The sequence below is a fragment of the Ostrinia furnacalis genome, unplaced genomic scaffold (assembly GCF_004193835.3).
Source record: "Ostrinia furnacalis isolate ACB-3 unplaced genomic scaffold, ASM419383v2 OfSCF1276, whole genome shotgun sequence".
Classification (NCBI taxonomy): domain Eukaryota; kingdom Metazoa; phylum Arthropoda; class Insecta; order Lepidoptera; family Crambidae; genus Ostrinia; species Ostrinia furnacalis.
The window spans coordinates 39,072-111,160 of record NW_021131515.1 but is presented as its reverse complement, the minus strand read 5'-3'; the positions used below and the strand labels follow the sequence as shown (position 1 = coordinate 111,160).

At 37.4% G+C, this 72,089-nt stretch overlaps 3 protein-coding genes across 6 annotated transcripts in view; 1 reads left to right on the top strand and 2 right to left on the bottom strand.

Annotated features, from left to right (window-relative positions):
* Window positions 1-4,268, top strand: part of LOC114352229 (uncharacterized) — a 22,336-nt gene extending 18,068 nt beyond the window's left edge. For all 3 annotated transcript variants that reach the window (XM_028303751.1, XM_028303750.1, XM_028303752.1), the window contains exons 4-5: window positions 1-34; window positions 3,757-4,268. The exon at window positions 1-34 is cut by the window's left edge and continues 92 nt beyond it. In XM_028303751.1, coding sequence (XP_028159552.1) covers window positions 1-34; window positions 3,757-3,960 — 238 coding nt within the window. In that variant the 3' untranslated portion in view covers window positions 3,961-4,268. The remainder of the gene's footprint in view (window positions 35-3,756) is intronic.
* Window positions 4,269-33,625: 29,357 nt separating this feature from the next.
* LOC114352225 (uncharacterized) lies at window positions 33,626-40,632 on the bottom strand. 2 transcript variants are annotated; one of them, XM_028303747.1, is made up of 2 exons: window positions 38,100-40,632; window positions 33,626-34,218 (listed from the first exon to the last, which is right to left on the bottom strand). In XM_028303747.1, exons 1-2 carry the CDS (start codon window positions 40,451-40,453, stop codon window positions 33,975-33,977), a joined length of 2,598 nt encoding a protein of 865 aa, XP_028159548.1. In that variant the 5' UTR covers window positions 40,454-40,632; the 3' UTR covers window positions 33,626-33,974. The 2 variants fall into 2 exon arrangements, with proteins under 2 accessions (XP_028159548.1, XP_028159547.1); XM_028303746.1 differs by having other exon boundaries at window positions 33,626-34,225; window positions 38,107-40,632.
* On the bottom strand, window positions 40,544-46,980 carry LOC114352228 (uncharacterized). Its single transcript, XM_028303749.1, has 3 exons — window positions 43,868-46,980; window positions 41,515-42,298; window positions 40,544-41,434 (listed from the first exon to the last, which is right to left on the bottom strand). The coding sequence occupies exons 1-3, from the start codon at window positions 46,978-46,980 to the stop codon at window positions 40,544-40,546; spliced, it is 4,788 nt and encodes a 1,595-aa protein (XP_028159550.1).
* Between the last annotated feature and the right edge of the window lie 25,109 nt (window positions 46,981-72,089).

Here is a 72,089-nt window from a genome sequence, read left to right as displayed (position 1 = left end):
GTCCTGGGAAGGACGGCAGGATAAGATGACACAGGTGACATTTGTAAACTTTCTCAGGACACAGCTGTATGTATAGGCCTGTTATTTCGTTTGTTTCAGCCAAATGACATCCATTACTGGTCAAATTTCTCCCCCAAGGATTTCCACAATGACCGATCCTGCGCTGTCCGCATCCAGGTACTTTTTTGCGACCTTCACCAGATTGTCTGTTATTCTCATTAGGACTTTGTTGTCAGGACTGTTATTATGTATGTAGGATATTATGAGCTTATTCTACTTTAGGCCACTCGCCCTGGATGGAAGCGACACAATAGTCCAACGATGTCGACATCGGATTGCAAATTCGGGATTTGAGGAATGCTACTTACTTGTTTGTAATTATCTACTTACTTAGCGGCGTTAACAGGGAATTAAAAAAAATTGTACTAAGTGTTTAAGAGGAAANTAATAGGTTACAGATTATGGAAGCTGGTAACATTGAATTTTTGGATTTTGTAACTTCTCGTTTCCAACCTGTATAATCCGGCTGTATCTCCAGGTCACCTAGATACATTCCATAGAAGCTATTTAGGTACATACATTTACCAATTTTGGTGATAAATAGGCATTTTGTATAAGTTTTTGTATGACGCCTGAACAAAAACAAAGGGTAATAATTTGGTGTTATACATAGATTTCGAATATAAAAAATATATAATTTAACTAATTAAGACTAGACAAAAAAACTGAGGTATGTCTCGTTTCTGTCGGGCCTGGGTCACAGATGACCGTTCTTCTTTCCTCCAAAATTTGTCGACAACAAGTAAAAAGATATCGACAAGTAAATATAGTATTTTGTCCTTTAGACCCATCCTGTTCAATTTCCGCCTGTAAAATCAAAACATTTCCATTTCCTATCAACTGAGATTAACATTTAATAACTTGACGCCTTTTTTTTTAATTAAAAATTCCAAGCCTGCAGAGGTTATTTCCTGGAAGTTTGCAAAGGAAAATGAACTAAAGCTACTGTAATCCATATTCAATTACGGCGCAGGAGTTACTTATAATATTGCTTCCCTGCTGCAGAGTACTTAACAGAACAGACGCCTGTTAAAAGTCGTTGCTAAAATATTGAGAATTATCGCTAATGTAGATAAAGTTATACATTGAGCTGTAAAAATAACCTTCAAAAATTTTGAAACTAAAAAAAGTGAGGACCTAGAGTCTGTAGATTGTAGTTAAAAAAACACTGAGCTGTTGAATTGTTTGAATGGGTAGTTATTGCTCCTAATTTCAGTTCAAATTGTTCGTGACACCCAAATTAGCCAATAAGTTTTGGTACAGTTGGAATAAGGTTTTGTTATCAACTTTTTGACCACTTCTATTTGGCACTGACTGTACAATACAAAATTGAATATTAATTGTAGTCTCATCGTCTCATCGAGTGGAATATCCAGATTGGAGAAAGAAACTATAACTGAATGTGTCTATAACGGCGGTTGGCTTCACCAGCTCGTTTTGAATTTTGGCCTGACCATCACTTTAAATCGGGTGACATACAGGCCAAAAACTAATTATGTTTTGGATTAAAAAAGTAACCAGCCTTAAATGGCGTCTATTTGACTACATTGTCTACTTTTTCTGCTACTCCAAAGCAATTTTTATCAATTATTGAACCCAGTTCTGTCCAGGTTCCAAGAAATTGCTAAAGTTGGCTCTTAAGGCCATTTAAACTTCGACTGAAACAAGATTGCAAGATATATTCGTTTTATCGTCGAACAAACCGCTATAAAGTTCTGCGTTTTGTCTTATTGAATGTACGGACGAGGGCGCATTAAGCTTAACAAAGTGGTAGGTATTTAATGTACTTTAAAAAAGTGCCATTTTTAACTGACTTGAAAAAAGGAGGAGGTTCTATGTTAGGCTGTATGTATTTTTTATTCTGTAAAATCTAATTTGTAGTCTGAGTTTGATAGTTTTCTTTCATTAGAGTCAAATATTATGCCACAAGTTATTATTTCAAAAACGATTATTAGTCGAATGATTAAAACTAAGAAAATAAAAAAGTTATTTTTTTAATTGAATCTGAAAGAAATCTAAATAAATATTTAAAATAAACAATATGAAGTCATAATTAATATTCTTTCATTTATTAACTTTCAAGCCCGCAGGTTGTAGTTTCAACCAAATATTGAAACGTGTAGCTATAACATACAACTTATGGAGCATAACTAACTATATAGTCTAACTTTCCTGAACGTCCCCACGAGACCTATCGAACGCGGCATAATCGAAAAGAAAAGTCCCAGAAACCGGACAAATGTTCTCTGAAAACACTTAGCGCGATTCCCTAGAGCAGACACGTACTAACCGTACATTCAACAGCACACCAAACTACTCATTTTCGTCGCAAAATAGGGAGCTATTTTATTACGTATTACGACCACATACACAAGATACCATCCTTATCAAGTTCCCTAAGAACCAAAGCACACGATGCGTAGCGGCGCCGTTCGTTCTTTCGTTCGTTTTAGGCAAATGACGTCCACTGCTGGACAAACTCCCCCAAGGCTTTTCATAATGGACGGTACTACGCTGCACGCATCCAGGTTCTTCCCGCGACGTTCACCAGATCGTTGGTCCACCTAGTATGACCTGCTCATGCTACGTCTTCCAGCCCGTGGTCGCCACTCGAGAACTTCTCTGCCCTAACGGCCATCGTCGCTGTATGAGGCGTCGTATCACAAAAATTTCGCCGTATCGCGCAGCGCGGCGCCGCACCGTTCGTGTGCCCGCCACAGATATTTCTATGTAAAAGTTCGGAAAAACCAACGCGTGCAGCCTGCTTGCGATGGCGATCAGTAAAAATCAGTAGGATCGCCATCGCCATTGCTATCGCCATTGGGCGTACCTTAAGACGACGCAGCGACACTTTACACTCAAAATAATGGAAAAAATTTACATGACAAATATTGTTTCAAATAAGATTTCCTATCATATAGATTTTTTTCAAGCCATTTTAACGACTTTTGTTCCTAAGTCCACTATTATTTGTGGACGCCCTCTGCCCCATCTAGGGGACATAGGACCATAAGTCAAGTAAGTCCACTATTATTTGAAATGGGACCACAGTGCGGCGTCGCAACGCATCGTGTGCTTTGGCTCTAAGTCGACGCCCAAATCTTTTCCCGAAGTTCTGTATTTCATATTCCGTTGACCTCCAAAAGTTGTTGCACGTGCGAAACTCCAGTCACATTCCGTTCAAGTTCCAACCTAACTTGATTCGAGAACTCTGTCCAACTGTACCGGTACCCGGACCACAGATTATCTTATAGTTCTCCAGACTCCGCAATGCTTGCAAATGCCGCATACTTTTGGAACTAATAACTTGGATTTGTTCACGAATGCAGATTTGTGTTCGATTTAGCATAAAACTTATTCCGCTTTTTTAAATTTGTCTTTCAAAGGCGTTCATAGTTATAACGAAATTCTTTTCAAAGCAGAAACACAAAACCAATTAAATACTTTAGCATTGTAGTTATTGCTGAAATAATTTCTTGTGCGAATTTCAAGTCCAAACGCCACTCAGTACGCGTGTAGCGAACTAACAAAATAATTATTATTTACAACTTATTCGAAGTAATTTCTCATTCATTTGAATTATGATACACTGTATAATTTATAACAGCTTATTCTGGCCTACAGATCTAGTATATCAACTTCTGAATATTTTTGTATTATGAATTGACGAGTTTTTAAAACTTAACCCTTCCACAGATGCTGGAACTCTGCCTCCAAGAGTACCGCATGGTCGTCCTCGACGGGGCCTTTCTCTGCCACGCTGCGGTCTCTAAGACCGGCTCGCACCACACCCGCGCTGAAAGGGTTAACACGCAAAGGTACCTCAAAATCATCGGTGCGCTAAAGAAGAAGTACCCAGACAGACCGCAGTGCAAAGTTATGTGGGGTTGTCGGGACTGAACAGGAATTGGTAAAAGGGTTAAATGAGTATTGTATGTAAGGTAGTGCAAGGTTAATGCCCGTTTTCGCCATCAATCCCTAATTTTCAAGTGACCCCTATGAAAACCAAATTCCTGGTATGTGTTACTTAAAATTAGGGATTGATGGTGAAAATGGGCATAAGGCTGTTAAGGGTTAAATTGATATTAAACACAATTCCTTAAATTTAGTTTGAGGAAAGGTATAAAGTGAGAAAAACTTAGAGATTATGATACAATTAGAACCTAAACTCGTCTCTTTAAAGTCGTATTTAAAGTGTCGGATAACCGGGACAGCCTGGAAAACGAAAATCATGTGGATCTTTTGTTTTTTTTTTATTATTTATTGCATGTATTTCTTTTTGAAGGACTAATTTTACAATAAAATGAAAATTTCATATCATCTCCAGTCTCTACTTTGTGTTAGAATATTACATTTAAATCAATACAAATAGCTCATTTGTATCCAAGCCTTGTATAAATATGTGGTATACTTATTACTTATGTAAATTAGGGTACCTCCTACATCTTTGGGATTTTTCACTAAATTATTTGGGTTTAACTTTTTTAAATAAACCCGATAAAAAATAACAAGTCCGAATAAAAAATGCATAGTATAATACGAACTAAAATTATTTATTTAAAAAAAATATCACGTTAACACCTCTTACTCAAACTCTACACACAAAATGCCAATATAGCAGGGGTGGCCAACTTGATTAGACATACCTAATAGTTATCTACTGTTTACTGACGAAACCCTGGGCGATCTATCACTTAGAAATCTTAAATGAAACAGCATAGTTTAGTACACAATCATGTAGTATTTTTTGCTTTGCCACGATCGACTGGACTAATATTCGCGATCCATCGTTTGGCCACCCCTGCAATATAGTAACCACCATATTTTGAACTATATTAGTCTTGTCCTAAGGTTGAAAATGAACAATTTCAACCTGGCTTACCCATTTAGATTGGTATCCAGTATGCACCCTTATTTGGTATCTACTTCTACTTACTATAATGTTACGATAAAGCATATCATAGAAGTCTTTAAGGGTAAAGATTGTGACAAACAGCGGGCATTCGTGGCGTGGCGTGTGTGTGTTCGTGGCGTTTCATATGACGTAACGGTTATGAGCGTTGACGTTGTGACGTTTGTAATGCGCGGAAATAAAATGGGCAAGTTTTTTTTAAATAGCAGCATTTTTTGACATAGATTTTTTTCTTTGAATATTTTAAATTTGAATATGCACGATAAGTACGTAGGTACAAGCAAGAGACAGTTCAATGTCTGTTTTATTAGATTTTTTTATTTGGATGCTTTAATGGATAATTAGATGGATAATTTTCGAAAGCAAGCGAAAAAAATAAGAAATGTACTGAGTCGAATGCTAATTGGATTTTGATTGGATTTGACTTCTGAAGAAGTTTGAAATAAAAGTCGAAAGCCCGCTTTGATTTGATCTTTAGCTTTAAATTATAATTCAATTACTTTAGATTTTATCTGTGATTTAAAACTACGTTGTGAAGAAGAAATACCTTTAACTTAGATTTTTTGATCTATGTAATAAAACAGTCAGCGTTGATTTATTACTATAATAAATCTTTCATAGATAAAAGAATAAAAGAACTTTCAGATAAAGATTTGGATTTTTCTTATTAAATTCTTTATTTAACTAGGTGCTTAGATTTCAATGCTATTTAACCTTCAAGGGAATCAATTTATCATAGATCTGATAATGAGACGTGGAGGTCTGATTCTACAATATTACATTAAAACTGTAAACTGTTCATTCAAATAGTCTATCTCTAGAAGGGATTTAGAAAAGAAAGGATTTTTTGAGATTTCGGAACCCACTTTAAACAGTTAAGTAGTAGTGGGATCAACCATTTTACGTAATAATAAGAAAATAGATTAATTAAATTGCTATACAGTCAGCTAGCCAGAAATCGAATGGTTATGTTAAATATTTTGACTCCTGAAATATTTTTTTAGGAGCTAGGACCTCAATAAAATGCTACAGTGTAAATTCGTTCTATTCTATTCCATACTTTCAATAGATATTTCTATTACTAAAACAATCAATCAAAATATATTTATATTAAGTACTGTTTATGTACCTGACAGTACAATCATAGGGAAAAAACATAAGAATTAAACGTTTTTCCTCCCGATTGTACGAACTGTTTGCCTATTTGCCGTACCTACGAAGTTTGTTAGTTCCTAACGAATCCACAAATACTCCAAATACTCATAAAATATATGTTTTGTTTGTATAGACGATATTTACTTAACAGAGGAACAGTTAGTTTTGCCGTTACAGAATTTATAATGAATTTTGGTGTATATGGGATGGAGTTGTTGAAACTTTAGCGCGATTTTGTATGGGATTAAATCAGCTTACTCTAACGGTTATTCTGTGAATTGGAGTTAAAGTTAACGGCTCTTCATATCGATCGGTTAAACATTTGACTGCTACAGTTTTAATATTTTAATTAGAGATTCCAAATCGGGCCTGGTGCCCTTTCAGGCACCCACCGGGCCCGGGAATTCCTGCTAGAGATTGCAACCCGGTATTGCATTCGTCGCTAACGCGGGCCCGGTTTGCAATCTTTAATTTTGATCCTTTTCTAACTGACTTTAAAGGTGAATAAAATAACATTTTACGAAGGGTTAAGTACCTGATCCGGTTGGCCACTCGCATTATTTGGGGTAATCGCACTGTTTTCCTGATTCTTGCTAGCGGTCCAAGGTTTTGTTTTCAGTTGGGTCTATTTGTTAATTTACAGTTTAATTTAACAAAACATTACGATATGATGAACCGATAATTTAGAATCCGAAATAGTAGTACGATCTCAACACATTAACCTACTACAAAAACACACATTATTTATCATCAATGAATTTTGAACCGTAAAAATAAGGACATACAATTGAAAATCAGTGGTATTTTGAACTGCTCGCCTTTACATTTTCTAGTACAGTCAACAGCATAAATTAGACTGTACATTTTTATTGCAAAGTCGCACATATTCCAACTATAAAAGAACCGACAGTGTTCATCTTTACATGCTGTCGTCTGTACATATTTCTTAAGTTTTAATTTTAATATAGGTTTGTGATTACGCTTACATATTATAAATAGCAATAAATATTTTTATGTAGTCTATGAAAGAAATTGTTAAATCCAAAGTGTAAGATACTGTCTAGATTTAATCCATCTTATGTGAACATTTCGTCCTGAATAAAAATTTATTAGAGAGATCTATTGTTTTATTTTTATTTTCTTCCTGATTTTTTACAGTGTTTTAGAAATAGAACATAAATAAATCAACTGATATGACATTATTATCCCTTTTATAAAATTAGAAGCCGACCTAACTAGCGGCTGATAAAAAGACAGTAGTCGGCGACCTTAGTATCCGATAAAATTAATCATTTTATCCCTGGTAATCGGTAAAACTTGAAACGGACATTAAATTAATATTGATGTGTTCTTACAATAAATATTAATATAGGATCAACGTTTACGTTATTTTTATCAACGTATAAAACATTTTTTGGACGTAGTGAACGAAATTGTTACAGAAGCAGCTTATATTATTAGAACTACTTATCACATGAGTGACTACCTATATTTCATTGATCACGACTGTACTCTGTCCAGTTGCGAATCTGTCCACTTGCTACGGAGGGCATAAAAGGAACAATATTTGGGAGAATAAAGTGATAAAAATATTTTTCCGTTTGTTTTAGGCAGGCTTAACCTGCGTGAAAAAGTTTTTATCACACACATTGCCTCAAATCAAAAAACACCATAGTCTTTGGGCTCTTTTAATATGTATCACGTACAATGTAAATTCTAAGCTTTTATCCTTAACCGTAGATTTTCCTTAAAATAGCCATTATCACTGGAATCGTGGTCAATACTCTGATGGATTGTGTGCGTACACAAGAAAGGCACTTAACAGGCTATTTGTTACAAAGTAAATGCGAGGGCAAAAGCAAACAGCGATGTATTGAAAGAATAGTTCTAATATCAAACTAGGGATGGGGTGAGAAGCTTCAGAGTAGAGTCAATCGACTCGATAAAAATGAATCGAGATAAAATAAGTTTGAGAAGCGACTCTAATCGCCAAGAATTTAAAAAATGAATCGATTAAAAGATTATTCGAAGATCAAGGAAGTTGGCGGCACTTGCTAGTGCCAGGATCACTAGATCCTGAAATAGAGGTACTAAAATTGGCGTCAACTGGAAAAATACTACAGCCGTTCTATCGTTTGTCGCCTAAATTATAGCCATTTAGGTCTAGCGTATCTCCCAGGGTCTATTCCGCCATAACTGAAAACGGAAGACAAAGTACCTAATATTTAGTTTAACGGTTTTTACGATTACGATAAAATACGATTCATGAAGCGGAGTAACTAAGTTGAAACATAAAAACGCCGATGCGAGGTGACTTCCAAATTACACGTTGTTGGTAACTTTATCTAGAGAGGCTGCTGGTAACGGGACTATTCCCACCTCTCGTTCCCACCGCTGCAACTCCTGTGTAGCCAGGATGACAGCTTGACCGCCAATAAAAACCCAACCAGTGAAGGCTAAGTGTGTCCCTGCGTTGTAAGAAATAGACTAAATCGAATGTTCGTACGATTAGTCGATTATCATTTATCAAAAAACAACCCTGACCTTCCCTAGCCCAAAGGTTCTGTAGGAATGAGTAAACAAAGAGCCACGGAATCTTTACTCGCCTCAGAATTATATTTGAACAAAGCCAGTGGGCGTCCATTTCTTTCAATCAACAGATATTAAATTCAGGGAATGGTTCAGCCATTTTTTATAATAAAGCGATAAGATATTATGAATGATTACTTCTAAAATCCGTTTATAAACTTTGTGGAATAGAAAGGCATGCCAAGGAATAAATTACCAAGTGTTCTCAAACTAAAAGATTTTAGTGCTAATGGAAGATTTATGATTTTGCATGAAACGCGTGGGCTAGGGCATTTATCAACATTTTAAGACCACATTAATTTTAATAGAGGCGACTATTAACTGCGTCACTGGTTTTCTTTCAACTGTTATTAAGATATTTGAATTAATCCTTTTCAAAGTATAACTTTCACGTTAAATGTACAGTCACGGAATGAAAAGGTTCGTCAGTTTTCAAATTGATTCCTTCAACGAATCACGAGCACATATTACCTTTTGAAATTATGTTACAGAATAATCTCGAGTTAGAGAAAATAATCTTTAACTGTTCGCCAGTAAAGTTCAAAATTATTCAGATCAAAGTTGTTTGACGATTAAACTTGTCAAGAAGATTATTATGATTGATAAACTAAAACCTTTTTGTTGGTTCAACCTGCCATTATCTATTAAATAAAAAAAACTATATTTTGTAACATTGCACTGATGGGATAGAAAAATAAACAAGCAAAACCTTATTCGTTAGCAAACGTCATATTTATAAATGTTAGCAGCACTGTTTCTTGCACGGTTATGTTGGCAGGTTTGACTCTAGTGCAAGCGAAAACCGACACTAAGGTGACGAACCTTTTAATTCCGCGACTGTACATTGCATGTTTGAATTCGGAGCGTTTTAGAACGTAAAACAGTTTTCAATAATAATAATTATTAATTATCAAAATGTTGAGTAAGTAATAGTTTAATGCAACTGTAAAATCTATCTTACATTCTATCTATTCAATATTATAAAGCTGAGGAGTTTGTTCGATTGTTTGTATAAACGCGGTAATCATAAGAATCGATTTCAAAAATTCTTCTTTGATAGCCCAGATAGATAAATTATCAAGGAAAGCTTTATGCTATACCATCACACTACGGCTTATAGGAATAGAGCATATAAATGATCTATGTATCGAAAACGGGCAAAACTATTCAGACTAATTTTACGCGCATGAAGTCACGGGCACAAGTAATTTATTATACAATCACGACCCTTTTCAGTCCATCTTAACCGAAATTCTCTGGAGTTACTCAACAAACGAAACGATAAACTGCAGTTTTATTGGCCCTTAGAGAGTGCGTAACGAATACTAACTCATTCAATTAAAATAATTAATCCCTCTGCTATTATAATAGTTATAAACTCCAGTTTAGTACCAGGGCCGAACAACTTCAATTAGCTTAAGGCGAAACGCTGAAGTGTACCAGATTTAAGTTGGTTTCACTTTTGTTTGATTTTGTTTCATTAAGGCTGATTTGCACCACCTAACTTTAACCGTAACAATGACAATAACAGGTGTTTTTTGTATGGAGTTTGACAGATTTTTGACGTTTGTCAAAGTTAAAATAAGATGGTGCAACTCAGCCTAAGTGTATTTCGGGAGAGTTAATGGTTTTGATTTTGTGTTGTTCAACAATCGTTCTTTTTCCAGTAGGTACACAATAGCCAGGAAGTGAGATATTGTAGAAATAATCCTTAAAATTACTTAAATATGTATTTACTTACCTAAGTGCGTTTTATTTACTTTTCACTATGTTATTCCATCATCATCATCACATTTTCAGCTACAGGTGGACGTCCACTAGGGTGAATAAATGGTAGGTATCTGGATTACTTATAAATAAGTACCTATTTATTTACCTGTTTCAAATGCTCGTATACAAGAATTCTAGTTTTATTCATTTTTATTAAAATTGTTATAACATTGCACAGTTCCTAATTTACCTACTACCATTATTTTAAGCAGTTACCTAAAACGAAACAACACCTTAACCATTTCAACGATTTGCAAATATCTCATTAACTCAGTTTAATTGCTCAATAATAATACCCAGAGCTAATTGTAAGTCCATTCCAGCCAATAAAGTACGGCGTAATTGTTGAAAGCAGTGTGCTTACCATGAGTTTACGTTCGGAGTGCTCGCTAGCGAGTACGTCAAAAAAATCTATGAAGATTTTGTTTCTTGAAAGTAGCCGCTAGGGGGCGCTGCACAATATGTCACACATTTAATGTCAATTTTTTACGTAGTCGCTAGCGAGCACACCTAACGTAAACTCATGGTAAGCACACTGTTTGATATTGCCCTTCAGGGCGTTATTCATAATCTAGTCGTTCCAGTTACATATTTATCGCTGTTTGTTTTTAGTGCCGTAAAACTACGTCATCATGAATGTGTATGTCGTGAGGTAGACCGACGACATCATAAAGGTAGCAGGAAAGCGCTGGACGCAGGCCGCTGCCAACCGGGCAACATGGAAAGCATTGGGGCCTATGTTCAGAAGTGGACGTCCTATGGCTGAGATGATGATGATGATGATGATGATGATGAAATCTACGTCCGATTCCGATACATTTAGAAGGTTTATTAGTATCTATTATGTCCAGTTTTGTTAATTTGTGATACCGCTGTAACAGAGTAGAAGAAGTAGATTATTAAACCAAGTCACTTAGGAAGTTAGGGCTAGTTTTTGATCCGTAGTTAGAATAATTTTACGAAGATGCAGTGTTGCCAGTAGGGTCTTGTCAGAAATTACCAGAAATAGAAAAAAAAGTAACCTTTTTGAAAAAAAAAGTAACCCTCACACGGGGGTGCGATTGATATCATATTAATTCATAAAGCTGATTCGTACTAACAACTTTCATCTTCGACTCTTATCTTACCAATCAGCCAAAATTCATACAAAGTGTTAAAATTAATTGGAAATCATCAACATTTTTAAAGTGTCACGTTTCAATTTAAATAATTTGTAAATTGACACTATTAATATTTGTTTACTGAATAACCTGTAAAAGTTAATTCTACAAATTCCGAAAAATCACCTAAAAGTAACCTTTTCATTAGTGTAACCTAAAAGTAACCAAAGCAGTTCAAAAATCACCTAAAAGGTTACAAAAGTAACCTTCTGGCAACACTGCGAAGATGATTAGCTTGACTTTTAGTAAAATTCTTAACTATTACTTCACTCTGAAAACTACTATTTAATCATTAGTAATTAGTGGTAGAGTTAACTACGGATCAACAAACTGGGCCCTAGAGAGTTAGAGACACTTTGTAATAAGTTACCATGGAATTTCTCAGACAAGTAGTTAATATTCAAAAAATATTTTGGCAGGGATGCTGATCACTTCCATAAACATGATGTCAATATTTAACTATTATTTACTTTAAACATAAAACATTATTAAAAAAATAAGAAATAAAAATAAAAACTTTATAGAAAAATTGTAAATGTCTTCATTTATCAATGTAATAGGAATAAATAATAAGTTTCACTTAGTTTGCTCCCTTTGAAAATCAAACCCAGGACCAGGTCACCATCCAGCCCTGATCCCAGAGGCGTTAAGTAATTACTAGTTAATTTAGCAAGATTAGGTGTTAATGGAGGCGTACATTAGCGCCTGTCGAGTCAATTATATTATCCACACTTCGCTGGTCACAAGCTTCGCGACATTTTTCCTCAAGGTAGATGTAGTGAGGTATTTTCATCTAATTCGTAAAAAAAGATACAGAAACAGGCTTATTCCACTACTAGCGGCCGCCCGCGACTTCGTACGCGTGGATCCCGTTTTACCCCCTTCATCTATCTTACGCGGTTTAGATTTTTTCATACAAATGTTTTTTCCCGCTAACTCCCGTTCCCGTGGGAATTTTGCAATATCCTGTTGTAACTAAGCTTTAAGTTTACTAAGGTACCTGCATGCCAAATTTCACAAGCGTCTAACTTAAGCGGTTTAGATTTTTCATACAAAAGGATTTTCCCGCTAATTCCCGCTCCCGTGGGAATTTCGGGAATTCCTTTCTTACTGCACCTCTACGGTACCTAATCTACGTCCCTTCCAAATTTCAAGTGCCTACGTTTAGCCGTTTAGGCTTAAGGCTGCATACGCGACGGAAGCTTAAAAAATGGAGTAACTTCTCCCGTTTTCCCAAAATTTCCCTTCACTACTCTGCTCCTAAGTATGCTTTAACCTGCCCAGGAGTATGAAGAATAATTGTACCAAGTTTCGTTAAAATCCGTCGAGCAGTTTTCGTTTCTATAAAGAACATACAGACAGACAGACAGACAAAAATTTTACTGATTGCATTTTTGGCATCAGTTTCGATCACTAATCACCCCCTGATAGTTATTTTGAAAATATATTTCATGTACAGAATTGACCTCTCTACAGATTTATTATATTCCCCGTTGACAATCCCCGTTAACACCAGTTGGAGCTTACAATGGGGAATAATGAACTAAAAAGTTCATTATCATTATATTCATTACGTAATGGGGATTAATGAATTAAAAAGTTTATTATTCCCCATTATAAGCTCTAATTGGCGTTAACGGGGATTGTCAACGGGGAATAGTGGAATAAGCCCAGATACAGAATAGCTTTATGAGGAAGTCGGTCCATCTTGTGGGTGGATGTCCTACGCTGCGCTTTCTTAAGGGTAGCAGGTAGGATGCAAGCCGCTACCAACCGGTCATTGTGGAAATCATTCGAGGAGGCCTATGGTTCAGCAGTGGACGTCCTGTGGCTGAAATGATGATGATACAGAATAATATGCCATGAATTGCCTAGAAAGCTAGCTATTTTTACGGTAAAGTTTTTATTGCTAAGATATTAGGTGAATGATTATAATATATGTAAATACCTAGGTGTTAAATAGAATTGCTAAAATCAAGTGGCAGTGGGCGGGGCACATAGCTCGTAGAGACGATGGCCGTTGGGGCAGGAAAGTTCTCGAGTGGCGACCACGGGCTGGAAGACGTAGCGTGGGCAGGCCTCCTACTAGGTGGACCGACGATCTGGTAAAGGTCGCGGGAAGAGCCTGGATGCGGGCAGCGCAGGACCGTTTATTGTGGAAAACCTTGGGGGAGGCCTTTGTCCAGCAGTGGACGTCATTTGGCTGAAACGAACGAACGAAATAGGTCCTCACTCTGCTGCGCAGAAACCATACGTAATGTCTAATGAGTAATATGTCGTCATTCTTGCATGCCATTACATTAAAATTTGTCCATTTTTGAATTATTTTCTTATTTGTTTTGTATGTGACATCATCATTATTTATTTGGAGATGCATACATTTCTGTTTTTAAACAAAACGCTTTATAAATTCCATAATAACGTGATGGGCTTGTCTTATAACTCCAATCGCAATCTGAATAACAAAAAGAACTCCGTCCGAGGGTTTGCACAAAAGTAAACAACGCCGTTGTTCGCGCCGAGTGCCAACCCTATTGTTTCAAGGGCTGCGCCGGCGGGGCATCTAATTAGTTTTGACACACATAAAAGACAGTGTTTGGAAAGAAAAAGATGGCGACCGAATTCAATTGTTGGGATTTTTCTGTGAAAGATTTTTGTCAGGCACGAATTCTGAGAATGTTCCTCTTGTACAAAAGGTAGTAACGAAACCAATTTGCTGATGCCTGATTTTGGATGGAGAAAAAATATCGCGGTGATATAAAATTATTACATTTTTCAAGATGGCACGATTCACAGATTCCATCCCATATCATTATTTCGGAAAAAAAATAATTTATTTCAAACACACGTCTTATAGAGCACTAGCGTGGAATTTCGTCTGACACAGAAAAACTTTATCACGCGCGTCCATGTTTGAAAAACCGGGATAAAAACCATCCTATGTCTTTTCTCGGGACTCAAACGATCTCTATGTCAAATTTCATCAAAATCGGTTCAGTGGTTTAGGCGTGAAAGCAAGACAGACAGACAGACAGTTACTTTCGCATTTATAATATTAGTATAGATACACGTCTTTAAAATGAATAGAGCATTCACACGAGTCTAATCCATGAGTTAGTCGGCCGTTTGGTGTAGTGGTTCGAATCGGACTACTATTCCGGAGGTTGCGGGTTCGATTCCCGCACAGTACAAACATTTGTGTGCATGAACATATTTGTTTGTATTGGACTGGGTGTATAATATGTATGTATTTACAAAAAAAAAAGTATTTAAGTATGTTCATATCCGTTGTCTAGTACTCATAGTACAAGCTTTGCTTAGTTTGGGGCTAGCGGCGCAGTGTAAAATGTCCAAGGATATTTATTTATTATTTATTTATTTATTTATTATTTTGATTAGACGATCCACCGCGGGCATAATGTACATAGAGACAATCCACTGTAACTTTTTGAGCTTTGCTATTTTAAGACACATAATGCTCATTAGACCGCCGCCTTAGAGTGAAAACCTCTTAAGTGTAAAACAAGTAATTTTTCAGGAGGAAGATAAAACTGCGAGATGTAAAATTTTTGAACGGCGTCTTTTATGTTTTTTTGTTAATTTATATGTAAAAACCCGCTTTTATATCCGGAACTGTTATATTCTGTAAGATTGACCGAAATGCATAAATATGAGAAAAAATGCATTCCCGAGCATTTATTTCACGCTAAGGCGACGTTATGCCAATGTTGAAATTGTCTTATAGATATTGGCCTTATATCTTAAAAAACTCATTTATGCAAGTAGGCTTTTAAAAAGCACTTTTACACGTCTCAGTTCTAACCCTACCACTGCTTCAGGACAATAAATGGGCCAGTGCTGAGAAGAAGCAGCGCAAGAAACTCACGTCACGTCATAAATAACTCATAAACTGTTTCATGAAAAACCATCTGTTTTTTTTCATTTATTTACCCCATATAGATACCTAAGTCCTAACTTCAATCTCAGGCCAGAACCTAGTCTAGCAGCTCTATTCTTACTTATACTGTGTACCTACCTACAGTCTACACTACCTTTGCGTCAAGTAATTGTATCTAGTACACGTAAGGGGCCGTACCGTCTCGCTTTGAGTAGAGGATCCTCGCTATAATGTGCAACGTACTTAAGTACAAAATAATAGTTTAAAGTAACCCAACCATTGTGAAATTTCTGTATTCCAAATATTTATTTTCTTTTTATTTCATTGTGTCATAGAATCAATAAAAGTTTGAGCGGAATTAAAAAAATCAAGTAAAGCTGTTTATTTTTAAACTAGCGGCCGCCCACTACTCCGTCCGCGTGGATTACCCCCTTCATCTATCTTACGCGGTTTAGATATTTCATACAAATGTTTTTTCCCGCTAACTCCCGTTCCTGTGGGAATTTTGCAATATCCTGTTGTAACTAAGCTTTAAGCTTACTAAGGTACCTGCATGCCAAATTTCAAGCGTCTAACTTAAGCGGTTTAGATTTTTCGTACAAAAGGATTTTCGCGCTAATTCCCGTTCCCGTAGGAATTACGGGAATTCCTTGTTGTAACTAAGCTTCAAGTTTATTAAGGTACCTACATGCCAAATTTCAAGCGTCTAACTTAAGCGGTTTAGATTTTTCATACAAAAGGATTGTCCCGCTAATTCCTGTTCCCGTGGGAATTCCTAAGTATGCTATAACCTGCCCAGGAGGATGTAAAATAATTGTACCAAGTTTCGTTAAAATCCGTCGAGTAGTTTTTGTTTCTATAAGGAACATACAGACGGACAGACAGACAGACAGACAAACATTTTACTGATTGCATTTTTGGCATTAGTATCGATAACTAATCACCCCCTGATAGTTATTTTGAAAATATATTTCATGTACAGAATTGAACTCTCTACAGATTTATTATAAGTATAGATTTGCGTGTTCCTTATATTAGAAGAGTGACAAGAGGTCTAGCTAGATAAATTGGAAATAAGTATGTTCAAGATATAATTAATATTTTGTAGCTCGTAGAGCTATGGCTCATGGTCCCAATGGCTAATGGTCACTATAGGATTTTTGGTGGATTAATGATCTGGTAAACGTAAAAGTCTCATAGATGCGGGCAATCCTTCAGCAATGGACGTCTTTAGCTTGAAACGAACTTACAAAGTTAAAGGTAGGGGCATCATAAATAATTTCTCATAACCTTTACTCGAAAATGAGAAAATTTTACACCCTTTTTACGTTTACTCAAAATTATACCTTCGCGGCGTTAATAAACGCGTCATGTCAAGTTCCAGCTTAATATTATATTGGACATTAACCCAGATTTGGATATTGCTGACGAAGGGTACTTTGAGAGACAGTGACGTTTTCAATAAACCTATATTGTAAGGACACATCAAGCTAACGCTAAACACTGTGGCATATAATTTACTTTAACGCCCGTACATTCACAAACATTACTATGAGGTTACACAGTGCGCGTGGACGCACAGGGTGACACACGAACCAATCACAGAGATCTATTCAATGCTGTGCGTTCGATTAGCTGCTTCTCATAAGCAGGCATCGTTCGTGACGGGCGTAAAAGTGCTATTTTGTTACAAAGATTTTACCTAAGAAGTTTCCGACTGTGTACTAGCTACTTATGCTTGTAACTTCGCAAGTAGGCATACTATTTCGGACAGTCGTCCACTGGATAAGTATGACGTCAATATGTTCAGAGAGATAGATCAATACTTATCTAAAGGTCGAAAATACTAATTGAAACAATAATTACTCGTATCCTAGGTTAAAAACAACCCTTATATTATCTTTCCAATTTCATTAAATAAATATCACACACTAACTTTGCTGGGCGAGATAAGCTGAGTTGTAATTATTTTAACATCTACCTTGTTGTATTACTTACCTTGTCTCGGTGAATAAATTTTAATGATCTTTTAATCTTTTAAATCTTTAGGAACAGTAAAAGTAGGTACCTATTTAAAATAGCTTGATATAATTCACACAGAATCTAGGTAAATCTTGTAATTTTTTTCAGCAATCTACTGTACTGATATTATCATTCTTAAAGAGGTACATGTCTAGGTAATCCAATAAAATAAAAGTAGGTAAATCCGCTCCCCCCGATAACACATTCTGACCCTTAAATATCCGTCCCTTTTCTGATATTCTAAATAGGTTGTAATGCCCTGTGAAGGGTCGAAAAGGCTGTCACGAAATTTGCCGATCACGACGTCATCCATGATGCAAATTCCTTGACTTGATTCTAAAGCACACCTACCTTTTTAAAAGCAGCTTAATTATTTGCATATTATCGTAGGGTATCAATCACTAGCTTTTGCCCGTGGCTTCGTCTGGGTAAATTTCGGTCTGTCAGAAAGATATTACTCAGAAATAGAGTAGCTTTATAATCATCATCATCATCATTTTAGCCATATGGCGTCCACTGCTGATCATAGCCCTCCCACACTAATTTCCGTAATGACCAGTTGGCAGCGGCATGCATCCAGTGTCTTCGTTTATTTTCTTAAAATTGGTTCAGTAGTTTCAGAGATAAGATACTACATAACGTACTAATTAATCGTCTGTTGACTTACCTCTTCTGAGTACCTACTCCTATCTACGCTTGTTGTTTACTCTAATTCATAAACAAGTCGCAGCTGCAAGCGAAAACTTTTAAGAATTCTTAAATGAAAGAATAGAACTGAAGTCCTTCCATAAAACTATATTGACAAAAGAAAAGCAAGAAAACTGAAGACCGTGGTAACTTGCAGCTTTTGGCATTTGCAATTTGCGACTTAGTATGGCATTCAAACTGCTGCCAAGCCCCTTAATAAGGATTCATAAAATACAGGCGAAACGTTCAAATGAGAAAGCCTCCTTCAATTTATATGATTTTTTTTACTATAGAGACAGGTTCTAGAGCTTGGCAAACCAATGACAGTTGACTAGTCCAGGGGATATCTATCTGACTAATTTGGATGGAACCCGTAAAGAATAGTTAAATATTTAGGGGGACGAAAAGATTAAGGGTTCCATCCAAGTGGCTTGACACGACGTTAAAGCGCAATTTTTATAAACTATACAATGTAGTGATGACAACAATCCCAAAAATCAAAATCTGCTGAAGATGTTATAGCTGAGACTAAAAGTAGCAAGTCTGCGATGCCCTGAGAAAGCGAGATTTGTAACGTAGATCAAGTTCCGTTGTCTTACAACTTTTGTGCTTTCTCATTACTATCGTGGTCTTGGGTTTCAAGTGGATTGGTGGATAAACCCCAAGTTTAAGTCCAGTTTCATCTAACTATGAAAGTTTTATAGTTTATAAAGACGGGAGTTAAAGCTTTGTTTCAAAGCTGTTGATGGTTCTATGCAGTCCAAAATAATTTAAAAAATTCAGTATTTTTCTTGATAATAATCAATATTCTTCGTAGCTCAGTGGTTAGAGCAGTCGCAAGAATCCGTTTGAGTCCGTATTGTCAAAGGGAGGTAAATTATGATAACATATTTTTATGTCTTTGTTTGCTGAGCTGTGGGCTGAGTGTGAGTTTACAGTAAACGTCCTGACTAGTGAGCGCGTTAAAAAAAAATATGAAAATTTTAGTTCTTGAACGTTTGCGCTAGGGGCGCTGTAGAAACCGTCATACGTTTAATGTTATTTTTTACGCGCTCACACTAGGCCCTCTGCTTCTTCTCAGCACTGGCCCATTTACTGTCCAAGCAGTGGTAGGGTTAAAGTAATACGGGGACATAAAAACGTTATGTAAAAACTAATTTGCAAAAATAAATGACTTTATAACTATGCAAAGGTTTAAGAACAATATCCAAAGATTTCAACTACTATTAAATTAAAGAAGAAAGAGTGTAAGTAGATATATAAATAGTGTATTACTAAGTTACAATCGCAGAACTACTGCAAAAAGCGGTGGACTATGACTTTGTATTGTCTGCAAAATAGAGTTTTGATAACCTACTTTTAACAAGGAAAAGCACGTTTCCCGTGCATCCTTGTTCATTTATTACAGTGACAAAATAGACAAAGTAAAATTTCAGCTTCGTGCTTACCGATTAAAGTCCTTAACACCGTTCAAGTATGCTCCATTTTAGACTGAACCACCTTGGCTTTTCGCCTACTTCAAACAAGGTTGTTTTTTTTTCAGGTTATTGATAGCCAGTTTTCAATTCGCAATCTTTTTCAGTTCTGCAGAAGACGTATATTTGGATCATTTGAATTCCGAGTCTACATCAAATAGGGATTTGTATGCAATTTTGTACGCGATTGGAATTCGATTGCTTCCAAAAAAGTCTTAGGAGATTTTTTTGCAAAAACCCATCCTAAGATAAGATGTTTTTGTTCTGTAGCTCTACCAGAGTTACCTACTGCAAAAATATATTGGATGTTTGTAAAAGTGCCAAAGTAAGTATAGAGAGAAGATACCTACCTACTAACTAGTTCTTAAAAATACTTTTAGAGTGCGAAGTTAATATCGTTTTACTTTATGCTATTTTGTCAGTTTTTGTAATATCAAATGCCTATCGCCCTTTTGACTGTTTGGGTATCGACACAACACCCCATGGGTTGGCAAGTGGCATAAATCATTTTTGACGTAGGTTCCGATAAAATTGTCCGATATATTACCATTTCTTTACAAAACCTCGGCTGTGATCGGCCTATCGATTTTGATATCGTAAGCGTAACATAGGATTTCACAATTCCCTTATAACTTTATGAAAGTTTATAATTTTATTAAGTACGAGTAGATGTCAGCACATCAGATATATTTTTTGTAGCAAAAGCCCACTTATAACAACTGCCGTCTTTGTAAGTAACTAGCAAGAGCTACTTTATAATATTTCTAGGATGGGATATGACATGAGAGCGAAGCCTTCTAGCAGTAGTTAGTATCGCTTCGCTTCGCTTCAGCCAAATGACGTCCACTGCTGGACAAAGGCCTCCTCCAAGGTTTTCCACAATGCACGGTCCTGCGCTGCCCGCATCCAGGCTCTTCCCGCGACCTTTACCAGATCGTCGGTCCACCTAGTAGGAGGCCTGCCCACGCTACATCTTNGATATAATACGATATGATAGGAATATAACGTAAAGTATTTTATGCTAGATTTCGCTTATTATTATTATTCTTTTTGGTGGTAACTTTATTAATTAAAGAATTTGCTTTAATACATTAATATTTACTAATTTACAAATGATTAATGCCTAAAAATCTAACACGCTCGATACGGCCCGATCGCGAACGTCGGTCTGCGACCGACGCGGGCGAGCCTGGGCTTCGCTTCGCAAAGCCCACACTCGGCCTCGTCGGCATGCGCACCGACGATCACCGAACGGCTAGAGTACCTTCTGTACTCGCCACTTTGCCCGGTGAAGCTGGAAAAGATCTTCAAGCTACCAGCGCACGTCCCTTAAAAAAAATCATCTAGCACTAAACTGCTCGAAAAGACAAATCCAACGAACCCAAACTCGATGCGATTCCGCCGTTTCGTTTAGGAGTTCCTATGGCCACCTCCTGACTCCATCATCAGGACCTTGGACATCATCTAGCACTAAACTTTTCGAAAAGACAAAGCCAACGAACCCAAACTCGATGCGATTCCGCCGTTTCGTTTAGGAGTTCCTATGGCCACCTCCTGACTCCATCATCAGGACCTTGGACATCATCTAGTACTAAACTGCTCGAAAAGAAAAATCCAACGAACCCAAACTCGATGAGTTTCTGCCGTTTCGTTTAGGAGCTCCTATGGCCACTTCCCTAATCCATCATCAGGACCCTGGACATCATCTAGCACTAAACTGCTCGAAAAGACAAATCCAACGATCCCAAACTCGATGCGATTCAGCCGTTTCGTTTAGGAGTTCCTATGGCCACCTCCTGACTCCATCATCAGACCAGCTCAATGGTACTATAACATTGCATTGTCATCATACTTACATAAGTATACCAAATTTCAGCTCAATCGGTTGAGGAGAACTGGTCTTAAATTCAGTTGCAAGATTTGTCCCACACATACTAACAAGTGAAGTCAATATAAAGCTTGTAATAAAAACTTGTTTTTTTGTCTCTAGTTTCAGAAAATAGACGCTTTCGAAATCTTATCTATCACGAATGATACGTTGCAGTAGTAAGCTGGGTTGCATCATCTTACTTCAACTTTAACAAACGTCTAAAATCTGTCAAACTCCACACAAAAAGCACCGGTCATCGTTATATGTAGTTGCGGTCAAAGTTGGGTTAGTAGTAGTTTCGCACGATTTTCCTTCGCACGAATGTGCGAAACGTCATTTTTCAATAATTTTTTTTTTAATAGGCGTTTCGCCCGGATTTATCAAAAGTATTAAAAATGGGTGTGAATCGACCCCTTTGTGGACTAGTAATCGCATACTACTAGTTCAAAAAAGAGTCGATTCGCACGCGATTTTAATACTTTTAATACATCCTGGGCGAAAATATTGCCAGTCCATTGTCAATATAGTCTACATGACATGTGGGCCAGGCTTTAGGATTAGGCAATTTAGAGCTAAGTCCACAAATTGTCGAATCGGTATTGCACGGAACGCGGGTACGTGCTAAACGAAATATTCGGGCTCAATGCAGGTTAACGAGCCCGTATGGACGATGGTGGGCTTAGAGATGCACGCTGGGTGTACATGGCAGCATGTCAGACTAAAATTTTGTGGACAGACTAGTTTTTGTTGGATTGAAGCACCTATCACTATTTAATAAGATATTACAGTGACCTTGGGATGTGTTTGTTTGTAATATTGGGAGAGGTTTTTAACTTTTTCATGATCTATACTATCTATAATTAGTGCGAAAATAAATGCGAAAGTAACTCTGTCTGTCTCGCTTTCACGCCTAAACCACTGAACCGGTTTTGATGAAATTTCGCATAGATATAGTTTGAGTCCCGGGAAAGGACATAGGATAGTTTTAATCCCGGTTTTTTAAACAGGGACGCCGCGATAAAGTTTTTCTGTTACAGACAATATTCCACGCGGGCGAAGCCGCGGGCGGAAAGCTAGTAAATAATATTCCTATTTACCTATCCAGATAACCTAAAAATATGCCTGTGAGTATGGAATGAAAGTAGTAAGCCTTCTCTCCTCTCAAATTGTTAATGCTTAAATCATTTAACTATTATCCAGTCCTTACATAATTCAATTTTCTCTTTACAAATCCATAGGGTATTTTAAGCTTATAAATACGCTTTCACAGCTAAAAAGTAATTTACAACGTGCAGCACTCCAAACTTCAAATATGAATCGATTCAAACTTCTTGTTTGAACTTCCAAACGGAAAGGTGAAGTCTCAATCGATTCGAAAGCTCGAATTGATATAAGCGATTATTCAAACTATCGTTACACTGATCTGAACAAGTTTGGACTTTGGATTCAGATGTAATGATAGCAATTGTGCTGAGCATTTGGAGCTTGAAGAAGAAACTTTGAATATTAGTATTCGTTGCATTTAGCTTTACATAATGTGAAATTGTACAATTTATGAAGAAATGGAGTGATTCCATTTATCATGATGGGGCAGAAAATTCCACTAGATGGACAGTCGACCCCATAAAGGTAGCAGGAAGGCGCTGGATGCAGGCCGCTACTAAAAGGTCAATATGGAAATCATTTGGGGAGGCCTATGTTCAACAGGGGACGTCCTGTGACTGAAATGATGATGATAATGATGATGAATGTCACGTATTCATTGAACACACTGTTGATCGTAGGCCTTCCCAAATGTTTGTCTTTTTACAACATATAAAATTAAGATCATTACATTGCTTCCAAAACTACTCTCATAAACAAAACGGAGAATGCTTCTATGATTGCAAATATTCCAAAACCCCTGCAATTCTTTCATTACCTTTTCAAGATGTGTAGAGTGTTTTATTTATTTAAGTTATCTTCATTTCAGGTCCGAGTGACAAGTCTGGTAAGTAGTTTTTGCTATAGCTTTCTTATGGTTTCAATTTGCTCTTGTAAATCTTAAAACTTTGAAATTAGGTGGATCCCATATAAACCTGGTTACTACTTTGGGCATACAACAGATACCTAGTAGTAGCAGTCTTTGGGGTAATAATGTAGGTAGAAATAAAAAATTTACGTCTTTTCAGTTTTCCGCCTACCCACGAAAGTACAAAAGAACAATAATAAATTACAGCGCGGCAGCATTTGAACGTCATGATTATTAATGGATTATAAAATATTATCATGCTTTATAATAAATAATTCTAGTCGAGAAATAGTCTGTTAATCATCCCCAGGTAGGGCTAATTTAAAGAAGATATCGTACGGACATGTAAGCCCACCCTGCCGAAGTGATGTCAACCACCCACTTCGAATGACGGCAATGTCCATGCGACCACAGGGTCCTATCACGATGTAATTCGCTTTATAGATAGAACCGTTTCGCACTACGCCGCCCCAGAGGAATCGGGCTTCGAAGAGGTATTATCGTTGCAATATCAAGCGGTACGGTATTATCGTGTGTAGTGCTTAAGTCAAGGTGGTAAGGTTTAAAATGGAACTGGTTTAACGTGAAAGCAACATAGCGGTGTTAAGTGACGACCGCTTTTGGTGAAATAATAGTGAAACAAGAGAGTTCAACTATACACTGGACCGCAAAAAAGGGTTGGTTAGAAAATCTTCATAAATTCAAAAGTACCTGACTTTCAATTTACCAGAGGCAAATGAAGGATTTAATAATAAATATCCTTGGACATTTTACACTACGCTTCTAGTCCCAAACTAAGCAAAGCTTGTACTATGGGTACTAGACAACGGATATAAACATCCCAACTAATATTATAAATGCGAAAGTAACTCTGTCTGTCTGTCTGTCTGTCTGTCTGTCTGTCTGTCTGTTACGCTTTCCCGCTTAAACCTCGCAACCGATTTTGATGAAATTTGGCATAGAGATAGTTTGAGTCCCGGGAAAGAACATAGGATAGTTTTTATCCCGGTTTTTGAAACAGGGACGCGCGCGATAAAGTTTTTCTGTGACAGACAAAATTCCACGCGGGCGAAGCCGCGGGCGGAAAGCTAGTACTTAAATACTTTTTTTTTGTAAATACATACTTATTATACATAGAAAACACCCAGTCCAATACAAACAAATCTGTTAATGCACACAAATGTTTGTACTGTGCGGGAATCGAACCCGCTACCTCCGGAATAGTAGTCCGTTTCGAACCACTACACCAAACGGCCGATTTGGCCCACATTCCTCACGCTCTCAACCATAGGAAGCCCACTGCTGAACATAGGCTTCCCCCAATGCTTTCCATGTTACCCGATTGGTAGCGGCCTGCGTCCTGAGGCCTAATGTTGGCATAATATTTAATTTTGTCCTTTAGTAGCCTCTTATGACATCCACGGGAATAGTGGGGGTAGTCTTAGACTAGGCGCAGACTATCGATTTTTAGTTGGCCGATAGTTGTGCCCGATTTTAAATTGTATGAAGAATCGGCCAAATCGAATCGGTGTAATGTGCGCACTTCCATACATGCTCATATTGATCAACTGTACGACTAAGAGTAGGCGCACACCGTTGATTTTTAGTTGGCCGATAGTTGTGCCAGATTTTAAATTGTATGAAGAATCAGCCAAATCGAATCGGCGTAGTGTGCGCACTCCCATACATGCCCATACTGATCAACTGCCCGACTAAACTATCGGTCGACGAAAAATCAACGGTGTGCGCCTACTCTAAACTATCGGGCTATCGACCGACGAAAAATCTATGGTCTGCGCCTAGCACTGCAGTACACGCGCCCCTTTTTTTACACGAATACACGCGCGGCCTACTCTGGTAAGCCAATTTAGAATCACTGTAAATCAGTTTATGAGCAATTTATGAATATAATTACTATGTAAATGATAAAAGTGTTTATTATAGTTAATTTATAATCAAAATTTTTTTATATAACTATTTGGGATCAAACATTATAAACAGATTTAAAAGTTGTAAATTTTTTGGACCAAAATTGCACTTTGAGACCAACGTTAATAAAAAAAAAATGACTGAAAAAATATTTTTTATCTGTCATAGTATTCATGACTTTCTACTGCCTGGTACACGGTGTAAATCCATTTCTTACAAGTCTTTCATAATTTTTTTGTCGAGTGATTTCGGGCTTTTGACTAGACCCGCAGTTTTGACGGCCAATTTTAGAAAAGTGCGCAGACTCTAGCGACCCAAGCTTTACTGGCTTACTGACAAATTTAGTAAACGAGGCTTTCCTGGAATGCCAGCTCTCTGGCGCAAGTTTTCAAAAAGTTATAGCGTAAAATGTTACCCTGGTCTACTATAGTAGTCCGCGCGTGTACTCTAGTGTTAAGCTTACAGACTAGACTTGTCAGAACTACACTGCTACCCCATATTAATAAAAGTTACACCCTAGTTGAACTCTGGCTTAAATCATTAAATTGTCATTTAGTATGGAAATGACATTTTAATGCTAGGTGTAATTATTTTATAAGGGGGCTAATAATTATGTTTTATTTTGATACAATGAATTAAAATACATTGTTAAAATACAAAGCCTAAACAGCACAAACTTAAGTGACTGTAACTTTTACGATAAAAACCGGTATAAAATAAAACCGTAAAATCTGGAAATTTTACAATGCGCCAATTAATTCTACCTTGCAGATTAAAATGGGATGATTCATCATACCGAAGTGTTTAAGCAAACTTTGACTTTCGCTTTTATATCTGAAGCGTTAGGAGCCAAATCGCAATTCGCAGATGATGATGCCACAGACTTGCGTTTTGATGATCCCAATTTTTTTTACTTTCTTTTAAAAACAATTTTGACCAGTGTTCTGGCACTTAAGATCGACTAAAATAATAAAAATGTTGCCTATAAGCCCTTTTATTTGAATAGCATTCTTTATTCAAAATTACAACTCTGTATTCTGAATACTTTGGCTATTGTGGTGTCAAACTTATGTTTGAAATCTTATAAATATGAGATGTAAGAATTTTGTGACAGCTTAATAAAAAGCTGTCACCAAATTCGTATTTATAAGATTTTAAACTTTCGCGTTCCATTTTAACTAAAATAGATAAAACAGATGTTGCGTTAAGACCCATGAGTCTTCCCACCCATGATTCAGTTTATTTGAGCCTGTTACGTTAGACAATTTAATGTTATTTTCCGACTTCGTCAATCAAAGAAATAACTTTATATCCCACAGCTTAAAAACAAACCTTCAAACTATAATTATAAGATAATCTGCTTTTCTTAGCAATAGTTATAACTGCTAAAGGAAAACATTTTCATCTTGCAAGAAATAAGTAAAATGGGGTTTACGTCTTAAATATTCCCTGCGCTCTGTATGTACTTATTCTATTCATTTTGCCATATCACGCGTCTTAAAGGCCTATGGCACAGCAAGCTTGTAATGGAAGCCACGTCCTGGTAAGCGCAGTAGGATGTCCACCCACGAGGTGGACGGACAACCTCATAAAGGTAGCAGGAAGGCGCTGGATGTAGGCCGCTATTAACCGGTCAATCTGAAAATCATTGGAGGAGATCTAAATTCAGCAGTGGACGATGATGACAACGTGACGTGTTACACAATTTTCTAAACGCGACAAATCGCATCAAGCGTCGCCGCGTCGTCGTAGCCATTATTTTTAACGCGCGTTTTTTGTTCATGCGACTAATCGTATCGCTATGGCGTCCGGCTTACAAACACCCGTTTCTTTTTACAGATGATAATAAAATAAACCCGGCGTAATCCCTTGTTCTATGGGATGGAAAATTGGGAAAGTTCCAACGTCTGTCAAAACACTCTTCCAGAGACAATCGGAGTTAATTTAGGTGTACAGACGGCACTTCAAGCTAAATAGTGCACCTTATGCGGTTGTGATACGGTCTATTTTACAACAACAATGTACATTCTGACCACTACGTTGTTCTAAGCCCTTAGTATAGAAGGAAGTATACTTTAGTCAGATTGTAGTATTGAGTGTTGCGAACTGACGCCCGTATTCACAAACTATGCTTGCTTAAGTGAAGCAGCAAATCGAACGCACAGCGTTGAATAGAGCTCTGTGATTGGTTCGTGTGGCACCCTGTGCATCCACGCGTATTGTGATACCTCATAATAATGTTTGTGAATACGGACGTGATAATGTGAAGGGGAACTAACCATTCAATTTTAAACTTATGGCCCTTTCCCATGGCTAGTCAGGTCCTGCATTACTGGTTCCCGCAAAACTGGACTTAGGGCTTTTTGCAGGATTCAGCTTAGAAGTAGGTACGTGTATTAATATTAACGTTTACATAAACCTTTATGATGTCGTCGGTCCACCTTGTGGGTGGACGTCACTCGTTGCGTTTTCCGGTACGCGGCCTCCACTCCAGAACCTTGCTGCCCCATCGGCCGTCAGTTCTGCGTACTATGTGCCCTGCGCATTGCCACTTTAGCTTGCTAATCGACTTAGTTCGTTTACGGATATCCTCATTTCTGATTCGATCTCGTCATACGACCGATCGACCTATCGATCGATTGAAATGTAGAACATTTCTTGAGTGACGACCACGGACTGGAAGACAGTGTGAGAAGACCTCCCACTAGAATTCACTAGATGGACATTCGACCTCATAAAGGTAGCAGGAAAGCGCTGGACGCAGACCGCTACCAACCGGGCAACATGGAAAGCATTGGGGGGAGGCCTATGTTCAGCAGTGGACGTCCTATGGCTGAGATGATGATGATGATGGTTTACATAAACATCCCGTTTGCAGTGTCCCGCAAAGAACCGATTCGTTCGAATTTGTAATTTGTATGTGTTTTCGATGAAAGTCCATCCAGGATCCTGCATTACTGGATCCCTCAAAACTGGATTGCAGTGCAAGTGGGAAGACAGTTCACGTTATCATATAATTTGATAGTCATCATCATCATTTCAGCCATAGGACATCCACTGCTGAACAAAAGCCTCCCCCAATGATTTCCACAATGGCCGGTTGGTGGCGGCCTGCATCTTGCAATTTGATAGTGCAGGTAATTAAATAATTAATTTTATTTAACAGTCGGCCAACAAAAAAATAGTTTTTTATATAAACAAAGCAAGTTAGTTATTTACTTTTAAAATAAATAACGATTTTTATACAAGACAAAATAAAGTTATTTACTTCTAAAATGAATAAGCCTTTGAATTATTTATCTTAAGCTGTCTACACAGATTCATAATCAGAAACCTAATTATTATCCTGAAAAATAAATAAAACATCTATAATTTAATTTAAAATTCAAAGAAAAGTTTGTAATTTAAACTCAATTTTAATCTTAAAGTTTCAGTACAAATTATCTCGTTATTTTTAAGAAAAGCTTATAACAAGAAATATTTCATTTCTCAGTATCGCATTTCAAAGAATAAATCATAACTAAGTTTACACCGAAATAAGTTTTGCCTATGAGAATAATAATTAATTGCATGATCCCCGTCATTGTAAATTGAAATTTAGTACGGGCTAAGATTATGTATGAGCCGCATGGATAATACTAAAGTAGGAGGTATTGTTATCTATTATTTTATTAAGAGAAGTATTAATTGAGAAAAATCTAAAACGTTAAAATAACGGTATCGTTATGGCCAATGAGCTGTTTTCATAGTGACATTGACTTAATGTCAATGTCACACGAGCAAACGTTAGATTAGAGGGACGCGCGAGGACGTCCCCGCGCTTTTGGTGCTAAGTGCAGTGCAATATAATGTGAAAGTTCCGTATCATCATCATCATCTCAGCCATAGGACGTCCACTGCTGAACATAGGCCTCCCCCAATGCTTTCCATGTTGATCGATTGGTAGCGGCCTGCGTCCAGCGCTTCCCTGCTACCTTTACGATGTCGTCGGTCCACCTCCAAGTTCCGTATCCAGTGTTTTATTTATGACAATAGATCTACCGGCCTTTAATCGAAGCAACAATAACCCAGTGGTGTCAGTCTCGGACTGGACGAATTTTGATCCGGTAAACGCGGGTTCGAACCACACCGTTGCTGCTGGACTATTGTGGTGAGCCCACTCGTAACACAACCATATTTTGTGAACANATAGAGAGAAGATACCTACCTACTAACTAGTTCTTAAAAATACTTTTAGAGTGCGAAGTTAATATCGTTTTACTTTATGCTATTTTGTCAGTTTTTGTAATATCAACATGCCTATCGCCCTTTTGACTGTTTGGGTATCGACACAACACCCCATGGGTTGGCAAGTGGCATAAATCATTTTTGACGTAGGTTCCGATAAAATTGTCCGATATATTACCATTTCTTTACAAAACCTCGGCTGTGATCGGCCTATCGATTTTGATATCGTAAGCGTAACATAGGATTTCACAATTCCCTTATAACTTTATGAAAGTTTATAATGTTATTAAGTACGTGTAGATGTCAGCACATCAGATATATTTTTTGTAGCAAAAGCCCACTTATAACAACTGCCGTCTTTGTAAGTAACTAGCAAGAGCTACTTTATAACATTTCTAGGATGGGATATAACATGAGAGCGAAGCCTTCTAGCAGTAGTTAGTATCGCTTCGCTTCGCTTCGCTTCAGCCAAATGACGTCAACTGTTGGACAAAGGCCTCCTCCAAGGTTTTCCACAATGCACGGTCCTGCGCTGCCCGCATCCAGGCTCTTCCCGCGACCTTTACCAGATCGTCAGTCCACCTAGTAGGAGGCCTGCCCACGCTACGTCTTCCAGCCCGTGGTCGCCACTCGAGAACTTTTCTGCCCCAACGGCCATCGTCTCTACGAGCTATGTGCCCCGCCCACTGCCACTTGATTTTAGCAATTCTGCGAGCTATGTCGGTCACTTTGGTTCTCCTGCGGACCTCCTCATTTCTGATTCGATCACGAAGGGAAACTCCAAGCATGGCCCGCTCCATCGCCCTTTGGGTGACCTTGAGCCTTCTTATGAGGCCCATAGTAAGCGACCACGTTTCGGCAACACACACTGCTCGAAGACTTTTGTCTTGAGACACTGCGGTATTTCGGACGTGACTATATTGCGTAGCTTCCCGAGCGCTGTCCAGCCGAGTTGGATTCGACGATTGACCTCTTTCTCGAAGTTGGCCCTACCTAACTGGACTGTTTGTTCCAGGATTCATAATTGTCAACAACTTCGAGTTTAGAGTCTCCAACCTTCAAAGGAGTGGGTGCGACACGGACATTAGACATGATTTTTGTCTTGTACATTATCCAGTAGTTAGTATACAAATTAAAAATACAAACGGTGATTTTGATAGCCTAGCGGTCAAATAGACCAGAATTTGAGCTGGACACCTTTTCAATGACAGCCTGTATTACCTTAAAGATAAGGTATAGTAAGCGTGGTCTGACGTGGGTCTACATTAAATTACAGAATACGTCCATGTGCTGTCAAATAAACTTCAAGAGTATCTAAGATTTTAGTTTATTGTGTAGGTTGGAAATGTTTTATAATTGCCCTAGTCTCAGGTTGTCTGGAATAAATCGCTGCGAAGCGGTAAGGCCGTTATAACAATTAAGCTTTTGTGCCTTTTCAATTTTTAGTTACTGCAATAAAGGGTATTTATCTATCTTTTCACGAATTTCCCTTTTAATAGCTGTTATAATGCGCTACTATACGTAGCTGCGTAGGTATAATAGTGAAGGATCAGATGCATTGTAAAGGCAGCAGGAAGGCGCTGGATGCAGGCCGCCACCAACTGGCATTGTAGAAATCATTGGGGGAGGCTTATGTTCAGCAGTGGACGTCCTATGGCTGAAATGATGACGATTATTATGAGACGCATTGTATAGTCCGACAGCACATCTAAAGATTTTCATTGCAAAATAGCACCTATCTATAGCTGCATAAGATGCCTAAGTTTAGCTTGATGGGCTGTCGGCTGTACAAAAAGCATCATCCATTACCGTGATACATGTAGCACGTCATGTGTCGCGTTTAGATAGAGTCTGTATTGAGTTACATTTAAGTTAATTACAAAAAATCAAGGAACAAGTACTTATCGCGTAACATGGTCGCCACTCTAGTAAGTTCTTGGGCGATTCGCACAGCGGTTCAAATTACTCGGTGCGAAATTACTGACGACCCATAAAAAAGTATTTAAAGCTAATCTTAAGGTCATTATAGCTTGAGGCAGATAAATAAATAGAAATATTTTAAACAAAACTGCTAATAATAAAACTGTGTTTTTAACCAGTGTGATATGATATTTTTTGAAAACTATGCTATCATATTAAGTTGTGTTTAATTCAAAGCACTTCCATGTAACACATTTTAAATTATTAGTTACTATAACGTGACAATTTATTTTAATATTTTGGGCTGATCTATTTTATGTTATTTGCTAAACCCAGGTGAATTTTTGATTATCCCGCAAAAATGCAGACAAACCAGCCCACCCAATTTGGGAAATCGCGTTTTCTCATATCCACGTCAGTTTTGCTCGATTCCAATTTACTTTAATGACTGTCCCGCTTCTTGTGGGTTTGACAATGCGCATTCATTTTTAACCGACTGTAGAAGAAAGGACATGAACCCCTTGACGCTTCGCTTTGTATTTGATGCAGTGTTGTAATGGATTTCAGGTTTTCTTAGCTGTCGAAATGTGTTAATACCATAGTATACAGGTATAATTATTTTCAATGCAAGCTTAAATGATTATTTTTACAGATAAGAATTTTGTTGTATGGTGTCAAGCATTCGCTACATTGTTGATGAACAACAGTAAATACTACATTAGAAAGTAGATCCGACAAGATAAAACTGTAAAAGTGCTATTTGCAAAAATAAAATGAATTTTCGGGTTAGTAGTAGTTTCGCACGATTTTCCTTCGCACGAATGTGCGAAACGCCCACTTTAAAAAAAAATTTTTTTAGTAGGCGTTTCGCCCGGATTTTTCAAAAGTATTAAAAACGGGTGCGAATCGACCCCTTTGAGAACTAGTAATCGCATACTAATAGTTCAAAAAAGAGTCGATTCGCACGCGATTTTAATACTTTTAATAACATTCGGGCGAAACGCCTACTAAAAAAAAATATTTTTGAAAGGGGACGTTTCGCACATTCGCGCGAAGGAAAATCGTGCGAAACTACTACTAACCCGAATTTTCTGATAGGTAAGTCTTGTACTAAGATTGGTAGATATCCGTTGCATTTTAAGAAACTATGTATCCTCAAAACCTACCTCGTTATCGATTATATCTCTAACGTATTGAGGATAAAGCTTCACATCACTTAGCACGTCCTGGACCCCAAGTTGTTTCCGGGGCAAAAAGGCGTAAAATCTCTACGAGGTGTCTACGAGGTTTTGAGTGCGCCTTGTTACGCAATGTTCGAGTGGTGCGACAATGGCACGGAAAAGTTTCCTTGGTCTAGTGGTTTGGGTTGGGCATAAAGATTAAATTCCTGTACACTGAATGGAGAATGCGAATCTCCATGCGGGTGTGGGAACTTTGGTTGGGATAACGCAAGATTGAAACGACCTGGATATGAATGTAAAAAAGATTTCGTGCTTCGGAAAACACGCAATACGTCAGTCCAATTGAGCTTTATGTCAGTTGTGCATTTAGTTGATGTGAAAGGAAGCATGTACCTATTGTAAATTGTACCTAACATTAACTACAGAAAAAAGTTTGTACCTAAGACTTTTATATTTAGTGCTTTGCACAGCTTATACTCGTACTAGTAATTAATCTGCGTTTGGTTTGTACCATTTTGTACTGATGAGACTATCAAATTATAGAAATGTTTTGTAGATATAGTTTTACGAGTACTTACTTATGTTTATCAAAAAACAAAATATCGATTTACTTAAACAGAATTAATTTGTGTATAAAGACTTTGCTAGCTTGTATTAATTATGATTATGAAACAATTGACTAAAATAATCAAATAACAATAGTGTTTAGCCATTTTCAAATTGTACGCGATGGTACAAGATATGTGTTGTAGTTGTGTTGTAGTTGTCTTGATAGAAGGAAACTCTTGAAACTCTTGATTATTTATTTAAGATAATTACAATATAAATCTTGACAATTGTGTGCACACTAATTAATAGGTTGAGAACTTGTGTAGAACTGATCGGCGAATGCTTCAAGTTAATAAAATTAAATATTGCAGCGTTTGCATGACCTACATAATTACTCGTGACTTATTGTACTTTGTACATATTCCGGGGGCGCGGAATAGGGATGTTGTTAGTAGGGATAGGGAGGGAACAATCTTGACAAAACTTAAATATGTTTACATGTCATGTACATAACTAAACTATCTTAAATAAAACTTATAAAATAACATCACTGCACTGTTCACTGATGAAGATCAGCCTGAGAACGGGGGATGATGATCCTCTTCGGTGCAGGAGATGTGCTTCTATCTACTTGTCTTTCAAGAACTGCGTACTCGTCGACTTGTCGCGCAGTTCTGGAGCTTCTCGGCGCTGCTGCAGCTTGGACAACAGGCGATGGTGAGTTCAATTCGTTCATCATTATCGATGGTTCGGCTACCGAAGGTGGAATATGCCATTTACATCGCAATCGGCGTATGATCATTATCACACCAATGAGGATCAGTACTGTTGTAGAAAATTCAATAAAACTAGTATTTACGTTAATCTTTAAGACGTAAGAAAGATATATCTTTTTGAATTATCCAAATCGGACCATTACTTACGAAGATATTAAGTAATAAACATAGGCCGTTTTTGCCGCTAAAAGTCAACGTACGCAGGGCCGCGTGACGTCACTATATCCGAATCGAGTGCAGCCGGCGTACTATTGGGATGGAAAATATTTTTTTCCAGCTAAACTATCAGTTTTAGAAAAAAACTTTTAATAACATTTATTCATCAAAATAAATTAACCTATCGACCAGTAATTTTTAATAATAAAAATTGTGAAAAATAAGTATCGCTATGTCCAAAAACCACATTTTCATAGGATTCGATGCAATGCGGAGACGCGGTTGGGGTGAGTGTAACTTAATGATTGTTTGTATTGAACATAATAATACATNCGCCATTCGAGAACTTTCCTGCCCCAACGGCCATCGTCTCTACGAGCTATGAGCCCCGCCCACTGCCACTTGATTTTAGCAATTCTGCGAGCTATGTCGGACCTTGAGCCTTCTTATGAGGCCCATAGTAAGCGACCACGTTTCGGCAACACACACTGCTCGAAGACTTTTGTCTTGAGACACTGCGGTATTTCGGACGTGAGTACATTGCGTAGCTTCCCGAACGCTGCCCAGCCGAGTTGGATTCGACGATTGACCTCTTTCTCGAAGTTGGCCCTACCTAACTGGACTGTTTGTCCCAGGATACATAATTGTCAACAACTTCGAGTGTAGAGTCTCCAACCTTCAAAGGAGTGGGTGCGACACGGACATTAGACATGATTTTTGTCTTGTACATTATCCAGTAGTTATCCAGTAGTTAGTATACAAATTAAAAATACAAACGGTGATTTTGATAGCCTAGCGGTCAAATAGACCAGAATTTGAGCTGAACACCTTTTCAATAACACCCTGTATAACCTAAAAGCTAAGGTATAGAAAGCGTGGTCTGACGTGGGTCTACATTAAATTACAGAATACGTCCATGTGCTGTCAAATAAACTTCAAGAGTACCTAAGACTTTAGTTTATTGTGTAGGTTGGAAATGTTTTATATTGTCCTATAGGCCTAAGATGCGCGACGCGATAAGCGGTTATCACGCTATTTTATCGATTTTCCCCATACATTTTGACGTCGATAAAAGTTATCACGGCGCGCATCTTAGGCCTACTAGTCTCAGGCTGTCTGGAATAAATCGCACTCCGAAAAGGACCAATACCATTATAACAGTAAAGTTATTGTGCCTTTTTAATTTTTGGTTACTGTGCAATATAGAGTATCTCTATCCTTTCACGAATTTCCCTTAAAATTGTTGTTATAATGTGCTACTATACGTAGGTATAATAGTGAAGCCTCAGATGCCTTGTAAAGGTAGCAGGAAGGCGCTGGACGCAGGCCGCCGTTGTGTAAATCATTGGGGGAGGCTTATGTTCAGCAGTGGACGTCCTATGGCTGAAATGATGACGATTATTATGAGACGCATTGTACAGTCCGCAGCACATTAGACTAAAGATTTTCATCGCAAAATAGCACCTATCTATAGTTGCATAAGATGCCTGAGTTTAGCTTGATGGGCTGTCGGCTGTACAAAAAGCATCATCCATTACCGTGATACATGTAGCACGTCATGTGTCGCGTTTAGATAGAGTTCACACTTCATCATGTGTGACGGCTCTTACAGAACGGGGTCTGTATTGAGTTACATTTAAGTTTTACAAAAAATCAAGGTAACAAGTAACGCGTAACATGGTCGCCACTCTAGTAAGTTCTTGGGCGATTCGAACAGCGGTTCAAATTACTCGGTGCGAAATTACTGAAGACCCATAAAAAAGTATTTAATGCTAAAAGGTCATTATAGCTTGAGGCATAAATAAATAGAAATATTTTAAACAAAACTGCTAATAATAAAACTGTGTTTTTAACCAGTGTAATATGATATTTTTTGAAAACTATGCTATCATATTAAGTTGTGTTTAATTCAAAGCACTTCCATGTAACACATTTTAAATTATTAGTTACTATAATGTGACAATTATTTTAATATTTTGGGCTGATCTATTTTATGTTATTTGCTAAACCCAGGTGAATTTTTGATTATCCCGCAAAAATGCAGACAAACCAGCCCACCCAATTTGGGAAATCGCGTTTTCTCATATCCACGTCCGTTTTGCTCGATTCCAATTTACTTTAATGACTGTCCCGCTTCTTGTGGGTTTAACAATGCGCATTCATTTTTAACCGACTGTAGAAGAAAGGACACGAACCCTTGACGCTTTGTATTTGATGCAGTGTTGTAATGGATTTCAGGTTTTCTCAGCTGTCCAAATGTGTTAATACCATAGTAAGGTAAGCGCACCAGTCATGGTCACTTTAAGGCTAAGATTTCATGTTTTTGTCCTGCAATCATTGAATATTTAATGTAATTGAGAACTTTGTTGTTCTTAATTTTGTACTAAGGTATGTTTGATATACCGGTGGTATTAAACAGCATTTATCTTTCATAGTAAAATTAGGAATCTGTCTCAAATAATAGTTTTTTTTTCCAGTATGAACAGGGTTTGCCCAGTAATGAACGCCCCAGTCTTGGTGCGTTTACCTTATATAGGTATCATTATTTTCAATGCAAGCTTAAATGATTATTTTTACAGATAAGAATTTTGTTGAATGGTGTTAAGCATTCGCTACATTGTTGATGAACAACAGTAAATATGACATAGAAGGTAGATGTGACAAGATAAAACTGTAAAAGTGCTATTTGCAAAAATAAAATTAATTTTCTGATAAGTCTTGTACTAAGATAGGTATATCCGTTTCATTTTAAGAAACTATGTATCCTCAAAACCTACCTCGTTATCGATTATATCTCTAACGTATTGAGGATAAAGCTTTATCACTTAGCACGTCCTGGACCCCAAGTTGTTTCCGGGGCAAAAAGGCGTAAAATCTCTACGAGGTCGCTACGAGGTTTTGAGTGCGCCTTGTTACGCAATGTTTGAGTGGTGCGACAATGGCACGGAAAAGTTTCCTTGGTCTAGTGGTTCGGGTTGGGCATAAAGATTAAATTCCTGTACACTGAATGGTGAATCTCCATACGGGTGTGGGAACTTTGGTTGGGATAACGCAAGATTGAAACCTGGATATGAATGTAAAAAAGATTTCGTGCTTCGGAAAACACGTTAGATGCATGGACCTATAAAAAAAGTCGGACGGATTCTCATCAACAAAATACTGTGACATTAGGATACACCAGCTTGCCTGTACGTACAGGCCGGCACGCACACATTCACACCCTGACGCACCACTTCGAGTGCAAACTTCACACAGTTGACACATTTAGGCGGCGAAAAAACAACACGAATACGACATGTCTTGTGTGATGAAATTGTGTAAAAACCGTTCTGTTCGAACAAACAAAAATTAAGGAATCACATTTCACAGGCAAAATAATAATCCGATCACTTGTTTCCCGACATTAAAATATTGAAATTAATTGAAATCAAACGTCATTCACTCGAAAAAATAATACATCAAAGACCAGTGTTCTCAGTTATTTACGTGGGAAAATTACCCGAAATATGGGAAATTAATAATAATTTTAGGACTTTTTAGTTATTTATTACGCATACTATTGAAAAAAAATAATTTATCATAATAATTGTGTTTTAATGGGATATATTTTCATAGGCAAATTTTATCCTTCCCAAAAATGTGGCACTGCAAAATTCAAATTTTCTTACATTGATTGCAAGTCAGTGTCAGGTTGTAGGTGTTAAAAAAATCTATCAGAGATAATAATAATATATTGATGATGCATAAGATTNATCACACCAATTATACCGGCGATGCTTACCACGACATATATCATGACATAATGGTGTATATCGTGTAATGATAGATTATCTGCCTCGATTAGGACTTCGTCTCCTTTCGCCTTTGCGATCTTGATCTTCTCTTCTATTTTTTCAGCTTCTTGTTTCAATTCTTCGGATTTGTTTTCAATCGTAAGATGCGGTATCGTTATGTTGATTATATTATTAATTGGTGCCATTTTAGGGATGTATACATTAGGCCAGATCTTGAATTCGCTGGAGTGTGTTTTATGTGGAAATATAGACAGCTTATCCGTCTTTATGATGCAACCATGACCTACGGTAACTAGACCTTCGGCTTGTAATTGATGCGCGGTCACTTGATCGCCGCACATAACTCTGACGTTGCATTGTTTACAACAAAAGTAAATGTAGGTGTTTGTGGCGTAACTTTCTTGCCATGTGTTTTTGCACGGGTTTACTTGCGTTTTGCATTCAGAATGTTCTATTTCACATAGGTTCTTGTCTTCATTTAACTGATATTCTGGTTTCCAACTGTGGCAGAAGTGCATATCAAACTGCAGTAAACAGGCATTGACGTCACTCTCACTCATAGGTATGTAAGTATCTTTTTTCATGTTTATAGATACATACTCGGAGACAGGAACTATACTTATCGATTTCTCATCTTGAATCTTGGGAATTGGAATGACTTTCAGAAGCTCGTAGCTGTCTCTGCTGATGAGCGGGATTCTAATTTCAAAGATGAGATAATCTTCCAGCATCCGTGCTCTTATCTTGAGAAGATTGTATATTTTGCGTAAGTCCGAATGGACGTTTTCTATGGGTAGAGTTACATCTTTTGGTAGCTGACTGGAGACCGTGCTTAATTCTTCCATCAGTTGTTCTGGAGTCATCAAGTGTAAGTTGAAACGATTTTGATGGGTGTCGGTAATTGTATCCAATAAATTGTTTTGTAGGTTTTTTAAACTGGCAAGCATATTGCTTGCTATAATCGCCCCTATAGCAAAGTTATTTAGGATCATATTGCCTTCTGTTGCGCCTTTTAACTGGTTTATGGCCTTTTCTAAGGAATTTATGTGTTGATTTAATGTTTTGTGTTGTTGGTTAATTATATCTTCCGTTCGTTTCAATAGATTATTTTCTGCTTCTACTATAGACGTTTGATTCTTCCATAGCTGAATCATATGTTTTTGATTGTTTTGTAGTAAGCTGATATCTCTCTTGTATTGTTCGGCGAATCTTTCATCTAATACGCCGAATAGGTCACTTGCAATGGATCCAATGGCATTGATAAGGCCCCGGCGCTTACGTCGCTGTGTTGGCTGCGTGGTGATTTGTCGGCTCAGCAACAGCTGATCGTAGTACTCAAGTTCATCGCGGCCGTGACGTAATTGGAGTAGGACTGCATGACACAATGCTTGATCGTGTAATGACGAACATGTTTTATCTAAGTTTTCTAGGTAGGTATTTAGAGCTGTAATGCCCTGTTCATAAGGTTCCATGTTGTAATATACGATGAGTTTCCATTCATCTTTTATTAGTTGCATGTTTGAAATCTTGTCAAAATATAGGCCTTGATTTTCTCGAAATTTTGTAATATTCACTTTGCTTTCTGCTCCCGTCATCAGTGTCATAAATAGTAAACATGCTGCTAGTATTGATGACGTAGTGTGTTTTCTCGTTGGTGTCTTGTTTGTTGTTTGTTTAGGTTCTTGCTTTCTAGTGTTTTTGATTTCGTTTTGTTGTTCGTGATTGTCGTTCTCTTGCTGTTTTATTAATCTTGCTACTTTCGTTACAGGGCGTTTAATGAGTCCACTTTTGGTTTTCAGTGTAACTACTCGCACGTAACCGTCTTGTCCTGGATGAAGTTCAACGACTCTGCCCATGAGCCACTTGCCTGGCGGCAGGTTGTCGTCTTGAATGATCACCACGTCATTTAGATTTATGTTTTCAGATGGTTGTGTCCATTTGCTTCTTGACGATAATTGAGTCAGATATTCGGAGCGCCACCGCTTCCAAATGTCTTGATATATTTTTTGAGTTAGTTGCAATCTTGTTCTCATGTCTCTTTCCGTTTCGACTATTGTTAAGAGAGGCCCGCCGGTTAGGAAATGTGCCGGTGTTAGGAAGTCCAGGTTATCTGGGTCTTCTGATAAGGCGCATAGAGGTCTTGAGTTTAAGCAGGCTTCTATTTGGGTCAACAAAGTATAGAATTCTTCAAAGGTAAGTTTCTGTTCGCCTACTACACGTTTAAAGTGGTATTTGAAGCTTTTGACTGCGGCTTCAAATAATCCACCTGCTGATGGCCAGGACGGGGCATTGAAATGCCACGTGATCTCCATGTCTGTTATCTCTTTCTTGAATTCTTCGTTGAATACTTGTATTATTTCTTGATATTCTTCTTGCAGTACTCTACTGGCGCCCACGAAGTTTCACCCGTTGTCACTATACATGTGACTGGGCTTGCCTCTTCGCGCTGCCATCCTTCGAAGCGCAGCAATGAATGCGGAGGTGGTCAAATCTGACACTAACTCCAGGTGCACGGCCTTGGTTGCCATGCACACAAACACTGCCACATACGCCTTGGTTGTTTTAATTCCTCTGCCCTTGTTGGCTTTTATGAAGAAATGACCCGTAAAATCTACTCCTGTATGTTGGAATGGGCGCGATTGGTTGACTCTTGATTGAGGTAGGTCGCCCATTATCTGCTCTTGTTTTCTTGGATTGTGTTTGTTACATACAGTGCATCTTCGTGTTATTTTCTTGACAGCTCTGTTTCCACTGATCAGCCAGTATTTTTGTCGAAGAAGAGCCAAGGTGACCCGAGGTCCACCGTGAAAGGTTAGCTTATGGGCTTCTTCAATTATCAACTCAGTTAGCTGGCCTCCGTAAGGTAGTATGATAGGATTTTTCATTTCTTCACTAATGTTGGCGTGTTGCAGTCTTCCACCAACTCTTAAGATTCCTTGTTTATCCAAAAACGGGTTCAGATGGATGATTTTGCTTTTGCTTGATATTTTCTTATTTGAAGTTAAATTCTTGATTTCTTCATTAAAGTCTTCAGCCTGTATCTCCTTGATAAACATCGTTTTTGCTTCCTTTAATTCAGTCAGCGTCAAATATGATTCTCTTTTAGGTATGTTATTTTCTCTTATTATGAAGCGGCGTATCCATGCCAGCACGCGAATCGCTCGAGATAGATTGCTGTATTTGTTTAGAATATTTTTGATGATGCTGTTGTCCTTTTGTACTGTGACATTAACTTGCTTTATTTCTTTAGCTTCTTGATTTGTTTCATATCTTGTAATTTCTTGTGTATCNTGCTGAAAGGGGTATCTGTGTTGTTTTCAGATAGCCACGAGGGGCCGTGCCACCATAGATTATGTTGTAGTAGTTGTGTTACTGTGAAGCCACGGCTAGCACAGTCAGCAGGGTTATCAGCGGATTTTACGTATTTCCAGCAGTTGGAGGGCATTACTTCTGTTATTTTGTTTACTCTGTTCGACACAAATGTTTTCCAGCGGTCGGGATTTCCTTGCAGCCATCCAAGCACTGCTGTCGAGTCGACGTATCCATAGATTTTGATATTGTAGTTAGACAGGCATTGTATAACTTTCTGCATTAATCTTGCTAGTAATAGTGCTCCACATAACTCCAATTTGGGTAGCGAGATATTATCTTTGTTGCGAGGTACTAGTTTTGATTTACTCACAACTAAATTGATTGTAGACTTTTGGTTATTTCGTTTCTTGTAATATATGACGCATGCATACGCTTTCTGCGATGCGTCACTGAATCCATGTAACTCGATATCTAGGTCAGTGGTAGTACCGAGCCATCTAGGTATCGTTATTTCATTTATGTTTTTTAAATCTTGTTTTATTTTAATCCACTCTGAATTAATTTCTTCTGGAATTTTGTCATCCCATCCGATGTTAGTTTCCCATATTTTCTGGAATAACAATTTCAATTTCGTGGATATTGGGGTCAGCCAGCCTAGTGGATCGAATAATTTGGATATGTCTGATAAAAGTTTTCTTTTGCTATTGCTTGTATTATCTTCAATGTTCTCGATTGTTGTGTGAAAAATAAATACATCTTGTTCAGGGTTCCAACGCAGTCCCAGTGCTTTGGTAGATGTTGATGTTGCTTGTTTGAAATCGTAGTTTTCTTGTTGTTCTAGTACTNCCCCCCTCTAGTTTCCCCCCAATAGACATCGCATATACGTGCGTTCCAGGTTCTACTCCGCTAACGCAGGATCGTGCATTCCATAATAAATCATACAAAGTTTGTTTAATTATAAGTACTTTATTTATTACTAGCGGCCGCCCGCGACTTCGTACGCGTGGATCCCGTTTTACCCCCTTCATCTATCTTCCGTGGGAAATTTGCAATATCCTGTTGTAACTAAGCTTTAAATTTACTAAGGTACCTGCATGCCAAATTTCAAGCGTCTATCTTACATGGCTTAGATTTTTTCATACAAATGTTTTTTTCTCGCTAATTCCCGTTCCTGTAGGAATTTTGCAATATCCTGTTATAACGAAGCTTTAAGTTTACTAAGGTACCTGCTTGCCAAATTTCAAGCGTCTAACTTAAGCGGTTTAGATTTTTCATACAAAAGGATTTTCCCGCTAATGCCCGTTCCCGTGGGAATTCCTAGGTATCCTATAACCTGCCCAAGAGTATGAAGAATAATTGTACCAAGTTTCGTTAAAATCCGTCCAGTAGTTTTTGTTTCTATAAGGAACATACAGACAGACAGACAGACAGACAGACAGACAGACAGACAGACAGACAGACAGACAAAAATTTTACTGATTGCATTTTTGGCATCAGTATCGATCACTAATCACCCCCTGATAGTTATTTTGAAAATATATTTCATGTACAGAATTGACCTCTCTACAGATTTATTATAAGTATAGATAGCCCGATTTATCAGTCTCATCAACATAAGTATTTAATCTCGCATATTAATTACATTTTAATGACAAGATTTAAAAAAAATATCTAGCATTTTCGATATGCTTAGACTTAAGAACAGAATTACTTTGAGTAACATAATAATGACACCTTTATTGAACAAAAACATTAATCAAAAACAAACAAAAATATTTCCTACCATTTTTAATGAAACAAATCAGTCTTCTTAGTAACAATATTAATCAAATAGAAAATTTTGTGGTATGACATGCTAGGAAGCAATTTTTATTCCTAACAAGGCACAAATTAACGTTGCATTTTGTGCAACGGATAGTAGTGGAAGACGTGCAGTTCTCAAACCTGCATTTTCTACCTCTTGTGAGATCAGGAAATGGTTAAATTTGTCCAATAGTTTATCTGACGATGGAACCACAGCTGGTCTNTGTTGTCGCCACAGTCGTTTCCGCCCGGAAGTACAATTTGCCGCCGCTAGAGGGCGACACCGAGACGTCATTCGAACAACGAGCGGCCACTCGACCATTCCTTGTCGAAGCGTCGAGCTAGTAACACTCACCTTGTCTTGCTGAAAGCTATTATTATTTAAAAAAAAAAAACAAAGTACAATTATTATTTTTATAAGTGATTTTTATTTTAAATTGGTAATATTGTAAAAGAGTAAAGTATCATTTCAATTATTAATAAATATGATTTCACTATAGAAAATTGAGATATAATAATTATTACGATGGTGAGATTGTGTAGGTAATGTAGCTAAATATTAATAAAAGTGTTTTTGCAGAATATTGGTGTTTGAGTTGATTTACAGTACTTGATCGTCTTGTAGTAATTCTTTGCAATTTGAGGTCCATTTTCTTAAGTTGAAGCCTCCTCGTAGAAGAAGTTGTTTCAAATCTTGTTTTAATTGTAACGCTGATTCTATTGAATGGGACCCGTGAATTAAGTCGTCCATGTAAAAGCTTGTTTCTATTACATGAGCCGCTTCTTGGTGTGTGTCCCGTTCGTCCGCAGCCAACTGTCGTAACGTCATCATCGCGAGGAACGGCGCGGCCTTGGTGCCGCACGTCACTGTACACAGCTCGTATTCGCGCAGTACGTCACGTGGAGAGTCTCGCCAGAGAATTTTTTGGTATTTGAGGTCTTCAGGGTGAACCATAATCTGTCGAAACATTTTCTCAATGTCGGCAGTAAGAGCAATCGGGTATTGTCGCCACTTTAAGATGAGTTCAAATAGGTCGTTTTGAAGATTAGGGCCTTTATGCATGTAATCATTTAGGCTTTTTCCATTTGTAGTAGCTTGAGATGCATTAAATACCACACGAAGTGACGTAGTTGTTGAGTCACGAATAATGCAATGGTGTGGTAAAAAATACTCTTGTGTTGATTTGTCCGATGCAAGTTTCATGTGACCTAGTTCTTGGTATTCGTCCATGAATGACTTGTATTTGCTGGCGATTTGAGTATTATTATAAAATTTCTTTTCTAGTTGTAGGAACTGCGCTGTTGCTTTTCGTTTTGAATCTCCCATCTCGTTGATGTTGTTTTTGAAGGGTAGTCGAACTTGATATCTTCCATCTTTCAATCTTGTTGTTGTAGTCGTATATATGTCCATGCATTCTTGATCTTCTGAAGATAGGTTTGGCTGATGGTCTGGTAAATCTTCTATTTGCCAGAATCTTTGTATGTCTTCTATTTTATTTAATACGATATTGCATTGTAATGTTTGTATCTTGCCATATAATATCCAACCGAGTAAGGTTTGTTGTGCCACCGGTCTATCATTGTCTACTTTTCGTATTCCTTCCAGTAAAATGTGTGAGTATACATCAGCTCCCAACAGGATATCGATAGAGCGACTGATGTGAAATTCGGGATCGGTTAGTTGTAGATTGTCCAAATAACTTAACTCTGGTTTAGTAAATGTACAATTCGGCAAGTCTCTTGTTAATTTTTTCATGATGAAGACTTCTGTTCTGAACTTGTAGTTTTCTGTTGTAGATGAACAATGTATATTTAATTTCCCTTTACACGTAGTGTCTTTCGTGCCGACTCCAGTTATAATTCCACTGCATTGTTGGCGCGGCAGTCCTAACTGCTGTGCCGCATTTTCAGTGATGATGGAAATTTGGGAACCGGGATCGATTAGGGCTCTCATGTTTTTAAATATTCCATCAATTCCTTCAACCTTGATTACAGCTGTGGCAAGAAGTATTTCCGGCGCTTCACGTTGACCAGACACGTGCGAACTTGATTTTCGCTGACTTGATTCAGTTGCGGCGGACTTCATTGTCACGTTCGGCTTCGGGTGATTGAACTTTGAATATGCGTCATGTAATAATGTATTGTGACACTCGTTGCATTCTCTGCATCGCTTATTTAATGCACAAATTCCATGATGACGTTTAAGACAATTTATGCAAAGATTATTTCTAGAAACTACTTGTTTTCTTTGTTGCGGGTTCATCTCTTGAAATGTCTTGCAGTAGTAGATCCCATGGTCGGTACTCTCACATGATGGACATTTCAATTTGGTGTTTGATGAAAAATTATTTGATTGCGTAACAGTCTTGTTTGTAGAGTAATATTGTTTGTTATAATTAGGTTTCTCTTGATAGTGTCTACCCTGAGTTGGGCCGTTTGTTGAGCTTGTTTTTTGGGTCATGCCTTCTTGTTTACGACGCGCTGACTCCATTGTGGTAAACTTGTGTTCTAAAAATTCCAGGAATTCGGCAATTATTGGCAGTTCTCTCGGCTGTTTTAAGGAGCTCATATACTCCTTATGTGTTTCAGCGTCTAATTTCTGAGATAAGATGTGAACAAATATGGGGTCCCATGTGCTTATGTCAACTCCCATGTTACTTATAGCATTCAGACACTCCATTGTTACATCATGAATGCGTTTGATGTGGCTTGAAGTTGGTTGTATTATGTTGGGAATATTCATAATAGTATTCATGTATGAAGTAAATATTAGCTTCTTGTTGTTGTAACGATGACTAATTATTTCCCAGCATGTTGTGTAATTTTCAGAGCTGATTTGCAGGTGTTGTATCAGGCGTTCAGGTTCACCTCTGAGTTTACTCTTGAGAAACTGCATTTTTTGGGCGTTTGACAGGGATGGGTTGTTGTGGACAGCTTCACAGAACAGATCCTTGAATGATACCCATTGTTGATAATTTCCAGTGTAAATAGGAATATCCAGCTGTGGCGTGATTTTGTCTCGATGAGATACGGACCATAACTTGCTGTTGATAGATCTCTTGATAGCGTTGTATGACTCTTCTTGTTCTGTGAATACGTTTTCATAACGTAAGTCCGATCCATCTAGCTCAGAATCTATTTCCCAATGAAGTTTATCTATTGTTTGCCATCGGTTTTGTAAGGTTTTCAATATATCTTCAAATTCCCACTTGTCGTTGATCTTGTCTATGTTTATTTGAGATATAGTGCGAGATAACGCCTTGAAGTTGCTAAATTGCTTTTTCATCATCTCATCCAGCTTGCTGTTAGTGCCTTGCGATAATTGTTGTTCTTGTAGTTTAGTACTCCCAAACTTGTTGGCTCCAGATGCTGGTGTTGACGGTCCAGCCTTCGCCTCGGGTTGCTCTCTTGGTTTTTGAATTGTCATCGGAGTTGCTGGTTTGATTAAGATGTATTTTTGGAAATAGTCTCTTGTTTCTTGATAAAATTTTTGAGTGTCTTCGTAATAGTTGCCAGCTAAATAGTCATGGTTACTATCTAAGGTCTGGCACAGTTTACTGTGGTTGTTTTGAAATTCACACCAATAACGATCTAACGTATCAATGCGTCTCTTTATGTTTTCAGAAGTCTTTCGATCAGCGCCGTCTTTTTTGAAGTTGACCAATAGTTGTTTCATAGCATCTATTAGTTGTTGTTGTGTTTCTAAACAGGCTTCGACGTCCATGTTTAGGTAGTTTAAACGTTACTTGTTGTTGAGTTTCAGTACTTGTTTTGATTGACTTGTTTTTCTTGTTTTGTTTGAGTTCTAACACTTGGCTTGACTTGTTTTTCTTGTTTTGATTGAGTTCTAACACTTGACTTGTTTTTCTTGTTTTGATTGAGTTCTAACACTTGGCTTGATTTGACTTGAGGTACGTACCGGTTTCTTGATTTGTAGCTCTTGGTAGCTTGAATAAAGCCGGACTTGGTTCCAGGCTCTTGTTGTATTATAGGACTTGGCTCCTAGTTCTTGTTTGGCAGGACTTGGTTCCTGTTTCTTGACTTGTATTGTAGGACTTGGTTCCTAGTTCTTGTTTCTTGACTTGTATTGTAGGACTTGGTTCCTAGTTCTTGTTTCTTGACTTGTATTGTAGGACTTGGTTCCTAGTTCTTGTTTGGCAGGACTTGGTTCCTGTTTCTTGACTTGTATTGTAGGACTTGGTTCCTAGTTCTTGTTTCTTGACTTGTATTGTAGGACTTGGTTCCTAGTTCGCTTGTTCGTTTTTGGTGCTTCTGCAGCCCTCGTATGGTCTTTTATGCGCCTTCTCAACTCAACCGGTGAGACCCTCTTCCGGGAGGCCAGTGAGCCGATTCGCAACCACACAAAAACCACAAAAACACCAGTTTTGCTCGAAGGACCACTATGTACGCGATGGTACAAGATATGTGTTGTAGTTGTGTTGTAGTTGTCTTGATAGAAGGAAACTCTTGAAACTCTTGATTATTTATTTAAGATAATTACAATATAAATCTTGACAATTGTGTGCACACTAATTAATAGGTTGAGAACTTGTGTAGAACTGATCGGCGAATGCTTCAAGTTAATAAAATTAAATATTGCAGCGTTTGCATGACCTACATAATTACTCGTGACTTATTGTACTTTGTACACAAATGTAATATTTTTCACATGATACACAAAAAATATGTATATGCAAATAAAGCTCATTTGTATGGTTTTCGCATTTTAAACACCCACAGAGGTAGCCATTAATTGTTGATATTTCGGGGAAAACCATTGGAACTCGGTAATATTAACAAACGTATTATATTCTAGACTTCACACATTTACAGGAAGAAAGATGGCGAGAGAGAGAGAGAGAGAGAAAAAAGTGCTGCCAACATGAAACTTCAAACTAAACAATAAAGCCAACATAAAGAATTATAATGGTTGCGTTCTCATTTACCAACACCATTATGCAACTGTAACTCTTTCAGCACCCTTATTACCACCATTCTTCTTCCAAGCTTTACAAATACTCAAAATGTCGACGCGTTCGTCAATACAAACAATGCAAAGGTCAGACGTTGGCGTAAATATTTGCCCGTCATTACGTTTGACGGGAATGACGCGCGTCATTGATTAAATTTCCGAGTGACGCGTCAAAGCTCGCGAAAGCTTTTTGTTGACGCCTCTGCATTTCCGAGCTTTCCTTGGTGTGTCGGCTAATAGGTTCATTTTGGTAAGTGCTTCTTTAGTGTTTGGTTTTAAATGGATTACACATTCAAATTCCAATTCAAAGTCAAAATTTCTTTATTTGTATAGACTATTTTTAAATAGTATTTCCTACAAATCGTCAAATATTTAGCTCTGAAGGAGCCTCTACATGTCTCATAATCTTTTTACCCTACCAGCGCTTCGAGACCAACATTTGGCAAGTGCTGAGAAGAAGCGCCGCAACAAACTCAGTCTCAGGAAATAGGTAGTAGGTATATTATTGATACACGAGCAGTTCTCTGAATTTATCTTATACTTCAAAATCTAAACTTACTTATATTATAAAGCTGAAAAAGCTTGTTTGCTTAAACGCGCCAATCTCAGGAACTACTGGTCTGATTTGAAAAACTTTTTTGTGTTTATCGAATTTTATCGAAGAAAGTTTTATGGTATAACATCAAACTACAGCCAATAGGGGCGGATCAGTAAAGAAAAATATTGCAAAAACGGAAATATTATTCAAACTATTTTCACACGTAACGAAGTCGCGGGCACAGCTAGTTACACTATAATTTTAGATTAAATTCACCAAAAGCTTTCATTTTAGCTCCAACATAATAACTCAAGTCATAATTATAGTATAAAGCAACCAAAATTAATTAATACACGCTGAATATTGCTTCAGCAAACTTCAATATGCAGGTGCTAAATTTGCCGCTGAAAATTAATTCCTAAGTCAACGTGGTAACGTCGAATATTCACTGAATTATGTAACATATTCGGAAGTACATCATCACACACCTGAGCGTAATCCGGGGATCTTATTATAGTTATATCGTCAACATATCGCGCGTCAAGGAAATAAGGCTGTCATGATGACTGGACGATATTAAAACGATATTACACGAAATCACGGATACAAAAGCTCATTGTTTTAGACAAATCTTTCAAGGGGAGTCCAGTGACCTTGTGGGACACTTTTAGCAATTCACATGTTTGTGTGTCCTTCAAGGTGCAGAAGTACTCATTTCGGTGCCACTAAACTAATTTGGGAACCTCTACATAAAGTAATTTTTGACGTGTTGTAAGTCCACTCGTCTCTCCAATCCATTTGGCCAGCGTCACAGGTATTGGCCAAATCTTCCATTTGCCTCTAGTAATGAGAGAGAACGTGATTGCTCCTGTAGAGAAGATTATTATTTATTTATTATTTAATGTACCTATCTTTTGATATGTTTTTCTCAGCTGTCCAACGTGGGGTATTTTTTTATGGACGTTGCAACATCTTCTTTGTATATGTGAACCAAATACCTTACATAGTAAAGGTACTCTCTGCTAGTCCTATGGTTTTATCTTCTAATATCGTTCCGCAGAATAACCGCCTTTGAACGCGTCAAGAGCCACGGAATCAAGATGGCACGGCACGTACGATTTTTGTGACGTGACGAGACTCGCTGAAGTGCTATCTGCGAATGTGTTCGATATTAATGATCAGGAGAATTAAATGAGTAGAGAAATACACGTATAAAGCCACAAATCAAATGATAATCTTGTAGAATTCTATTTGGGAAATATTTTTTTATTTATCATCATTAACACTGCATGAATGAAGTCCCTACGCTGGCCAGATGGTTTGGAGAGACATTTTTTATTTATAAAAATAAGATTAAAAGTTATTTGTTATTAGTTATCGTGAATATCATGATGTCTTTAATTTATTAGTCTTGTAGTATCAATGTTCGATTTACAAAAGTAATAAGTGTAGAATTTCATTAAAAAGTTAAATGTTAAATTCTATTACAAAGTAAATTTCTTGTTTTTGCAATGTCTCAAATCAAATTGTCCTTCAGTAAAAGTGAATCTACAAGAAAAACGGCAAATCTTTTTAGCTAATTTCGTTCGTTCGTTTCAGCCGAATGACGTCCACTGTTAGCTAATTTATTTATTTGAAATTGGCTCAATCTTTACAACTTTCTAGCATTTGGACAGCTTCACAAATCTCGTCTGAGCCGGCTGGCTGAACATGATTGCTTAGATAACAAAGTAGGCTTAAAGCGGATTGTTGTTTTGTGCGAGCAACACGATTATTAACTTCTGTTACAAAAAGTAATTTAGCACCAAATATCATCATCGTCATGATTTCAGCCACAGGACGTCCACAGCTGATCATAAGCCTTCCCCAATGATTTCCATATCGCCTGGTTGGTAGCGCAGCGCCTTTCTGCTACCTTTATCAGGTCATCGGTCCACCTTGTGGGTCCCCCGCTGCGTTATCCGGTACGTGGCTTCCACTCAAGAACTTTGCTGTCCATCGGTCATCACTACGAAATACGAAAGTCAGTACGAAGCACCAAATACGAAATCTCTATGATCTCATCTTTTCAGATAGGTACCTACATATACAGACCAAATATTGCTGAAAATAGGCCTCTTCCAATATTTAAAATTGGACGCAACCTGCCTCTATCCAGTATCTGTAGGGGAGACCGGGGTTGAAAGTGTCGGGGGTAAATTGTTCCGATGCAAAATATCTCGACAACAGAAAGAATTAGATATGTGATTATTTCGTATAATGCCCAACAGTTGGCCACATGCGACATAATACGATCACATATCTAATTCTTTCTGTTGTCGAGATATTTTGCATCGGAACAATTTACCCCCGGCACTTTCAGCCCCGGTTTCCTACTTTTTATTAAGTATGCAAGTAGGAATAAATTCAGTTGAATGTATTTGTAAACGAACTTTTGAAATGTATCCGTTCGTAAAAAGGAACAGTATGCTTTAAAATCCCGAATAACATTTATTTCGCAAACTTTTTAGTTTAGCTTAACGAGAGAATAAATAAGAGCACCCATTTGATTACTTTTCCATTTCATTTAGTTGAGGGTTAGGCTTGTTAAATGCTGTTAATTAATGTTTAGTGACCAGTCACTAATCTAGATTAGCAAACTTAATCCATGAGCTCGTAGAGCCCAATTTATTTATTTATTTATAGAAACCCAATTATGATAGTAAGGAGACATCTAATGTAAGTCCGCCTTATGTACAGTGTTATGTGCAAGTAAGTACTAATTAAATAAATAAAATAAATGTACAAAAGAGGGGCTCTCTTATTTATGTTATGTTCATAAGTGCCTAAAGTTCGTTAAAATTGAATGAAAATAAAATTTCACTTCAATGCCTCATGTAGGCAATGCAATTTTGTTTATTACAGGACAATGATTTGAAAAGGGTAAACTGAAAATTAGTGACTGAAAACGTGTTAATTTTCTCTTACACAACATTTATTTGTAAGATTTGTGCGCGTATAGTGGTTTTCCTAAATCACTGTTGTATTTTTTTAAATAGTAGTGACACCTACTAGTACATACTTTGTAAATTATTTCTTTTAAAATAAAGATAAATATATCTTAGCCAAGAAGCGAAGTAAAACGTAGGTTAGGTTTTAGTTACACAGATTGCATTTTATGTTACATTGTTTACCCGTAAAGTTACACAGTAAATCTGGGGCTGCATTAAGAGGCTACTGAGGAGTTATAACCTGGAAACTTCCACTCGGAACTTGCTAACGAGGGCTGATGTTTCGTTTGCTTTTGGGCTACACGATCGGTGGAGTTTGCGATCGTATTACTTACAATATAAGATCATGTAAATGAAACTGGTTCTAATTTGGTTTCAGTTTTGATTGTTATTAAACTAAAACTACAATGAGTGACAGCTTTCATGCATCTAAATTCTGGATTAATACAAGTTAGTGACTTAAAACGTTTTCTCAGTATAGAAAATTATTTAGCTACCTATTTTTCTGGCTTCGTCCGTTTTGTTTTTCGTTCTTTCTGCTGATTTCACGTCTGCCAAAAACAGTGTTTTATTAAACATTTACATTCACTCTTTTATAAATAAATATACTTCAATAAATAAAAAATCGTTTTTTGCTTTACAAAAGAAAACTTATAATAAAAAGGTGGAAGCAACTGGAGATTTTGAGTAACAAATAAATATTATCCATCCATTCGTCCTCACAAACTTTCACATTTATAATATTAACTAACGGCCGCCCGCGACTTCGTACGCGTGGATCCCGTTTTACCCCCTTCATCTATCTTACGCGGTTTAGATTTTTTCATACAAATGTTTTTTCCCACTAACTCCCACTCCCGTGGGAATTTTGCAATATTCTATTGTAACTAAGCTTTAAGTTTACTAAGGTAACTGCATGCCAAATTTCAAGCGTCTAACTTTAGCGGTTTAGATTTTTCATACTAAAGGATTTTCCCGCTAATTCCGGTTGCCGTGGGAATTTTGAAATATCCTGTTGTAACTAAGCTTTAAGTTTACTAAGGTACCTGCATGCCAAATTTCAAGCGTCTAACTTTAAGCGGTTTAGATTTTTCATACAAAAAGATTTTCCCGCTAATTCCCGTTCCCGTGGGAATTCCTAAGTATACTATAACCTGCCCAGGAGTATGAAGAATAATTGTACCAAGTTTTGTTTAAATCCGTCGAGTAGTTTTTGTTTCTATAAGGAACATACAGACAGACAGACAAAAATTTTACTGATTGCATTTTTGGCATTAGTATCGATCACTAATCACCCCCTGATAGTTATTTTGAAAATATATTTCATGTACAGAATTGACCTCTCTACAGATTTATTATAAGTATAAATAAGGATTTCGGAGACGGTCACGGGAGCTATACGTGGTTAGCTTAAATGAATATTTACGTCCTTTGTATCTTCTTAGAATAATGTGTGGGCGAACAGAGCCTTATATTTAAATTATAAATTATACAACAGAAAGTATCCAATTTTCCATCTTCAATGCTAATTAAATTGCATTGTCACAGCCATCGGAGTTTCCATCTGATGCGCACGTCCGTTATCAAAATAATTAAGTATAATTTAATAATCGTGACGCGAATACTCGGAGAAGAAAATTAATATTCTAATTTACTAATTTTCTTGCGTTTTGTTTTAAGTACTTTGGTTATTTATACAGGGTGTTGATTTCAATCCTCGCCATATTTATTTAGGTGATCTATTATGACTTACATAAACTCATTATCCACCAAAAAAAATTACAAACGAAAGTGGAATTTTTAGCGAGTATTTTCCGTGCGAAATTAACTGTACTGTGGCTCGCAATATTGCAATAGTTTACACTGCGGCACTCATCGAGCTACACGGATCGCTCGCTTATCATGTTGGATAACCTCCTGAAGGAAGCCACTTAAAGTAGGTAGTGTAAAAGATATTTTTCTTTGACTACCTAAAGTTAAAGTTCGTTTGAAATTTTTTTCGAAGTAAATTTTTTTACTGATTCGTAATCAGAATAAGCTACTTAATCAACTCCCTGATTATGGCGAGGATTGAAATCAACACCCTGTATAGGCAACGCTCTCCTTGATGGTTTTGAAACTGGAGCGATACCTACAATTTATTCCCTGCCAGACGCCCGTATTTACAAACATTACTATGAGGTCTCACAGTGACAGTGCGCGTGGGCGCATATGATGGCAAATGAATGAATCAGAGAGAGAGCGTTGAATACAACGCTGTGATTTCGATTTGCTGCTTCACTTAAGCAAGCATCGTTTGTGAATACGGGCGTTAGACTGGTAGAATCTTTAGGTATTGTATGTAATAGTTTAGAGTGTGTTGTTGCTAGAATTTTAAGTGATATCACTCACCTTAAAACAGACATGATGTTTCTATGAGATTGTAGACTTTACTCCACTTTCTTTTATTATGTACGAGTATGAAGGAAGTTGCGTTAATCTGCATAATTGTACATTTAAATACATTTGCATTTTTTGATGAAGCCAGCTTATTATTCTAATTGTAACTAAACAGAGATAATAACATTGTTTTTAAAAGCTGGCATCTCTCCAACCAGGGCTTTTCGGGTTTTGCAACTCGTAAAAAGATTTTTTGTCTCCGGTAAGGCATTGTGAGTTCTTTTTATAACGATAAGTCGGTAAGATAAAACGGATTTTGAGGAGTCATTTCAGTTCCAATCAACTTGTTTACATAGTATGAAAGCTGACTATATGATTGTCTAATAAGCAAAAAATATTTATATATAGGTGTGAACATATTTTAAACTGCTGGAAGTTTATTAAAATGTACGCCAGCGTCTACTTTTCTATATTTCAATAAATTGTCTATCGCCCGTATTCACAAACATTACTATGAGTTCTCACAGTGCGCGTGGATGCACAGGGTGACAATCACAGAGCTCTATTCAACGCTGTGCGTTCGATTTGCTGCTTCACTTAAGCAAGAATCGTTTGTGAATACGGGCCATGTGTATGTATAATTAGTGTGCATGCCAGCTACTGTAGGCAGATGTACGAATCATCATCATCATCATCATCATCATCATCATTTCAGCTTAAGGTTGACGGTAGAGTTTTATTAGAAGTAGAAGTTTTATTCTTTACGGTTTTCCCCAGACGGCACATGATGTACGAAATATCAAAATTCATAGAACCGATGATGTAACACGTAAGTATAACGTACCTACCTATCAGTAGAATGAACACTGTCACTTTATTTAGACCATTTACCTACAGAACCCTAAGTGACGACGAGCAAAATGTTCAAAGCCTCAACACACTTGAATTTCTCACCGTGAGCGACAAATGAATTTACTTATGTACACAAATAAGTACACATCAACCTGAACACGGACATCTTAAGCAGTGGTAATAAGAGCAAGTTTGCAACAAAAATGTAAAGCTTGATGTGCTCCTCAGCGAAAACAAAATGTACCTACGATGTGAATCTATAAATTCGGAAATGCTTTTCCGGGGACAAACCCTTCAAGGAATCAAATGCGGTTAATTGATGAATCAAATCAAATCAAATCATTTATTTACTATCAGACATTGAGGTATTGTATTAGAATGTCGTCAACGTACCTTAAGTAAATAGGTTGGGAGAAAATCGCTAGGCAACACATTGGTTTTTCGGTTAAGTTTTTGTACCTAATATTTTTTTCATTTTCTGAGTACCTGCCTATATTATAAGACTTACCTATTAATTGCTGGCGCTTCCTCTGGAGTAAGAGAGAGGTTTTGGGACGATCTCCAAGTGGGGGACAATCTGTAGAAGCATAAAATCACTTTGATTATTAATTACTTATATGACTGCGTATCGAAATCAGTTTGAGTACCTAAGTATTCATTCATTGTAATTAAAAAATCTAAATTCATTTAGGCACTAACCTATTTATATTAGAGAGTAAAAATAATAAACAACTAAAGTGGCATTCCAGAATGTATTATAATNTCGTAATCAGAATAAGCTACTTAATCAACTCCCTGATTATGGCGAGGATTGAAATCAACACCCTGTATAGGCAACGCTCTCCTTGATGGTTTTGAAACTGGAGCGATACCTACAATTTATTCCCTGCCAGACGCCCGTATTCACAAACATTACTATGAGGTCTCACAGTGACAGTGCGCGTGGGCGCATATGATGGCAAATGAACCAATCAGAGAGAGAGCGTTGAATACAACGCTGTGATTTCGATTTGCTGCTTCACTTAAGCAAGCATCGTTTGTGAATACGGGCGTTAGACTGGTAGAATCTTTAGGTATTGTATGTAATAGTTTAGAGTGTGTTGTTGCTAGAATTTTAAGTGATATCACTCACCTTAAAACAGACATGGTGTTTCTATGAGATTGTAGATTTTACTCCACGTTATTTTATTATGTACGAGTATGAAGGAAGTTGCGTTAATCTGCATAATTGTCCATTTAAATACATTTGCATTTTTTGATGAAGCCAGCTTATTATTCTAATTGTAACTAAACAGAGATAATAACATTGTTTTTAAAAGCTGGCATCTCTCCAACCAGGGCTTTTCGGGTTTTGCAACTCGTAAAAAGATTTTTTGTCTCCGGTAAGGCATTGTGAGTTCTTTTTATAACGATAAGTCGGTAAGATAAAACGGATTTTGAGAAGTCATTTCAGTTTCAATGAACTTGTCTACATAAATGAAAGCTGATTATGATTGCCTAGTAAGCAAAAAATATTTATGTGTAGGTATGAATATATTAATTTGAAACTGCTGGCAATTTCTTAAAATGTACACCAGGGTCTTCTTTTCTTTATTTCTTATGGTTAGTGTGCAACTGTGTATGCCAGCTACTGTAGGCAGATGTACGAATCATCATCATCATCATCATAATCATTAAAATTTCAGCCGCAGGATGGCGGTGGAGAATTTATTGTTTCTATACGGCTCTCCTCAGACGGCACATGATGTACATTCAAATTCATAGCACCGATGATGTAACACGTAAGTACTCGTAGATATAAAGTATCCACCTATCAGCAGAATGAACACTGTCACTTTATTTAGACCATTTACCTACAGAACCCTAAGTGGCGAGCAAAATGTTCAAAACAGCAATACACTCAGTATTTCTCGCCGTGAGCGTCGAATGAATTACTTATGTACACAAATAAGTGCACATCAACTTTAACTCTGTGTCATCTTATGTAGAGGTAATAAGAGTGAATTTACAAGAAAAATGTAAAGCTTGATGTGCTGTCGTCTGTACACATGAACTACTACAAAATGTACCTACGATGTGAATCTACAAATTCGGAAATAAATGCTTATCCGGGGACAAACCCTTCAAGGAATCAAATGCGGTAAATTGATGAATCAAATCAAATCATTTATTTACATTACCTTAAGTAAATAGGTTGGGAGAAAATCGTTAGGCAACACATTGGTTTTTCGGTTAAGTTTTTGTACCTTATATTGTTTTCATTTTCTGAGTACCTACCTATAATTATATATATAAGACTTACCTATTAATTGCTGGCGATTCCTCCGCAGTAAGAGAGAGGTTTTGGTTCGATCACCAGGTGGGGGACAATCTGTGGAAGCATAAAATCACTTGATTTATCTAAATATATAAAAGGAGAAACTGACTGACTTAGTGACATATCAACGCACAGCCTAAACGGCTAAACGTAGGCACTTGAAATTTGGAAGGGGCGTAGCTTAGGTAGGTACCGTAGAGGTGCACTAAGAGAGGAATTCCCTAAATTCTCACGAGAACGGGAATTAGCGGGAAAATCCATTTGTACGAAAAATCTAAACCGCTTAAGTTAGACGCTTGAAATTTGGCATGCAGGTACCTTAGTAAACTTAAAGCTTAGTTACAACAGGATATTGCAAAATTCCCACGGGAGCGGGAGTTAGTGGGAAAAAACATTTATGTGAAAAAATCTAAACCGCGTAAGATAGACGCTTGAAATTTGGAATGCAGGTACTTTAGTAAACTTAAAGCTTACTTACAACAGGATATTGCAAAATTCCCACGGGAACGGGAGTTAGCGGGAAAAAACTTTTGTTTGAAAAAATCTAAACCGCGTAAGATAGATGAAGGGGATAAAACGGGATCCACGCGTACGAAGTCGCGGGTGGCCGCTAGTTAATTATATTAAGACTGCGTATCGAAATCTGTTTGAGTAGGTATTCATTTTAGTGAAAAACCAATATTCATTTAGGCACTAACCCATTTATTTTATATTCGAGAGTAAAAATAATAAACCATTAAAGTGGCATTCCAGAATGTATTAAGCCGTACAATATTGGTTGGTGTTCTTTAAAACCTAATGCCATATATCACGCACCATCTGCTCGATGTCGGGGTAAAAATTGTAAACAGCGAAAATGGCATTTGTCGACGCAATTTTCTGGATAAAGGACGAAGCACACTTATCAACCCGGAAACGGATCGTAACCTTATCAACTAGAGGCGGTCAGTATTCTTTGTATGAAACTCCGTTAAGGAACGCACATTTGCACGTAATTTAAACGCCTCGCCTCGCGGTTTAGTTGACAGCGCGCGACAGGCAATACGGTGTTGGTCCTTATTTGGGATGTAAAGTGTGCTATGACCTTAACACTATTTTATTCTGGCTACGAACCGGCTCATGTGATATTAACAAGGTTGTGTTCGCAAAACAACGGGATTTGAGCGGTTCAATTTGGAAAATGCTCTGCATAATGCAAACGTGTGAAAGATGGATGATTTTTTATCTTATTTTCGTCATAGTTATTGTCATAGTAAATAAATACTAAATAATTTATAGACGATATTCGATGTAAAATCACTTTGGCATATTTGTTTCCAGTTACCTATTATCACAAACAGTAGACTTAGGCTGTGTTGCACCACCTAACTTTAACCGTGACTATAACGTTAACCGGTGTATTTTGTATCGAGTTTGACAGATTTTTATCGTTTCCTAAAGTCAAAGTAAGATGGACTGCCTTAGTTACATAAGTAGCTTTTACTCGCGTGAATTTCAATTTGTCATAGAAAGATATTATCGCGTCATTAAACTATTCTATTTACCCCACCCTTTTATATTTACTTACTAAACTTCATCTAAATTGGTTCAGTGGTAAGCGTAAGAAGTAACAGACAGACATAATTTCTTAAACTTATTAGTATTACGAGTCTGAACGATAAGTCTATTTTTAACCGACTTCAACAAAATGAGGAGGTTCTCTTTTTAACATCTTAGGTTGAGTTGCACCACCTCACTTTGACCGTAACTATATCGATAACCGCTGTTTTTTGTATGGAATTTGACAGACGTTTTTTAAAGTCAAAATAAGATGGTGCAACCCAGCCTTAATTACGCAATTAGTAACGTCTCTCCTAATTCGACTTAACTTTAATGGGATCAATGGGAAGTCCCGGGGACAAAGCAGGGATTAGGTTAACAAACCGGCGCCATTCTTTTTCTTTATTAGTCCGACATCTTGGGGTCGGCCGCCATTGATCCCGGTAGCCATCTTTCTTTGTAACATCCATTGGATAATGACTGTCGATTCACACCGTAACTTTAACTAGCTTTTGCCTGTGGCTTCGCCTGCAAATTTTGTCTGTCACAGAAAAACGATATCGTGCGCGTCCCTGTTTAAAAAAACAGGATAAATGGCCTATTGAGATAGTTTGAGTCCCTTCCCTCTATCTTTATTCCAAATTTCTTCAAAATCGGTTCAGTGGTTTAGATGTGAAAGAGTAACAGACAAACAAAGTTACTTTCGCATTTATAATATTATTAGTAGGGAAGTAAAGGTAGTAATTTAAATTATTATCCATGTACCTGTGTAACCTATATGTAACCTGCATTAATATTTTCTGTATAGCTAAGCTAATCTAAAACTTAGTAACGTTTTCGTTTTCATATAAAAGTCCCTCGGTCAGTCTTCGCCATATTAAAACCAAAACATAAAGTAAATGCCTTTCCATTTCCTGAATTCTTTCACAGAAAGTAGGTAACATGCAGAGCTTAATGAAGACCCAGTTTAATTTAAAAATGTCCAGGCCCATGACTGATATTAGTAAAAGAAAAAAATAAAATTGTACGCTATGCTTTGACTCTTCCTTTTTTTAAAAGAGAGCTCATTATAAAGACTAATTAACTTTTCAAAAGGATTATGATGACATAAAAGCGCTAGTCATATTCTAAAACCTGTATGTCATTTGTAATTGAAACTGTATCACTGTTAAAGGTCTATAAATGGATAAAAATTTTCGTCGTATAAATTACTTCTATTTCTGTTTTATTAAGGCTATAATACTACCACGAAGTTAATATATGACACTGACTTATGATTCAACCACACCAACGCGTGCAGATCGCCAACGCTGGCGCGATCACAGGCCAATGACAGGTCGCGCAGACTATCATGGGTCGCGCGACCTGTCATTAGCCTTTGATCGCGCCGGCGATGGCGATTTGCACGCGTTGGTTTGGTGTGGTTGAAGCTTTACAGCGTAAAATACATTCAACGCGAGTTTTACCGAAATCCGTAGCTCTGTGGTTAGAGCAAGTGCCCCGCCACTGAAAGAGGGTTCAAGTCCCAACTGTGACAATATATTTACAATATTTCATTGAAAACAAGTGAAAAATCATATGTATTTTTAGAAGTAGCGCGGAGAAACTGGACGGTTGCGTTTGGCGTTAGTTACATTTTTTCTGAAATCTTTTGCAATTTCGTGAGCAGTTTTCCTGTAACCAACTTTACGCTGCAAGCATGTTATTATACAGTACTAGTAATCATGTTTGGTTTACTGAAGTAACCAACTATTTTCAGAATACGCTCTCATTATCACACCATGTTACGTGAAAGAACAATACAATCCCAGCGGAAAATATTGGACGATGCGAGGTTACACACGTCACTAACACGCCGTTGTTTTGTCTCTACAGCCGAGCACATACAGTGTGAGTCACGTTAAAGTGTACATATGAAAAATTTTATAAAAAAAAATAAAACCGACTCCAAAAAACCTACACTAAAACGTCGAAAAATAATTACTAATTACCTACTTATTTATTAGGACGAATTATTAATATTTATGTAGGTATACCATGATTGATACTTCTGGAGTCGGTGCCAAGATTATGAAACATGNTACCATGCATTCTTGTATGGTGTATCTTATAAGAATGGGTATACAAGATTGCGTGGTATATTAAACAAGGTAGTGACGTGCTAATATCTAGACTTACATATTATTAAGATACTAGTAGAAATGACTCGCATACATAAATTTGAATAACTTGGATTGACCAGTCCCCGAAAGCAGCGCCTGTTCACAGACATGACGAGTGAACCAGCCATCGCTTCACTCGACCATATTAGAGGGAATGTAACGACCCGCCTCACTCTTAGGTTGAGTTGCACCACCTAACTTTGACCGTAACTATAACGATAACCGCTGTTTTTTGTATGGAATTTGACAGATTTTTGACGTTTGTTATCAAAGTAAGATGGTGCAACCCAGCCTTAATTACGCAATTAGTAACGTCTCTCCTAATTCGACTTAACTTTAATGGGATCAATGGTAAGTCCCGGGGACAAAGCTGGGATTAGGTTAACAAACCGGCGCCATTCTTTTTCTTTATTAGTCAGACATCTTGAGGTCGGCCGCCATTGATCCCGGTAGCCATCTTTCTTTGTAACACCCATTGGATAATGACTGTCGATTCACACCGTAACTTTAATAGCTATTGCCTGTAACTTCGCCTGCAAAAATTTTGTCTGTCACAGAAAAAGATACCGTGCGCGTCCCTGTTTAAAAAACCAGGGTAAAAAGTATCCTATCTCCTTTCCCGGGACGTAAAATATATCAAATTTCATCAAAATTGGTTCAGTGGTTTACAGTGGTCGTAACAGACAGACAGAGTTTTTATCGCATTTGTAATATTAGTAGGGATTTAGGGCGCATAACAACATTATTTTTATCCGACTTCTAGCGCAGTCGGATAAAAATAATGTTGTTAAATGCGCCCTAGGAGGGTTATTATTAATTAATACAGCTTTAATAGGTAACTCAATCTTAAAGTAGGTAAGTAAAGTTTTCTTTTTCGTTTTCATATCAGTCATCGCCATATTAAAACCAAAACATAAAGTAATGCCTTTCCATTTCCTGAATTTTTTCATAGAAAGTAGGTAACATGCAGAGCTTAATGAAGACCCAGTTTAATTTAAAAATGTCCAGGCTCATGACTGATATTAGTAAAAGAAAAAAATAAAGTTGTTCGCTATGTTTTGACTCTTTCTTTATTAAGAGAGCTCATTATAAAGACTAATTAACTCTTCAAAATGATCATGATAACATAAAAGCGCTAGTCATAATATGATTAAAAACTGCATGTCATCTTTACTTGACAGAGTATCAATGTAGGGCTATAAAAGATAAAGATTTTCTTCGTATATTAAATTACTTCTATTTCTGTTTTATGTTGAAGGCATTTAATATACGATACTGACTTATGCTTCAACGATAGGTCAATGCTACTGAAAGAGGGTTCAAGTCCCAACTGTGACAATAAATTTACTGTATTTCATTGAAAGCAAGTGAAAAATCATATGTATTCTTAGAAGTAGCGCGGAGAAACTGGACGGTTGCGTTTGGCGTTAGTTACATTTTTTCTGAAATCTTTTGCAATTTCGTGCGCAGTTTTCCTGTAACCAACTTTACGCTGCAAGCATGTTATTATACAGTTCGAGTAAGCATGTTTGGTTTACTGAAGTAACCAACTATTTTCAGAATACGCTCTCAGTATCACACCATGTTACGTGAAAGAACAATACGTCATGTAAATCCCAGCGGAAAATATCGGACGATGCGAGGTGCGTCTAGGGTTGCTAGCTCCAAAAACACAAAAGCCGGACTCGGTGCTTAATTTGGCCGGACATTTAACCCTAAAAGCCAGACACGCCTTTTGTTCCATGTCACGGTTGGGGTGCTCAGTGCACAGTTAGATCATAGCTCATAGGTGAGTACCTACTATCAACTATCATCCTCGGATCGGTAGCCCAACATTCCGCGCACGTGTGCTTTTGACTGGGCGCGGTAGCCACAAAAAGCCGAACAAAACCGGACAGGCCGGACAAGAGAATTTTTGACCGGACAAGTCCCTAAAAAGCCAAACATGTCCGGCTATAATCGGACACCTGGCAACCCTAGGCGCGTCACTAATACGCAGTTGTTTTGGTACGCTTTTGTGTCTACAGACGAGCACATCAACATTGGTTCCTATGTCAATGTAACAAGTGCGATTTTTCAACAAAATATGTTAGACTGACAGATGTGCTGTCGGTGTATGAGTGGAAGTGACGCGAACGAACTTACAATGACAAAGATCACAGGCACATCGGTAATTACTTTTACCCCCTTATTAAAAAGTTACACCCAGGATGAACACTGGATTAAAATTACATTTCCATACTAAATAACAATTTAAACCAGAGTTCTAACTAGGGTGTAACTTTTATTAATAAGGGGGTTAGGGTGCAAGGCCCGTAATAGGTACATTAAAATGATCTTTCAGTAGGTAGTAAAAAAAAAGGATTATTATTAAACACTAGCGGCCGCCCGCGACTTCGTACGCGTGGATCCCGTTTTACCCCCTTCCCGCTTTTCTGTTGAAATTTTTCCTGAATTTTCTTTGCTATAAACCTCACGGAGCCCGAGACCTTTCCAACGAATGCAAAACCGTGGAAATCGGTTTGTGCGTTCTGGAGTTATAGCGTCAGGGAGGAAAACCCGACTTATTTTTATATAGTAGATAAATCAATAAGACAGAGAAGCTACATTTCTTTCAGTTTTGATTACGAGCGAGTATCATTTCATCTCGGTCATAGTATGAAATTAAATAAATTAAATTACAATAGGTTTAGATACAAAATTGTCAAAGCAACAAGCCCGTAAGCAGATTATGGGTTATATTATGGCGTTAGTAGTAAACCCATGGGCTTTCTAAATCTTATTTGGCAAAAGGAGCGCGGGGAGGGTCAGTCAAACACCGTAAACGCTAAGATAGAGGACTTAGTAGGTTTCGTTCGCCTGCGAAAGAAAAGATAAAGATAAATCTATACTACTGATATTGTGGGTAAGTTGAATAGATGGACGAGTTTTAAAACTCACGCAAACTACACTACGAGTAGGTAGTTGTTATGGATATCCGTAACCGTAACCGAAACTTTCGGATATCCGAAAAAAATCGTTTCGGATGTAGGAAAGTTTGTGGCCATGAATGAACCGTGTTGGACAACTATTGTAATTTGCATTCTAAAGCACAGATATCAAACCGACATTTTCGGATATCCGAAATAAAAAAATATCCGTAACCGGTATAATATAATTCCTATATCCGTAACCGTATCCATAACCGAAACTACATATTATTATCCATAACATCCCTGGTAGGTAACCTATAGTTTGTGGTTAGATTGACAAGTGCTAATACTTAACTCTTCACGCAAACTACACTGTATACTTCTAACACTGAACGAGATCAGACTTTAAATAAAATATTTTAACTTAATATTATACATACGACAATTAAATCTGTTTTAATTAATTAAATAATTCTTTAAAAAAAATTGTAAGTATGTAGGCATCAATATGTTTTTTCACGTTCCTATTCGTACAACCTTAATCAATGTTTACGATTACGGAGTGCAAAAATATTACAAGATAAAATAAAAAATAAAACTTCGAAAATAAAAATTAAAATAGTTGAATCGTAAATATTGGCAGCCGTCCATGCACACGACTAGCCGATGCAGGACCGTAACCAGGATATCAGGATTTTGATCGAGAAAAAAATATTTAACTGTGAATATATTTTTTTTACAATATGTAAGGTCTCACTGTAGGCTTATAAGTAGGTAGTCTAGTAACTCTATTTTGTTCTGATTTCGTTACGAGTTAATTTCGCCTGAAAAAACTTGACTTTTTTGTTTAGAGGAAATGCAATGGTGGGACTGCGAAGTGGGAATTAGTCCCGCTTACATAATGGTGGCTGGCAGTTGTTGTAAAATGATATTCGTGACCATTTATGCTGATGATGATGACATCAAGTTAGAGTTTCAACCAACACTCTAAGAAGGTATAGATCGTTTCATCCACGAAGACGCGCCTCACCATTCTTCCGCGAATGTTGTTTGAGTGTTATCGGTCGGTACACGCTATTATCCATGAGTGCACACGCAAACTCCCCGCACATCGTGCTTCGCTCTACCAAATATTGGACCCGTCTTCGTGGATAAAACGATCTATACCTTCTCCCTTATTACGGCACTGNCGGCTCTGAAAACTTCTGCTCGGCCAATCAAAAAATTAAATGTACATCGTATATCTACCGTAGCGTGTAGTTTTCCGATACAACGAAGATCTGAAGTTATTTCCGTCCCAAAAATGATTTGAAGAATTGTTCTACCTTTTGTTGTACCATAAACAAAGGTCTTTTATTCATTCATGCCTTTATTTCGATGTATTGCGAAGTTCAAGGCAAAAGGGGAGGGGGACCCTCCCCTTTCGATTAGACTTTGTTGGTAGAGTCGGTTAAGTTATATTAGAAAGTTCCTTTTGTATTAAGTACTCTAAATATTTGAATAACTTATAACAATATGGTCGTAATCGCTGATTACTCTACAAGACGAATAATGATTTTGTTCAGAACTGAATCACGGTAGACTTGAATAAGATTGTACTTTTATTTTGATTGGTAGGCTCAAAATAGTAGTAGGAAAAAAATCAGTCATAAAGTTTAGATCAGTTTTTTAAGTAAATTCTGTAACTAATGTTACAATTACATTTTTTTTCTTCAACTTCATCTTAGCACCCTCCAAGAAAAGGCGCTGGATACAGGCCGCTGCCAACCGGCCAATCTGGAAATCATTGAGGCAGAGATCATTTAGCAGTGGACATCCCGTGGCTGAAATGATGATGATGACTTAGTAGTTAGTCTACGTTTAGGAAAGATCTATGTTCAGCAGTAGACGTCCTGTGGCTGGAATTATTCTCTTACCCGCTGTCGCTACGTTACCCGTTTTGCGTAAAAAGCCGTAAAAACCTTTATACAGCTAGTGATCCTATAACAGTGGACGTAAATACCAAACGGCCCATAACTTGGTCGTAATGCATATTTATGGAGTCGGCTTCTATTAGCTAAAGAGCTGGAACATTGTTTGTTGATGCTGGTTTTCATTTATGATTTTCTTTTATAATGTCAAATAAATTGCCTCAATGGATTTACTTGTAAACTAATAAGTAGTTTGCATGTTTTAAGGTTCCATGCAGCTGACTTCAACGTAGACCAATCTTTTTTATTATAAGAGCCAAAGAATGCGATGGTCGCCGTATCGCAAAGATTTCGCCGTATCGCCACAGATATTTCTATGTAATATATATGTCTTTTGCTCTTATTATACATATTTTTTATTAATTAATCAATAACTTTTTCTAACGCAATGTGAACTAAAACCAAAACTGAGAAAAACAAAGATATTTCAAGTAATTACTACTTCTTTTCATTTAGCAAATGGAATTAAGTCTAGGTACATAGTTGGCGTGTTATAAGTAATAGTCGTAGATAACAAGGTGGCTGCGAGCCAAGCAAGCAGTTTTATTATCTGTAGGTACTCTCAGCAGAACGTTCTGGCTGGAGTCAGCCACAGATACAACAAAAAAGGTTCTTTATCTACAGTGTGCAGTCATTACAACTTGGGCCAGAATCTTTGGCCCAATGTGTAGACTCATTTGGCGCACATTGGTCACTGGCCAACTAATTATTAAGGCAAACAACATTCATTGTACCACCTTATTTTGAACACTTTCTTATTTATTTATATTTATATCTCTTTGTATCTAATGCATGTATAACGAATCTGTGAAAACATTGTTTAGGGTCACATTTTAGTCTATATCTACATTAGGGTGGTCCTTATTTTTCGACTTTTGAATTATCCCCGGGGCACTTTCTCATTCGATTATACAGTGTGTCCGGGCATGTAGTGATCAAACTTTAAGGGCGTAATCTATGGACAATTTTATCGATGAAAATACTTCAAATTTGGGGCCTGACCCATTTCTCGAAAAATTACATCGATTTAAGTTTTTAATTTTTAGTTTACACCTCTTCTTTAAAAAACAAGTGAAAGCGTGGGTAGCTTAACATTAATAGGCNTAAACCAATAATTATGAATAGGACCGATTCGTTTCTGGAACTTGACTGAATGACTGGAGCGGGACTCTGACTTCGCTCGCTCGGCTCGTGCGTTGTGGTCACAGTTCTAACCTAACCTAAACCAATAATTATGAATAGGACCGATTCGTTTCTGGAACTTTAATATATCGTCAAAGAAAGAAATCTAAAAAAAAAAGATAGGACTTCGAATAATAGTGTAAAATATGGTTATGTTGAGAAAATCTAGGAGAACAAATAAAAGTATAATAGATGTTTATTGCTAATGACATTATGAAGTTGAATGATTCGGAATTATGAACATTAGAGACAGAGTAGTTAGGAATTGTGATTGTTAGGATGAAAAATTTTAGGAAGAACATTTTCGGACTTCCAATTTTCGGAGTTGAAAATTTAGGTGAACTTTGGCGCACCCGATCTCAAGAGGTGCTAAAAACAAAATTGTGTCTAATGTTTCGTAGAATACGTTTTAATTTTATTTCAATGGCTCTTAGTTTAATAAACTAATTTAATAATCGTAGGTTTTTTAAACATACTCGCTTGTCCGTGCACTTTACTCGTAATTTAGGAAACCGTGCCTTAAATAATGCATAGCAAAGCTCATTGTTAAAAACCAACAAATTACGTGTGTCGTGTAACGGAATTACTTATTTATGTAATGTTGTTGCCAATGTAAAGGAATGTTCGACCTTATTTTCCTCCATTTCCCGACGTTTCCAGGAAAATGTGCCCGCCCACGCAACGCCGGCTATTCATGTATGTTGCAGGGACAGTGGGGAATCCATTCATTTGGCAATAAACACGATACGCAGAGAGATAGGTAAGTCAGTTTTAGATGGGGTTTTATAACAGTAAATGGATTTACTGCCCGTTATTCCGGCGATAATTGCTTTTAGAATTGAGTATTTCAATCCATGTTGACTGTTAGCCTAGGCGCAGACCACCGATTTTTCGTCGGCCGATAGTTTAGTCGGGCAGTTGATCAGTATGGTCATGTATGGAAGTGCGCACATTACACCGATTTGATTTGGCTGATTCTTCATACAAATTAAAATCGGGCCCCACTATCGGCCAACTAAAAATCGGTGGTCTGCGCCTAGGCTTAGTGTAGTGAACACATTGCTAACATAAACATAAAATTGTAAAAAAAATCTGAAAAAGACGAGTCTCAAAGCTTAGTAGTTATTGTTTTTAAATATTATATGTGACTAATTACTTAATTTCAATAGACGGATACGGTGATTAGATGCCATAGTAAATGCTTTTCTTAGTTTGGGACTTGAAAATTGAAGGTGTGGAATCAATTTGTTTCACACTGATTTTGCTATTTAACTGCAAAACACGAACCGCAAACTGTCAGAAGCCTTAACTCAACAGGATTCAGATGCGAAGCTGCACTTTTTAACAAATTGTCATAGACGGAACCGCAGTTACGGCAAACGAGCGCCACACGTCCGAAGGCTGCGATCTCATTATGCCCATCACACCCGTAGAGCACGTTTCCACTTATCGGGTGTTGTTCCGGATTTAAATCGGATGTTCCAGTAGCAGTAGATATTGAAACTAAACTCCCGGGACGAGGAAGACCTCGAATTACATGGATGTCCGTAGTAAATAAGGGCCTCGAAGAGGGCCAAGTCAACAAAGAGACGACCCAGGACCGAGCCGCCTGGAGACGCCTGATACGAAGGGCGGACTCCAAATAAAATGGGAAAGGGCTTGGCCAAAGAAGAAGTTACAGTGGCAAAGTATTTTTTATTAAGCTATTCACACCTTGTCTTGCACCGATTTTGTGTAGCGTCGACAAGAAATGACGAGTGTTTTGCGAGCCCTTGTTGTCCGAAAAAAAATCATATCGGATCTCGCTTGCTGAATAGCTTCATTTAAAATGCTTTGCCACGCGCCCGTGGCTAATGACTGTGGTAATTCATCCTAATATTTACCATTTTTATCCTTCTTTTAGTTATATTATTCTTAGTAGTTTGTAGTAAATTTTCATATAGAATAAGTAAGTGGAATTACTGCTTTCAAAACGTGAATTAGAAGTGGTCCCATAGTAGACGTTTTCTTACACTTAAACACCCTTAGCAATACTATATTGATTATGGCTATTGGAGCAGGTACCACGATCCATACATTTTTGCTCATTATTCTTTATCGGATGTTAAAACATCCGATTAAAATCCGAGCCCAACACACGACAATGCGAACGAGCTCTTACTTCACATACAGTCTATATTCGCAGTGGCTTTTAACTCGGCCATGGACGACAGGAGAAACGAAATTGACTCTGACACGCTTCTGCATCGGGCTCGTAGGTAAATTGTATCTATTAAGGCGCCTGAATAATGGATGGCTTGGTAATCATTGTGTACAGGCACGTCAAGCTTAACGGTGGTTCTTACGGAGATGTATTATGTGAGATTTTGCAATAAGGGTTTGTTCCCACGAGACATACCGTTTTTTGTATATATCCCGTTTGGTAATAGGTACGTGTTGAAATTTTTATTTATCAAAGTCAATTTTCTTCAAGATTTGGCACTTGCCTATTGCCAGGATACTCCTTATGTTTTGGGTCCTCCTACCAACAGCCTGCCATAGACCTGTATTAGAAAAAAATAATTATTTTCACATAGCAAGAAAAAATTACATACAAGTTAATACATAGAGTACCTACTAATGAAGTTACCACAAAAGTTAAATGGCTATAGTTTATGACTAAAGTAATCAGCGGTCTGCCAACTTAAGGAACCCCAAAAAGTTGGGATTTCAAAATGGTTGCGGCCAACGGATAGTTTAGGAGTCGAAATTAAAGTCCCACATCAAGCACTTTAGGCTTCGACATGGGTTTTTAATAAGATAAAGTTGTTTTTGGTTAATTTTATTACTTAGCTCTATAATTGAGATAAACAAAAACTCACATATTATTATTTTATAGTGGTGTTGGAACGGAAGATGTCGAGAGGCTCGCTGCTTTCCACTCAGTGGACCGACGATTTAGTAAGAGTCGTGGAAAGAACCTAGAAGAGTCAAGCGCAGAACCGGTCGCTATGGAAATTTTTTGTCCAACAATGTCCTTTGGTTTACACGTTAAATTGTGTAAAATAATTTCGCGTGAAAAAGATAGCTTCGTAATTTTCTCCGCCCTTTTTATATTATGATGAAAAGATTATGTTTAATACTCTTGACAATTCTTAAGACTTTAGTAAGAGCAAGCACACGATGCGTCGCGACGGCGGTGCGACGCCGGAGCGGTGTCGCTGCGTCGTCTTACCACAGAATAACAGAAACCTATGGCGGGCACACAAGCGGTGCGGCGTCGCTTAGCTCGATACGGGGAAATCTTTGCGATGCGGCGCGGCGGCGCCGCAACGCGTCGTGTGCTTATGCTCTAAAGCCAATTACCCAAAATAAACTTAAATTATTCTAAACGCCTTTATTAACTTTGAACTAAGTGCTTGAATTAGCTCTGTCGAGCAACTTTAAGCGGCTCACAAACAGTAATTAATGCCTATGTGTTACGAACTCCGTGGGCGTTCAAAGTGCTGATAAGTATTATCTAAATTCTAAATCTAGCCTGAATAACTAAACTTAACCTTAACTTTGAGACCGCAGAACTGCGTACGGGCTCTTTAATTTGAAGGAGTTAAAAATAACGAGCTTCGCGTTTACGATGCGAAACTGTGGGTGTGCTGGGGTGACAATGTGTTGAGAAAAAAATGTGGAAGGTCAAATAAGGTGATATTGAAAGGTCAATAAAGTGAATAAACGATCGGACACATTCAGTCCATTTAACTACTTTTGTGAGCTGCCAAAACGTACTTACATAGTGATAATAGAAATGCCGATATTCGGCGTCACTTAGGGTTATGTTTAGTCAACTGACTTACGCCCGTATTCACAAACAATGCTTGCTTAAGTGAAGTAACAAATCGAACGCACGGCGTTTAATAGAGCTCTGTGATTGGGTTATGTGTCACCCTGTGCGTTCACGCGCACTGTGAGACCTCATAGTAATGTTTGTGAATAGGGGCGTAAATGAGTATCTGTTTAAGTTACTATTTCATTAAATTTGTTAACTTCATGAGTCATGAGCTCTCGCGTCTAACATAGCACGATCTGTACTGTCATAAAGCCGATGTACAGCGACAGCATATCGACTAAACTATTTTGTTGGAAGATCTCGTACCTATCTATTACCAGTAGGTACATAACGTGCCTCCGTTTTAGTTTATTTGCTGTCTTTCGTGAGTGGTTAACAAATACTAAAACCGAATACGTTTTGACGTATTAAAATAGTCCTAATACTGAAAATCGCTTGGTTATCCTAGTCCCAGTAATATTTTTCCACTCTGCATCTTATTTAACATTCTACCCACGTTTTCGAGTAACCAGGACGTCTTTACAAAGTCAATAAAACTCTCAAAAGGCGCTCGTCTTGCCGATGCCAGGACTGGAAAAATACAAGTAGCTTGTTACAGTAAAGTTCGGAATCTATAATTATTTTCGAGAATTTTCGACAGAGTGATTTCAATGAAGTTAAATTGAAGTAGTTTATGTGCATGTAAACGACGAATCTAAGGCTGAGTTGCACCACCTAACTTTAACGGTAACTATGACGATAACCGGTGCTTTTTGTATGGATTTTGACAGATTTTTGACTTTTGTCAAAGTTAAAGTAAGATGGTGCAACCCACCCTAAGTAGCAGATCTAAGAATCTAACGCCCGTATTCACAAACATTACTATGAGGTCTCACATTGCGCGTGGACCCACAGGGTGACACACGAACCAATCACAGAGCTCTATTCAACGCTGTGCGTTCGATTTGCTGCTTCACTTAAGCAAGCNAAACATAGAAAAAAAAAAAAAAACATACGGGTCGAATTGAGAACCTCCTCCTTTTTTGAAGTCGGTTGAAAATAGATGAAACTAGACCTATTTTTATCGACAAAAAAGAGGTCAAAATTTTTTTGACATTTTTTGTAAATTTTTTATAGAATTTTTTTTCTCCCAATTACTTATTGTAAAGAAAACGTAATAACTTTTAAACTAAGCGGTATATCCTGATAAAATAAAAA

Excerpts from the sequence above, each read along its gene's own strand:
- LOC114352225 (XM_028303747.1), bottom strand. The coding sequence starts at position 40,453 with ATGGAGATCACGTGGCATTTCAATGCCCCGTCCTGGCCATCAGCAGGT.